The sequence below is a fragment of the Adiantum capillus-veneris genome, chromosome 2 (assembly GCF_014529385.1).
Source record: "Adiantum capillus-veneris isolate H3 chromosome 2, ASM1452938v2, whole genome shotgun sequence".
Taxonomy (NCBI): domain Eukaryota; kingdom Viridiplantae; phylum Streptophyta; class Polypodiopsida; order Polypodiales; family Pteridaceae; genus Adiantum; species Adiantum capillus-veneris.
In genome coordinates, this window is record NC_140932.1 from 159868615 (window position 1) to 159940703 (window position 72089).

Here is a 72089-nt window from a genome sequence, read left to right on the forward strand (position 1 = left end):
TTAATTGAGAGCAAGCCTACTTCAGCCTGCTTTAAGAAGCTTGTGTCAGAACATGCACACATGTTCAATTGAAAGCAAGCCCACTTTGAACATCATAAAGAGAATAGGTGGAACTAGAAACGTTTCAACAATGAAAGAGAGAGAGAGAGAGAGAGAGAGAGAGAGAGAGAGAGAGAGAGAGAGAGACTGCCAACCTTGACGACGACCTATTGGATGTGTTGCGTCATGCCGAGGAACTGGATGCGTTGTGCCAAGGTGAGGAGCTAAAGAATTGCAATGAGCCGTTGGAATAAAAAAGCAAGACCTACGACGACCTGTTGTTGCGGGATAAAAAAAGCCAACGACTTGCTGTTGTATTTAACAAATCCTGCCGTTTCAAAAGCTGTGCCACGTGGGTTACTGAGAAGCCAGTTTTTTAAACGGGGATGTTATGCTAACGAAGTAAAGATGCCTTTCCCTTAATCTCTACACCAGGTATGTTGCTACAATATTTTTTGGCCTGCTTCGTAAAGGCAAATCTGGCAAGATGCTCTTGTAACTCTAAGCAAAACAAGTGATAAAATCACAAGGCCTGCCAGGCATGATAAAAATTTCTTTTTGACATGTAATTTTTCAAGCCCCCTTTCATATGCTTTGTGTAATGCAATCAACTTATATAATTTGCCATATATAACGTTAAATTAAAGATATAAATACAAAAAATGACAGGCAATTTTGAGATTGTTTTGATATGCAAAATAGCCCTTGACAAAAAAATAGGCGTCAATTTTCGACCTTGATCTGAGGCTAGATCCCACTTTAAAATCACTACATCTCTAAGCTTTAAAAAAGAAAACATAAGCACATAAAATTGAATTAAAAAGCACCCTTAAGCTCTACACCTTAAGCTTTGATCCCTATGCTCTACACCCTACTTTAAAAATTCTACATTTTTAAGCTCTAGAGCCCTTTTTACAAATCTAAAACTGTAGATCCTTAAGTTGTAAATCCCACTTTAAAAGCTTTAAAGTTCTAAGTTCTAAAACTCTAATGTCTCGGGGTGACCCTCCCGTTACTTGTGGATCCATGTAACATTTTCCCTTTCTTTAATTCAAAGTTTTACCTTCTAATAAAAAAAAACTATAGGTCCTCATTGGATCATTGGAGACCTTACTTTAAAAGTTCTATATCTTTAAGTTCTAAACTTAGCTTTAAAATCTCTAAAAATAAAAATAAAAAATCTTTAAAGGTTAAAGCCCTGAATAATAAATTCCTTCCATTAAGTTTTAACTAACAAAAATGACAACTTTAGTCTATTACCTCAAGTTTCAAGTTTCAAGGGATGAACCAAATTCTCAAAATGAAAAGGTGGGTAAAATAACTTTTCATATTTCAAAATGAAAAGGTGACTCTTGGGATTTGTGGAGCCTCTAAGGTTTTATCATTTAACATGTAAGGCTCTCAACGTTTCATGCTGCCAAAGGCATTGCTCAACCCAAAATCTTTTCCTCGATATATGAGAGTTCATTTCATATTTCAAAACTCAAGACATGTCCATCGTTAGATATACACAAATCATTTCAATGAGTGTCCTATTTCAACCAATCAACATTTTTGATCTATCAAAAAATGCTTAAAAATACAACTCAACCTTTTTCCTATTTTATTCACCAAAAAGAGAAGGCAACGCTATAGCCTTGCCCTTTGGGCAGGCCAAAAAAGGGGGAAAGGGCACGTGCAAAGCGAGAGAGAGAGAGAGAGAGAGAGAGAGAGAGAGAGAGAGAGAGAGATTTTGCATGCGAAGTGTAATGGAATTTGCCTATTCAATTTGAGAATAACGGAATTTAATGAGAGTACTTTCAAGAAATGATTTTGTGAGCATAGCGGGTAGACATAATTGAAGATAGCAACATAATCATAGCAATTAGTTAACTTGGCATAGACAATACTTTTGCAAGAGAGAGAGTTTAGAGAACATGACAACAATTGAGGACCGGATTTATGTGGAGCCGGTCCCCCCTCCAATAGGCATTTGTATTATGATTTCTCCCATAAAGAGAGACTTGTTACAATACAGTCTTTGTGTTCCTTGTGACCTAGGTGATGCCATGAAGATGAAGGCTTCATGCACCACAAACATAACATAAACTTGAAGAAAGCTTTAACTATCCCAAGCCTCAGTCCCAAGACCTCAAACACCTTCGAAGGTGGAGAGAGCTAGCAGGGAATGAGGGTAGGGAAGAGGAAGAAGAAACATTTCGTAGGAGAAAGAATTAGTTCCTCACTTATCATACTCTTGTTGCTAGCATACATAATAGCATAGTAATGAAGAAGAAGGAGATGGCAAGCTTAAGCATTGAAGCATGGCTCTTGGTTGGATTTGCACTCCATAGCCAAGAGTGTTGGTGTAGGCTCTCAACCTCTACTTGCTTGGAGAGGGAGCTCTTGCACTTTGCATAGCACACAATGAGAGTGATTGTGAGTGTGTGTGGGTGAGTATACCCCCTAGGCACCCCCCTAGCTTGCTTGGGTCGACCCCCCCTTGTAGCTCATGCCTGAAGCTCATTGGACCCCTCCAGGCCTAGCCAATCACAAGCAGGAGCCATTACAAGCAACATGGGTAGCCTTGGGACAAGTGTCCCCCTTTCCCCTTTGAGAGAGAGGACTTGATAAATGCTAAAACAATTAGATAATTCATGTAATTTATCATTGGACCCCTTTGAAGCTTAGCCAATAGGCTTCAAGCAACACATGAAGGTAACATGGGTAGGGGCCTGACATGTGTCCTTGCTGCCTCTTCAAGTTGGGGCTTCCCTTGTGTGTGTGAGTGGGTGTTCTCTCTCTAGCTCCTAGGAAAAGGGCTCGCCCCCCCTCTTGTAGGAATGATTTTGACTTTAGGTGATCAAGCACCTTACTCATCAAGCATGACAAAGCACTTGAACTAGGGGGTGTTCCCACAAGCATCTCAGGCAAGCTTCTCAAGGCACCTCAAGTACCTTAATCATGCAGCAAGTCAAGCACCTCAAGCATGGAGCCAGTCAAGCACCTCAAGCATCTTAATCAAGCACCTCAAGCATGAAAAACACCTCAAGCATGACAAGCACCTCAAGCAGGACAAGCACCTCGAGCTTGGGCCGGGTTCCCACCTCAAGCTCAGCCCTAGCTTGCTTAAGGTCAAAAGGACTTTTACACACATTTATTGGAGGTCTTCAATGAAGCTAACCCTAAGGTCTTATGCTCCATTGGTTAGCCTTGCTCTTTGATAGACCATCTCCCTTTTGGGCCCCTTTACATTGGCCCCGTGTTGAGATAGATCTAAAAGCACATACCTATATCTTAACACTTGTTCCCGTTTATTCTCCCACATTAAGTGATCAATTTAATATGAGAAAATCATTTGGGTTAGTTAGATATTAGATTTTATGACATTACCTCTCTCTTGAAATCATAGTCGTCCTCGACTATGAGGTAGAAGAGATAAAGTCTTAGTCATGAGTCAATCGTACTTAGCGGGTAAAGGATCCCTTTTTACCCTACGACATCTTTCCAAGATGGATGACTAATCCATTTGGTGCTTGGGAGACATAGCTGCCGCAAGCATGTCTGCTCTTTAGTCCATTTCATTCTCCCAAAGTAGAGTGACAAATTCTACTTGGTGTTTGAGAGACGTCGTCATCACAAACATGATTCTAAGCATGCATACTAGTTAAATTTGTGCACAATTAAAAAGAGGACTAGTCATATAAGACAAAAACATGAGTTATTTAAAAGAAATTTGTACATTTGCTTACTCTAATGTAGCATTGTAAGCATTGACAAGGTTCATACTATCCTTAAGTTGTACTCCTTGCATCCATTTAGCATCTTCAAAAGGATAATTTTTGAACTTAATAAGATACCGTCGGATAATCTTACCATGTCGTAGTACCTTGTCTTCATGCCGAAGGATAGCTTCGGGTTGTAGCACCTCTTCTTGGTCTTCAACTTCGGGAGGGTCTTCAATGATTGGTTCAATTGGTGGCTCTCCTTTGTAGGGCTTAAGTAAGCTTACATGAAAGGCATTGTGTATAAGCCAATGGTTGGGCAACTTGAGTTGATAAGCCGTCTCATTGATAGGCTTCAAGATTTGGAAAGGACCATAGTATCTTTTTGCTAGTTTAGCATAATACTTTTGATGGCCCGTAGGATTTTTGCCCGTCGTTTGCCTTAATCGAGCCTTAGGAAACTTGAGTAAGACCCAATCATTTTCTTTGAACATTAAGGCTCTTCTGTGCTTATCAGCAGCAGCTTTTTGCCTTTGTTGAGAGATGGCTATAGCCTCCCTAATCTTTTGAAAAGATTCTTGTAGGTCACGGCTATACTCATCGGCGGCGAAGATCTTCCCATGTACTTTCAGTAGCAAGGGACTTTTAGGTCTTCCTTCTATGATCTCGAAAGGTGCTTTGCCCGTAGAAGTATGTACAGTATTATTGTAGGCATACTCTACTAACGGTAAATACTTTTCCCATTGTGAGCGTTGATCTACTTCGGTAACATAAGTCTTGAGTAGATCGAGTATTGTAAGATTGGCTATCTCACTTTGGCCATCCGTTTGTGGGTGATAGGCCGAAGAGAAATTCAATCTTGTTCCTAGATTTTCAAAGAGACCTTTCCAAAAATTACTGGTCATTCTAGGATCTCTATCTGACACGATGGATGTGGGTAATCCATGGTGTTTGAAAATCTGAGATATGAAGAGAGTTGCCATTTGATGTGCCTTAATAGTCTTTTTGACAGGAATAAAATGTGCTTGCTTGCTAAACCTGTCGACTATTGTCCATATTCCTGTATTCCCATGGATAGACTTGGGTAATCCAAAGATGAAATCCATGGATATACTCTCCCATGGTGAATTTGGAATAGGCAATGGCTGGAGTAATCCAGGTTGCTTCCCTCTATCATACTTGGTCTTTTGGCATACTACACATTTTGAAACATACTCTTGTATGTCCACTTTCATGGTAGGCCAATAGAAATACGTCTCTACTCCTCGGAGAGTAGGTTGAATACTTCTATGCCCTGCATATGGAGGAGCATGGGATTCATACATAACCTTCTCACGAAGGGAATGGGTAACACATAGCCTATTGCCGTGGAGAAGATAACCATCCTGCAAGGTGAATGGTTCCTCTTTCTTCCCCAAAGCAAGGGCTGACATTATGTCTCTAAAGTCAGGGTCAGTAGCATACTCATCTATCATAGAGGATAGATCATTGTGAGTAGCTATAGACACCGCATTAACTTTTGGTCGTCGTGAAAGTGCATCGGCAACTTGATTGTGCTTACCAGCTATGTGAGCAATATGGAAATTAAATTGCGAAAGAAAATTTGCCCACCTCATTTGTTTGTCGGAAAGCTTGGTTTGCGTCATGAAATACTTGAGACTTTGGTGGTCGGTTCGTAGGATAAATGGAGTCCCCAATAGGTAGTGCTTCCATGTGTCTAGGGCATGTAGAACAGCTAAAAGCTCTTTCTCATAAATGCCCAAGACTCGTTCATCACCATTGAGCCTTCGGCTCTCATATGCTATGGCATGCCCTTCTTGAAGCAAAACCGCTCCAAGGCAATCACCACAAGCATCACATTGGACCTCAAATGGCTTTGAGAGATCCGGAAGCACGAGGACTGGTTGGGAAGTAAGCTTCTCTTTGAGTTTTTCAAAAGCATTTTTCTCCTTAGCAGTCCATACAAACTTAACGTTCTTCTTGGTTAAGTCGTGTAGTGGTCCTGCTACTTGAGAGAATTTTGCTATGAAGCGTCTATAGTATGCTCACATACCAATAAAGCTTCTTAGCTCATGTAGATTCCTTGGGTTAGGCCATGATTTTATTACCTCTAACTTTGATGGATCCATACGAATACCATCGTGAGAGATAATATGGCCTAGATATTGAATCTCTTGAAGGAAGAATTCACTTTTCTTTTGGTTGAGAAAAAGTTTGTTCTCCCTCAAGGCTTGAAAAATCACTTGGAGATGTTGCTTATGTTCCTCCAAAGACTTGGAGTAGATGATGATATCATCGAAGAACACTCCAGTGAATTTTCGATATGGTCTAAAAATTTTCTCCATCAAACGATTGAACGTAGCTGGTGCATTAGTCAAGCCAAAAGGCATGACTAGATATTCATAAAGACCAAATGTTGTGCGAAACGCGGTCTTTAAGATATCCTCATCCACTATCCTTATTTGATGATAGCCACTCTTAAGGTCAATCCTACTGAAGTAGGTAGAGCCTTGTAGCTTATCAAACAGATCTTCTACCCGAGGTACGGGAAATCTGTTTTTGATAGTGATATGGTTTAGTGCTCGATAGTCCACACACATACGGTATGTACCATCTTTCTTTTGCACTAAAAGGACTGGAGAACAAAAGGGAGAGGAACTAGGCCTCACCATCCCTTTGTCTACCAGCTCTTGTACTTGCCTCATGATCTCCTCTTGTTGAGCTTGTGAGACTCGATAAGGAGGTTTGTTAGGCGGTGAGCTTCCTGGAAGGAGCTCAATACGATGATCATCATCCCCTCGTTTTGGAGGTAGGTCCATAGGGATATCATCGATGAACACATCTTGGAATCCTTTTAGAAAAGTAGACAAGTCTAACTCTTCTTGATTCCTATCATTTTCATTTGATGAAACATTATTAGCTTTTAGAGACTCTTTGACATAAATCATGTACGCAGAAACTGAGCTCTTCATTGATTTATCAAAAGAAAGAGGATTTACAAGTGGAATAGTGCGACCACGCTCACTAGCATCTATATACATGTTCTTTCCCCTGTAGGTGAAGTAAATTCTCCGTTCAGGGAACTTCATGTTGGCAGCCATGCGATCAAACCATGGTGCCCCTAGAATAACATCCTGATGTTGGAGGGGAGAGATGAAGAAGTCTTCTTTGTCGACATAGCTTTGGACATGAAGCCTCAACTTCCCAATCAAGGGAGTAACGGAAGCTTGTTGTCCCTTGAAAGCTGCATCAGCTGTTACTATATCTCCCATCTCAAAAGCTTGAATGCCCAACTTGGTGGCCAACTCTATTGATATGAAGTTGAGAGTAGAGCCAGGATCAAACAAGATGAAGGCATCATGCTCTCTTACCTTTCCCCAAGCATAGGAGAGTGATGATCCTTTGCAATGAGCATCCTCTTTTGGAGCTTCGATGGTGGAAGCCCTAGGAGTCTCATTGCGAGTATTCTTCTTGGGGCAAGAACGATAGCCATGTCCTTGCTCCCCACACTTGAAACACTTATGGTCCTTGCGAAAAGCTTCAAGCTCTTCAGGAGAGAGTTTGTTTTTACCTTTGTAAACTCCCTTCTCCTTGGACCGATTGTTGTTGTTGTTGTTGGAAGTGCCTTGGGAATTATTTTGAGCATTGGATTTCCCCTTTGCATCATTTTTATCTTTGTTTTCCATGGGCTTGACATTACGTCTAGCCCCTTGATGGAAATTGATGCGTGAAGCAACCATGGTGTGGTGGATTACTTCGGTAATAGTACCGGGCCGTTGAGAGTTGATATATTCGGCCATCTCTTCAGGTAATCCCGCACAGAATTGTTGTCTTTGCTCGGCAAAGTCTATCTTTTGAAAGACAGTAGCTTTGAGATGTAAATCCCAAAACTTATCTACATACTTGTTGATAGACTCATGAGAGAGGAGCTTCAAGCCGCGCCATTCGGTAAGAACTTTATCTTTAGTATCGCTTGGAAGAAATTGCTTCATGATGGAAACTCGTAGAGTTTTCCATGTCTTTGGGGCTTCTCCATTGCCACGAAGGCTAGCCCACCATTGACGAGCTGATTTTTGGAAGTGCATAGCTACATGGCGTAGCTTGGAGGACTCTGTGAAGCCCTCGTCCCCAAAGGCCGCATCAAATTGCTGGATGAAGGCCAACACTTTGTCGGTAGCACCAAAGGTGCCATCGTAGGTGAGAAAAGAGATACTCTTTCCTCCCTCCTTGAACTTCTTTAGCTTTTGTGACCTTCACCATGCAGGAAATGATTTGCGATGCCCTCCCCTCTTGTATTCTCTAGGAGAATAGCCATAACTTTCATCGGAAGAGAAGGAAGGTGAAGAAGAAGGAGAAGAGGGTGACCTCTTCCTAGCCCTTTTCTTCCTTTGTTTCCTCTCTTGCCTTTGAGAGTGATGAGGAGAAGGACTATGGGTTGCTCTTTTCCTCTTGGGAGGAGTAGGCGATCGTCTAGACCGCCTTCTTCGTGGAGCCACATCTTCAGAAGAACTTAGACTTTCATTGCTTTCTTTCTCTTTGGATTCCTCCTCTCGAGTGGGAGAGAGTCTTCTTTTGGGGGTCTCTTCAAGAGGCCTCCTAAGCTCTCTCTCCTCTTGGAGAGGAAAGGAAATTCCATAGGCACGAAGTTGTTGAGTAACTTCGGCTTGCAAGGTAGGGTTGCCCATAGCTTGTTGCAACCTAGTCACAAGATAATTCACAAACATGGGAGCATCATCATTAGCACCTTCATGTGCAAAATCAAAGCTATCAATGTTCATTCTACTCTCTTGATTATTGTCAGCCATGTTAACAAAATTTTATGTATGTACTTAGTGTATGCTTTGGCAATTCAAAACCTTAGTTGCCACTCCTCTTAGCCTTTGAAAATCGGCTCTTAAGTATCTACACCCACGGCTCAAAGTGGTTAATTATAGAGAGTAGAGGAGTAGGTCTAACATAGCAGAGTTGCCAAGGGCTAGCTCCTTTCGGACTTCTTATGGCTCAATAATGGTAAAGCCGTAGGCAAGTCTAAAAAGACTCCATTATTAAGTCCAAAGCTCCCGAGGTGTGCACCATCCCCCACATAGTGGGCTTAACAAAACCGGTATTAGATCCCAGTTCCACTTACTCTATTATAATTAACAACATCAACCATTTATAGGCTACTTAAGGACCTCTCTTCTTAAGCAAGAAAAGAGAAACCAAATTCTCTGATACCAATGTAATGGAATTTGCCTATTCAATTTGAGAATAGCGGAATTTAATGAGAGTACTTTCAAGAAATGATTTTGTGAGCATAGCGGGTAGACATAATTGAAGATAGCAACATAATCATAGCAATTAGTTAACTTGGCATAGACAATACTTTTGCAAGAGAGAGAGTTTAGAGAACATGACAACAATTGAGGACCGGATTTATGTGGAGCCGGTCCCCCCTCCAATAGGCATTTGTATTATGATTTCTCCCATAAAGAGAGACTTGTTACAATACAGTCTTTGTGTTCCTTGTGACCTAGGTGATGCCATGAAGATGGAAGGCTTCATGCACCACAAACATAACATAAACTTGAAGAAAGCTTTAACTATCCCAAGCCTCAGTCCCAAGACCTCAAACACCTTCGAAGGTGGAGAGAGCTAGCAGGGAATGAGGGTAGGGAAGAGGAAGAAGAAACATTTCGTAGGAGAAAGAATTAGTTCCTCACTTATCATACTCTTGTTGCTAGCATACATAATAGCATAGTAATGAAGAAGAAGGAGATGGCAAGCTTAAGCATTGAAGCATGGCTCTTGGTTGGATTTGCACTCTATAGCCAAGAGTGTTGGTGTAGGCTCTCAACCTCTACTTGCTTGGAGAGGGAGCTCTTGCACTTTGCATAGCACACAATGAGAGTGATTGTGAGTATACCCCCTAGGCACCCCCCTAGCTTGCTTGGGTCGACCCCCCCTTGTAGCTCATGCCTGAAGCTCATTGGACCCCTCCAGGCCTAGCCAATCACAAGCAGGAGCCATTACAAGCAACATGGGTAGCCTTGGGACAAGTGTCCCCCTTTCCCCTTTGAGAGAGAGGACTTGATAAATGCTAAAACAATTAGATAATTCATGTAATTTATCATTGGACCCCTTTGAAGCTTAGCCAATAGGCTTCAAGCAACACATGAAGGTAACATGGGTAGGGGCCTGACATGTGTCCTTGCTGCCTCTTCAAGTTGGGGCTTCCCTTGTGTGTGTGAGTGGGTGTTCTCTCTCTAGCTCCTAGGAAAAGGGCTCGCCCCCCCTCTTGTAGGAATGATTTTGACTTTAGGTGATCAAGCACCTTACTCATCAAGCATGACAAAGCACTTGAACTAGGGGGTGTTCCCACAAGCATCTCAGGCAAGCTTCTCAAGGCACCTCAAGTACCTTAATCATGCAGCAAGTCAAGCACCTCAAGCATGGAGCCAGTCAAGCACCTCAAGCATCTTAATCAAGCACCTCAAGCATGAAAAACACCTCAAGCATGACAAGCACCTCAAGCAGGACAAGCACCTCGAGCTTGGGCCGGGTTCCCACCTCAAGCTCAGCCCTAGCTTGCTTAAGGTCAAAAGGACTTTTACACACATTTATTGGAGGTCTTCAATGAAGCTAACCCTAAGGTCTTATGCTCCATTGGTTAGCCTTGCTCTTTGATAGACCATATCCCTTTTGGGCCCCTTTACATTGGCCCCGTGTTGAGATAGATCTAAAAGCACATACCTATATCTTAACACTTGTTCCCGTTTATTCTCCCACATTAAGTGATCAATTTAATATGAGAAAATCATTTGGGTTAGTTAGATATTAGATTTTATGACACGAAGGAGGCGGCAAAGCGAGATGGATTATTGGCATTCTGTGTTGGATTATTGGACATGATGCTTGCAGCAGTACTACACAAAGAAGGGGCAGGCAATGCGCTCTCTGTTGCTTGCTCCTCTGCAAGGGATCTGTGGATGGAGTGGGATCTGCAACATGGGCCCCACCTGTATCGGCAATGTGTGCTCTGATTAGAGCGCATGACACACAGATGGTGAAGGCACATGGAGTAGACCAGGGGGATGGGGGTTTGCGTGATGGCCACATGAGGGAGTGGACTATGGTCAAGGGTGGGTGAGGCGTAGAGTGCATATCAGAGGGCCGTTATGCTGGATGCAGAGATAGGCGCAGGAGCGAATGATAGGCGGTCATACCCTCACGCTCATATTCTGTGTGTCTCAGCTGAGGAGACGTAGGCCACGATGTCCCGTCTACGACAACCTCCTACAACGGTGTATGGAGAACGGGGAGAGACCAGCATGGCCTCATGCAAAGCAGGATGCAGAAGCAGCACGTGGGAACAAGACCAAAGGCGGAAGACTTTGCATTGCCAAGAGCTGGAAATGGAATCTTCCAATGTAATCAATTAATAGATGTCCAATACACCATAACGATAGCCTACCTTTTAAAACAATATATTTAACACACAAAAGATAGCATTATTATTATTATAGTTATAGTACCTCATACAAAACACCACTTTTGTGGCCTGTTAAAGAGGTACACGACGATGTCACGGGGACGTGCCAAGGTCGCACGAGCTGACGTCAGAGGCGCACCACTCGAAGGCGATGACAGCTTAGCCCAGCCTCACGCGCGCGTGACACAGAGAGAGAGAGAGAAATGAAATGAAATGAAATGTTATATTAACGTCTTCAAAAGGCCAAAATGACATATGAGACCAAAGCATTACAATGTGGTGGATCAATGTGGTGGATATGATACAAATTCAAAGTAACAGAATGAAATGAAATGACAAAATGATGGAATATAAATACTATGAAATCCGCAGCTAGTCGGGCTAGCTAAACCACAAATCACAAGAGATCTAGCATTGGTCGATGGTGGATCTCATCAATCTCCTCCATGGTCAGCAATCTGACTGGGCGTCGTGCATGTCGGACCAAAGTGATCCGGATCCTCTAATGTAGCCTCCCTCGATGTTGTGTAGTCCTCCGTAGTCGTGGGCATCTGAATCTCCCAATTCAGTTGCTCGGTCGATCAGTGTGCCCTCTGGTGTGAGACGACAAGATTTGATGTGGTAGTAACTTCTCCGGGTGTCCAGTGTTTGCTCTAAAGAAGTCTGTGATGTGTCTCTGAGATTGGCTGGCCTCTCCTCTCAACAGGCTCTCTCTGTGGCTGCGCAGCTCGAGCAGAAACAAATCCAGGCATCTCTGATCCTCATACCCCATGACTTTGGAGAGCGATCTGAAGCCCTCTCTAAACAAGTAGTGGAAGCGGCCTCGTCTGGTTAGTAGCACACCGTATCCCATGGGACAAGTGGGTGTCCATGTATCTGGGCCTCGTCACGAAACCGTCCGCCGTATGCTGCAGAAGATGTTCTCTGTAGAAAGCCATCTTCGTGTCCAGCTCCTGTGTTGGTTGTATCATGTCCCTCTGGTGTCTAGCTGAGTCAGGTCCTGGAGGATGAGAGAGAGAGAGAGAGAGAGAGAGAGAGAGAGAGAGAGAGAGAGAGAGAGAGAGAGAGAGAGAGAGAGAGAGAGAGAGAGAGAGAGAGAGAGAGACCTTCTCTAGGCTACATTAGCCGCCATGACACACACACACACACACACACACACACAGAGTACAGATACTTTGGGGGGGGAGGGAAGGGGGGAGATTTTTTGGGGGGGGCAGTTACCACTTTCTAATTTTTTGAAATAGAAACTTTCTCTGCCTTCAATATTTCAAATTGAAGGGGCTGAGCATTCTCCCAGATTCTACACAAAAGCCTCTCCACGATGTGGGTGCCCTATAGAATTGAGCATTCGATTAGCAAGATCATTAGGATAGCTCTTTGAAGATGCCGACACAAATATCCCTTTTAGATTAATATTCCTTGTAAAAGCGATAATGTAGTATCAAATTGTTTACGGTCCACTTCTGATTTTATAATCTATAAAGCTCACTTTCATTTTGTGAAGCTATACCCCATGGGAATGGAACTTAAGGCCAGTTTTTAGTAAACCTAAGTACAAAGGACATCTATATCGATACTATGTATAAAGGGGGAAGGAAAGGGGAAAGGGATTCTGACCCCTCCCCTGCCACATGTCATCCTCTGAAGAGTCTGGCCAGTGTTCTCTAAGCCTCAAGTCACTAAGAGGGGGGGGGGGGGGGGGGGGGTAAGTGTTGCCGCCTCCATGACCTCCAATTTTTTTTCATGTTTGTAGCTCGCAACATTGTTTTATCCCAGTGTACTCTACGCTTTGCACTGCTCTCAGCTTCGAAGTTTGCAGGCCTTCAAAACCCACGTGCCTATCTACGATTCTTCTCTCTCTCTCTCTCTCTCTCTCTCTCACACACACACACACACACACACACACACACACACACACACACACACACACACACACACACACACACACACACACACACACACATAACCAAGGTAGCTACAACTCAGCAAGATCCAAGAGTTGATGAGTGGAGCTCCAAGGATTCAACAAGAGAGAGAGAATTGGGAGGAGAGAGAAAGAAAGAAGCATCGTCATTGAACATTTATAGAGAGAGAAAGAGAGGGAGAGGTGTAACGGAGGTCCAATCTCAGGCAAAGTTCATTGTTGTAACGAACGTCCAGTACAGCTATGGGGTTGTTGAGTAGGGAGTCGCATGGAGCTGAAGATATTTGTGGCTCTACGCAATTACCCTGGAAGGCAGAAGTGTGGCGACATGATGTAGCGATGTACGCGCATGCAGGGAAGTGGTTTCTCGTATGTAGCTTCCTTTCGTTATGTGTGTGACCCTAGCCTTTTGCATTGCTGGCCTAGATCAAACCCTAACAATTCTCTCTATTTATGGCCTCCATCACTTTGATATCATCCCTCGGATGTTTAGAGCTCCATGGCCACTAGTATTCTATCTTGTGAGGCTGGGTGGTTTGAGGATGAAACCTGCTGACACATATATACTCAATTGCTAATATTGCTCATACAAATGTGTGGAAAGAGGCCTATGGTTGGTGAGAAAACATGTATGGTTTTTTGAGCTTTCAAGATAGCATATGTGGATCTTCTCTACGTATGTGAAGAAAATAGAGAGCATGTGTATATATCGTAACTCTGGAGCATGCAATCTATGTTTGTCATCAATAGCTTACGCTACAAGAATGGTCGTCTAGAAACTTTCACGCTTCACCTATATAGTGGGATTTTTCTTGTAATGGAAATGGCCTATGAACTTTGAGAGTAGCGGAATTAAGGGAATTAGAGTGAGCATTTTGTGAGACTCTTTGAGAACATAGAGGGTGAACTTAATTAGCGGCAGCAACATCACCATAGTACTTAATTAATTTGGCATGAACAATACTTTTGCAAGAGAAAGAGTTTAGACAATAGTTGAGGACCGGATTTATGTGGAGCCGGGCCCCCTCCAATAGGCTTTTGTATTATAGATTCTCCCATCAAGAGAGACTTGGTACAATATAATCTTTGTGTCCCTTGTGACCTAGGTGATGCAATGAAGATGGGAAACTTCATGCATCACGAGCATAACATAGACTTTGTAAAAAGCATTAACCATCCTCGGCCTCAGTCCCAAGGCCTCAAACACCTTCAAAGGTGGAGAGAGCTAGCATGAGGAATGAGGATAGGGAAGAGGAAGAAGAAACATTCATAGGAGAAAGAAATAGTTCGTCACTTATCACCACTCTTCTTGCTTAGCATACATAATCGCATAGTAATGAAGATGGAGAAGATGGCAAGCTTAAGCATTGGAGCATGGCTCTTGGTTGGATTTGCATTCCATAGCCAAGAGTGTTGGTGTAGGTTCTCAACTTCTCTACTAGCTTGGAGAAGGAGATGGAATTCTTGCACTTTGCACTTCACACAATAAGAGTGTGTGTGTGTGTGTTTGTCTGTGGGGGGGGGGAGTGCAACATTTAATGGCCTAGTAACTTGTGTGTAGCGAAAAATAGCATGAACATAGTGAGCATTTCATTAGAATAGATTCCTAATGATAATAACAAAGTGCTTGGGTGGAGAAAGCAACAAAAAGGATAACACCTAGTTAGATAGCATGAAAAATACTTCAAAAGAGAGAGAAATTAAGCAATTGACAACAGTTGAGGACCGGATTTGCATGGAGCCGGTCCCCCCTCCAAAAGGCTTTGTATACAATACAATTTCTTGTGTTCCTTCAATACTAGCTAGTGCAATGAAGATGGAAGCTTCATGCACTACGCAAAACACTTATCAAACACAACATCAATTCCCTCACGGTCTCAGACCCAAGACCTCACACACCTTCAAAGATGGTGAGAGCTAGAGGGGTATGAGAGTAGATTGAGAGGAAGAAGGAGTATTCTTACTAGAAAGATGTACATCTCCTCAAATAATCACTCATATTAGCATGGCTTAGCTTAGTAATTAACATAGTAGAGGAGATGAGCATGCATTGAAGCTTGGCTCTTGGTTGGATTTTGCATCACAAAGCCAAGAGTTGTCGGTGTAGGCCTCCCTTCTCACAAGCTTGGAGTAGGAGATAAGCTTTCCATTAAAGCTTGTGAAGGAGAGAGAGAGTCTTCTTGCTCCACACATTGATTGTGTGTGTGTGTGTGTGTGTGTCAATAATGCCTTGCAAAAATCAGCACCCTCTCTCTCTTGGTCGACCCCCCTTGCTAATTACTCATGCTAGCATCCTATTGGACCTCCCCAGGCTTATCCAGTGACAATTAAGCAGCATAAGTGATATCCTTCTGACATGTGTCCCCCTTTCCCCCTTTTGTGAGAGCTTTAGGTAATTTAATAATTCAACTAAACTCTCATTGGACCCCTTTGCCTCCTGGCCAATAGGAATCATGCAAGCCATTGGGATGCTGAATGCTCAATTGGTCCCCTTGGGAGACTGTCCAATAGTCTTCTAGAGAGCTTAATTCTTATTGGTTCTTTTATTAAGTGTTTTTAAATTAATTAAACTAGATTTACTCTAGCCTAATTCTCATTGCTCCACCTCCAAGGCCATCCAATAGGATTTGAGTACACCTTGTGGGCATCTGGGCTAGGGAGCTGACATGAGTCCCTCTTTCCCGTTGTGTACAAAGGGAGCTTGTGTGTGTGTATGAGTTTCTCTCTCATCCCCTACTTCTTGGGCTCACCCCCTCCTATGTAGGGCTTGACAAAGACTTTTGGAACACACACAAAGCATCCAATTTTCCCTAAAGTTGATCTTTGAACGCAACCTTTGAATTTTGGAACCTTATCATTTGGGAAGCTTAGCATTTTGGAAGTCCTAATGGGCTGAACCTTAAGGTCTTTTAAGCCCATTGTTCCACATAGCTCTTTTGTATATGGCCCCCCCTTTGGATCCCTATTTTCCCTCCTTTGGATCCCTACTGTGGCCGGTCTACTAACTTAACCAATATTCTAGCTTTTTCTCCCCTGGCACTTCCCCATATTAAATGATCAGTTTAACATGAGAAAATCATTTAGGAGAATTAGATTATGACATTACTTCTCTCTTGAAATCATAGTTGTCCTCGACTATGGTGTAGAGAAGATAAAGCATATTCATGAGTCCTTTTTCTTAGTGGGTAGAGGATCCCTATGTTACCCTACGACAACGTTCCAGAATGGATGACTAGTCCATTTGGCTCTTGAGAGCCTGAGGCTTCCGCAAGCATGTCTGCACATTAGTCCTATCAATCTTCCATAGTAGAGTGACAAGCTCTACTTGGTGTTCGGGAGAAGTCGTCTCTGCAAACTTGATCTAAGCATGCATACTACTTCATTTTTATGCACAATTAAGCAAAAGAGATTCTTATAAGACAAAAACTTTGTTCATTTTTAACATTTGTACATTTGCTTACTCTTGGGAAGCATTGTAAGCATTGACAAGGTTTAGGTTATCCTTTAATTGTATGCCTTGCATCCATCTAGCATCTTCAAAAGGATAATTCTTAAACTTAATAAGATATCGTCGGATAGTCTTACCACCTCTTAGTACCTTGTCTTCATGTCGGAGAATGGACTCGGGCTGCAGCACCTCTTCTTGGTCCTCGATCTCCAGTGGGTCTTCAATAGTTGGTTCTTGAGGTGGCTCTCCTTTGTAAGGCTTTAGTAGGCTCACATGGAAAGCATTGTGTATGAGCCAATGGTTGGGCAACTTGAGTTGATAGGCCATCTCATTGATTGGCCTAAGAATCTGGAAGGGACCATAGTACCTTTTTTCTAACTTAACATAGTACTTTTGGTGTCCCGTAGGATTCTTGCCCGTCGTGTGCCTTAATCGAGCCTTAAGAAATTTGAGTAAGACCCAATCATTTTCTTTAAAGGCTTGGGCTCTTCTGTGCTTGTCAGCAGCAACCTTTTGCCTTTGCTGTGAGATAGAGATAACATCCTTAATCTTTTGGAAAGATTCTTGTAGGTCTCGGCTATACTCATCTGCAGCGAAGATCTTCCCGTGTGCCTTAAATAGCAAGGGACTTTTTGATCTTCCTTCAATTACATCAAAAGGTGCTTTTCTCGTGGAAGTATGTACAGTGTTATTGTAGGCATACTCCACTAAGGGTAAGTACTTCTCCCATTGGGATCTTTGATCTACTTCCGTTACATAGGCTTTTAGTAGATCGAGAATTGTTAGGTTAGCTATTTCACTTTGGCCATCTGTTTGAGGGTGATAGGCCGAAATAAGTTTAGCCTTGTTCCTAAATTCTCAAAGAGACCCTTCCAGAAATTACTGGTCATTCTAGGATCTCTATCTGACACTATGGACATTGGCAAGCCATGGTACTTGAAAATTTGTGAAATGAAGAGGGTCGCCATTATGGGCTTTGATAGTCTTTTTGAAAGGTATAAAATGAGCTTGTTTATTGAACCTGGCTACTATCGTCCATATTCCCGTATTCCCATGGATAGACTTAGGCAATCCAAAGATAAAATCCATGGATATGCTCTCCCATGGTGAATTAGGGATTGGCAAGGGTTGAAGCAATCCAGGTTGCTTCCCTCTATCAAATTTTGTCTTTTGGCATACCACACATTTAGAAACATACTCTTGTATGTTCGCTTTCATGGTAGGCCAATAGAAATATGTTTCAATTCCCTTTAGGGTAGACTGAATCCCTCTATGCCCCGCATAAGGAGGAGCATGAGATTCATACATTACTTTCTCACGTAGTGAGCTAGTAACGCATAGTCTATTGCCGCAGAGAAGATAACCATCTTGTAAAGTAAATGGTTCCTCTTTCTTCCCTAGTGCAAGGGCTGAAATCACATCTCTAAAATCGGGATCAATAGCATACTCATCTATCATAGAAGATAGATCATTGTGAGTTGCTATGGAAACCGCATTCACTCTCGGTCATCTTGAGAGTGCATCGGCTACTTGATTATGCTTGCTAGCAATGTCAGCATTATGAAAATGAAATTGCGAAAGGAATTTGCCACCTCATTTGTTTGTCGGAGAGCTTGGTCTGCGTCATAAAGTACTTAAGACTTTGGTGATCCGTTCGCATCGCAGAATGAAAGGAGTCCCCAATAAATAGTGCTTCCATGAGTCTAAGGAATGTAGAACTGCAAGGAGTTCCTTTTCATATATGCCTAGAGCTTGCTCAACAGGGTCGAGCCTTCGACTTTCATAGCCTATGGCGTGCCCGTCTTGAAGCAAAACAGCTCCAAGGCAATCACCACAAGCATCACATTGGACCGCAAATGGCTTTGAGAGGTCTGGTAGCGTAAGCACAGGTTGAGAGATAATCTTTTCTTTAGCTTTTCGAAAGCATTGTTCTCCTTGGCAGACCATGTGTTCCTAACGTTTTTCTTTGTTAGGTCATGTAATGGTCCTGCTATTGGTGAGAACTTTTCTATGATGGGTGTATAGTATGCGCACATACCTATAAAGCTTCTTAACTCATGAAATTCCTTGGTTTAAGCCATCCTTTTATTACCTCTAACTTTGATGGATCCATTTGGATGCCATCTTGAGAGATAATGTGATCTAAATACTGAATCTCTTGTAAGAAAAATTCACTTCTCTTTCGATTAACAGAAAGTTTATTCTCTCTTAGAGCTTGAAATATTACTCGGAGGTGTCACTTGTGTTCGTCTAATGAATTAGAGGAGATGATGATATCATCAAAGAACACTCTAGTAAAAGTTCGGTGAGGCCTGAATAGCTTCTCCATCAAGCGGTTGAATGTGGTTGGTGCATTGGTCAAGCCAAAAGGCATGACAATGTATTCATAAAGACCAAACGTAGTGCCAAATGCGGTCTTTACAATGTCTTGATCAACTATCCTTATTTGATGATAACCGCTTTTTAGGTCAATCCTCCTGAAGTAGTTGGAGCCTTGTAGCTTATCAAATAGGTCTTCTTCCCGTGGAACGGGAAACCTATTTTTGATAGTGATCCTATTTAGTGCTCTATAGTCGACACACATACGATATGTGCCGTCTTTCTTTTGCACTAGTAGCACAGCAGAACAAAATGGACATGAGCTAGGCCTAACCATGCCCTTCTCAACTAACTCATGCACTTGCCGCATAATCTCCTCTTATTGAGCTTGAAAAACTCTATAAGGAGGTTTGTTAGGCGGTGAACTTCCTAAAAGAAGTTCAATTGCATGGTCATCATTGCCTCATTTAGGAGGTAGCTCACAAGGGATGTCGTCAATAAAGACATCTTGAAACCCCTTGAGAAAATTGGATAACTCTAATTCCTTTTGATTGTGTATATTTTCTTTTGCTAAAACATTAGGTTCATTTTGAGAATCTTTAACAAAAATCATGTACACAGAAATAGAGCTCTTTATTGACTTGTTGAAAGCTTGTGTATGTACAATGGGTATAGTGTTACCCATTTCCTTAGCATCTATATACATATCTTTTTTCCTGAACTTAAAGGAGATTCTCCTTTCAGGGAATTTAACATTGGCAGCCATGCGATCAAACCATGGTGCCCCTAGAAATACATCCTCATGCTTGAGAGGAGAGATAAAGAAGTCCTCTTTGTCCACATAGCTTTGGACATGGAGCCTCAATTTCCCAATTAAGGGAGTGACTGAAGCTTCTTGCCCCTTGAAAGCACCCTATGCGGGTAGGCATCTCCCATCTCGTAGGCTTGTATGCCTAGCTTGGTGGTCAACTCTATAGATATAAAATTGTGAGTAGAACCGGGGTCAAAGAGAATAAAAGCATCATGTTCTCTTACCTTTCTCCAAGCATGGCATAGAGGAGATCCTTTGTGGTGAGTTTCCTCCTCTTGGATGTCGACCAAGGTAACTCTAGGAGGATCATGGCGGTTGTTCTTTTGGGGACAAGCGCGGTACGCATGCACTTGTTCGCCGCACTTGAAACACCGGTTATCCTTGCGATAACGCTCAAGCTCTTCAGGAGAGAGTTTATTCTTGCCTTTATAAACTCCCTTCTCTTTAGCTTTGTTGGAGTTGCCCTTAGGAGACTTTTGGACATTGTCCTTCCCCTTAGGCTCATTGGAACCCTTGTTTTCAGGGGGCTTAGAATTCCTCTTAGTCCCTGTTTGGAAATTGATTCGAGAGGCCACCATAATATGATGTATTACCACCGATATGGCGCGTGGCCTTTGGGAATTGACATACTCCGCCATTTCTTCGGGTAAGCCCGTGCAAAATTGTTGCTTTTGCTCTTCAAAATCCAACTTTTTGAAGACAATGGCTTTGAGTTGTAGGTCCCAAAACTTGTCTACATATTTGTGGATGGATTCATTGGGAGAGAGCTTAAAGCTTCGCCATTCGGTGAGTACTTTGTCTTTGGCATCTGTGGCCAAAAACTGCTTTATAATGGAAGCTCTTCAAGCTTTCCATGTTTGTGGAGCGTCACTGTTGGCCCGTAGGCTAGACCACCATTGTCTGGCAAAATTTTGAAAGTGCATAGCTACATGGCGTAGCTTAGAGGACTCCGTGAAGCCCTCATCTCCGAACGCCACATCGAATTGTTGGATAAAGGCCAAGACTTTGTCCGTAGCACCAAAAGTGCCATTATAGGTAAGGAAAGAGATGCTCTTCCCTCCCTCTTTGAACTTCTTGAGCTTGGATGACTTCTTCCACGCGACATAGGATTTCCTATGGCCTCTTCTTTTTGATGGTTCAAAGGTTGCACCATCACTTTCTTCAGAAGATGAAGAATTTGAGGAAGATGGAGAAGAGGGTGACCTCTTTCTCGCCTTTTTCTTTCCTTGATCTTCTTTGTCTTCACCATCACTTTCATAAGAGGAAGAGGATGAAGAAGATGGAGAAGAGGGTGTCCTCTTTCTCGCCTTTTTCTTCTCTTGCTTTTTGTCATCCCTCTTTGAAGTATGGTGTGGAGAAGTATGCGATGGTCTTCTCCGTTTTGGAGGTGATGGAGAGCGTTTAGCTCGCCGTCTTCGTGGAGCCATCTCCGCCGAGGTGGCGGGAGACTCACTTCTTTCTCGTTCCTTCGGTGGAGGCTCTTGAATTCTCCTTTGAGAAGGAGATGCGTCATCCAGGAGAAAATTTCTGAGCCCTTCATAGGGATCCTCTTCTTCTTCCCGAATCAGAGAGAGACCTCTTTTGGAAGTCTGACAAGGAGGCTTCCTAGGTGCCCTCTCATCATGGTGGGGAGCTAGGAGAATCCCATGAGCACGAAGCTGCCGTTGCACTTCACTTTGGTGGGATGATTTCCCATGGCTTGTTGAAGCCTAGAAACAAGATAGTTAACAAGCATCGGGGCATCATTAGTAGCTTGCTCATTAGCAAAATCAAAGTTATCAACATTAATTTCACTCTCTTTACCATTGTCAGCCATTCTAACAACTTTTAGGTGTACATTGGCACTTCAAGCCCTAGTTGCTACTCCTCTTTACCCCTTTAGAAGAAGAACTCAAGCTACTGTACCTGTGGCTCAAATACCATTAATTGCAAGGAATAGAAGAGAGGGTCGTTCAACACCAAAATAGCACCGGCTCGTGTCAAGCTTCTAATAGCTCAATAGTGGTTAAGCCGTAGGCAAGCCCCGTAGGACTCCACTATTAGGACCATAGCTCTCGACGGTGATGCCCCATTAACTGCACAAAGGCAGGCACACTGCAAGGCTGAAAAATCCCTATTCTACTTACTCACATGCAATTAATAGTACCAACCATTTATAGCTAGCTTGAGGACCTCCCTTCTTGAGCAAGAAAAGAGAAAACTTGTTCTCTGATACCAATGTAACATTTACTGGCCTAATAACTTGTGTGTAGCGGAAAATAGCATGAACATAGTGAGCATTTGTTTAGAATAGATTCCTAATGATAATACAAAGTGCTTGGGTGGAGAAAGCAACAAAAAGGATAACACCTAGCTAGATAGCATGAAAAATACTTCAAAAGAGCGAGAAATTAAGCAATTGACAACAGTTGAGGACCAGATTTGCATGGAGCTGGTCCCCCCTCCAAAAGGCTTTGTATTATGGTTTCTCCAATCAAGAGAGACATTTTACAATACAATTTCTTGTGTTCCTTCAATACTAGCTAGTGCAATGAAGATGGAGGCTTCATACACTACGCAAAACACTTATCAAACACAACATCAATTCCCTCACGGTCTCAGACCCAAGACCTCACACACCTTCAAAGATGGTGAGAGCTAGTGGGGTATGAGAGTAGATTGAGAGGAAGGAGTATTCTTGCGAGAAAGATGTACATCTCCTCACATAATAACTCATATTAGCATAGATTAGCTTAGTAATTAGCATGGTAGAGGAGATGAGCATGCATTGAAGCTTGGCTCTTGGTTGGATTTGCATCACAAAGCCAAGAGTTGTCGGTGTAGGCCTCCCTTCTCACAAGCTTGGAGTAGGAGATAAGCTTTCCATTAAAGCTTGAGAAGGAGAGAGGGAGTCTTCTTGCTCCACACATTGATTGTGTGTGTGTGTGTGTGTGTGTGTCAATAATGCCTTGCAAAAATCAGCCCCCTCTCTCTTGGTCGACCCCCCTTGCTAATTACTCATGCTAGCATCCTATTGGACCTCCCCAGGCTTATCCAGTGACAATTAAGCAGCATAAGTGATAGCCTTCTGACATGTGTCCCCCTTTCCCCTTTTGTGAGAGCTTTAGGTAATTTAATAATTCAACTAAACTCTCATTGGACCCCTTTGCCTCCTGGTCAATAGGAATCAGGCAAGCCATTCGGCTGCTGAATGCTCATTGGTCCCCTTGGGAGACTGTCCAATAGTCTTCTAGAGAGCTTAATTCTTATTGGTTCTTTTATTAAGTGTTTTTAAATTAATTAAACTAGATTTACTCTAGCATAATTCTCATTGCTCCACCTCCAAGGCCATCCAATAGGATTTGAGTACACCTTGTGGGCATCTGGGCTAGGGAGCTTACACGTGTCCCTCTCTCCCCTTGTGTACAAAGGGAGCTTGTGTGTGTGTGTGTGTGTGTGTATGAGTTTCTCTCTCATCCCCTACTGCTTGGGCTCGCCCCCTCCTATGTAGGCTTGACAAAGACTTTTGGAACACATACAAAGCATCCAATTTTCCCTAAAGTTGACCTTTGGACACAACCTTTGAATTTTGGAATCTTAGCATTTTGGAAGTCTTAATGGGCTGAACTTTAAGGTCTTTTAAGCCCATTGTTACACATAGCTCTTTTGCAGATGCCCCCCCCTTTGGATCCCTATTTTCTCTCCTTTGGATCCCTACTGTGTCCGGTGTGCTAACTTAACCAATATTCTAGCTTTTTCTCCCCTGGCAATTCCCCATATTAAATGATGAGTTTAACATGAGAAAATCATTTAGGAGAATAAGATATTGATTATTATGATAGGGAGTATATCCCCCAGGCTAGCCCCCTTCTTGCTTTGGTTGACTCCCTTGTCTAGCACTATCTTGCACTTGATTGGACCTCGTCAAGCCTGGCCAGTCACATGCTTAGTGCATATCAAGCAACAAGGTTAGCCTTGTGACAAGTGTCCCCCGTTGCCCTTTGAGAGAGAGGACTTGATAAATGCATAAACAATTAACTAACTTATCATTGGATCCCTTGGGATGCCAACCAATAGGTTTTAGGAACACCATGAGGGCAACATGAAGAGGAGCTTGACAAGTGACCTATTTGCTTTCTTGTACCAAGCTTGCCTTGTGGGAGGGTGTGTGTGTTCTCTCTCTAGCTCCTACAAAGAGGGATGGCCCCCTCATGAGTAGGGATATGCTTTGACTTTTTGAGCACCTTAACCCCCCCAAGCACCTTAGTCATGGAGCACCTTAGCACCTAAGTCATTAAGCATCTCAAGCACCTTAGTCAGCAATGACAAGCACATCAAGCTTGGGCTGGGTTCCCGTCTCAAGCACAACCCTAGCTAAGGTCAAAGGAATTTTAACACTAACCATTGAACGTCTTTAATGAAGCTAACCCTAAGGTCTTTAATCTGCATTAGCTAGTCTTGCTCTTTGACAGATTATCTCTCTTTTGGACCCCTTTACCATTGGCCCCATGTTGAGATAGACCCGTAAGCACATGCCTATATTCTAACCCTTGTTCTTGTCTATTCTCCCACATTAAATGATTAGTTTAATATGAGAAAATCATTTGGGTTGATTAGATATTAAATTTTATGACATTACCTCTCTCTTGAAATCATAGTCGTCCTCGACTATGAGGTAGAAGAGATAAAGCCTTAGTCATTAGTCTAATGTTTCTTAGCCAATAGAGGATCCCTTTTTACCCTATGACATCATTCCAAGATGGATGACCAATCCATTTGGTGCTTTGGGAGACGTAGCTACCGCAAGCATGTCTGCTCTTTAGTCCCTTTCATTCTCCCAAAGTAGAGTGACAAAGTCTACTTGGTGTTTGAGAGACGTCATCATCACAAACATGATTCTAAGCATGCGTATTATTTAAATTTGTACACAATAAAAATTTAGTCTTATAAGACAAGAACATTGGTTATTTAAAAGAAATTTGTACATTTTATTACTTTAATGTAGCATTGTAAGCATTGACAAGGTTCATACTATCCTTAAGCTGTATTCCTTGCATCCATCTAGCATCTTCAAAAGGATAAGTTTTGAACTTAATAAGAAACCGTCGGATAATCTTACCATGTCGTAACCTTGTCTTCATGCCGAAGGATAGCTTCAGGTTGTGGCACCTCTTCTTGGTCTTCAATATGGTTCACTTGGTGGCTCTCCTTTGTAGGGCTTAAGTAGGCTCACATGAAAAGCATTGTGTATGAGCCAATGGTTCCTCTAAGCCATCTCATTGATTGGCTTCAAGATTTGAAAAGGACCATAGTATGTTTTTGCTAGTCTAGCATAATACTTTTGATGGCCCGTAGGGTTTTTGCCCGTCGTTTGCCTCAATCAAGCCTTGGGAACTCAAGTAAGACCCAATCATTTTCTTTAAACGTTAAGGCCCTTCTGTGCTTGTCAACAACATCTTTTTTCCTTTGTTGAGAGATGGATATAGACTCCTTAATCTTTTGGAAAGATTCTTGTAGGTCACGGCTATACTCATCGGCAGTGAAGAACTTCCCATGTACTTTAAGTAGCAAGGGACCTTTAGGTCTTCCCTCTATGATTTCAAAAGGTGCGTTTTCCGTAGAAGTATTATTGTACGCATATTCTACAAGGGGTAAGTATTTTTCCCATTGTGAGTGTTGATCTACTTTTGTAACATAAGTCTTTAGTAGATCAAGAATAGTAAGATAGGCTATCTCAATTTGGCCATCCGTTTGTGGGTGATAGGACGAAGAGAAATTCAATCTTGTACCTAGATTTTTAAAGAGACCTTTCCAATTTTTTTTGGTCATTCTAGGATCTCTATCTGACACGATGGATGTTGTCAATCCATGGTGTTTGAAAATTTGAGATATGAAGAGAGTTGCCATTTGGTGTGCCTTAATAGTCTTTTTGACATGAATAAAGTGTGCTTGCTTGCTAAACCTGTCGACTATTGTCCATATTCTCGTATTCCTATGGATAGACTTGGGTAATCCAAAGATAAAATCCATGGATATACTCTCCCATAGTGAATTAAGGATTGGCAATGGTTGGAGTAATCCAGGTTGCTTCCCTCTATCATATTTAGTCTTTTAGCATACCACACATTTTGAAACATACTCTTGTATGTCCACTTTTATGGTAGGCCAATAGAAGTACGTCTCTACTCCTCAAGAGTAGGTTGAATGCCTCTATGCCCTGCATAGGGAGGAGCATGGGATTCATACATGACTTTCTCACAAAGGAAGTGGGTAACACATAGCCTACTGCCATGGAGAACATAACCATCCTGCAAGGTGAATGGTTCTTGTTTCTTCCCCAAAGCAAGGGCTGACATTGTGTCTTTAAAGTCAGGGTCAGTAGCATACTCATCTATCATAGAAGATAGATCATTGTGAGTTGCTATAGACACCGCATTAACTTTTGGTCGTCGTGAAAGTGCATCGGCCACTTGATTGTGCTTACCAGTAATGTGAGCAATATGAAAATAAAATTGCGAAATAAATTTTACGCACCTCATTTGTTTGTCAAAAAGCTTGGTTTGCGTCATGAAGTACTTGAGACTTTGGTGGTCGGTTTGCAAAATAAATGGAGTCCCCAATAGATAGTGCTTCCATGTGTCTAAGGCATGTAGAACAACTAAAAGATATTTTTTGTATATGCCTAAGACTCGCTCATCGGCATTGAGACTTTGGCTCTCATATGCTATGGCATGCCCTTCTTGAAGCAAGACTGATCCAAGGCAATGACCACAAGCATCACATTGGACCTCAAATGGCTTTGAAAGATCCGAAAGTAGAAGGACTAGTTGAGAGGTAAGATTCTCTTTGAGGTTGTCAAAAGCATTTTGCTCTTTAGCAGTCCATGAGTACTTAACGTTCTTCTTTGCTAAGTCATGTAATGGTCCTGCTATTTGAGAGAATTTTGCTATGAAGCGTATATGGTATGCACACATACCAATAAATCTTCTTAGCTCATGTAGATTCCTTGGATTAGGCCATGCTTTTATTACCTCTAACTTCGATGGATCCATACGGATACCATTTTGAGAGATAATATAACCTAAGTATTGAATTCTTGAAGTAAAAGTTTGCTATTCTTTTGATTGATAAAAACCTTGTTCTCCCTCAATGCTTGAAAATTCACTTGGAGATGTTGCTTGTGTTCCTCCAAGGAGTTGGAGTAGATGATGATATCATCAAAGAACACTCCAGTGAATTTGCAATAGGGTCAAAAATTTTCTCCATTAAACGATTGAACGTGGTTGGTGCATTAGTCAAGCCAAAAGGCATGACTAGATATACATAAAGACCAACGTTGTACGAAACGCAATCTTTAGGATATCTTTATCACTATCCTTATTTGATGACAACCACTTTTAAGGTCAATCCTATTGAAGTAGGTAGAGCCTTGTAGCTTATCAAACAGATCTTCTACCCAAGGTACATGAAATTTGTTTTGATAGTGATATGGTTTAGTGCTCGATAGTCCACACACATGCGTTATGTACCATCTTTCTTTACATTAAAGGACTGGAGAACAAAAGGGAGAGGAGCTAGGCCTCACCATCCCTTTGTCTACCAATTCTTGTACTTGGCTCATGATTTTCTCTTGTTGAGCTTGGGAAACTCAATAAGGAGGCTTGCTAGGCAGTGAGCTTCCTAGTAGGAGCTCAATTTGATGGTGATCATCCCCTTGTTTTGGAGGTAAGTCCATAGGGATATCATCGATGAATACATCTTGGAATCTTTTTAGAAAATTAGACAAGTCTAGCTCTTCTTGATTCCTACCATTTAATTTGATGAAACATTAGGACCTTTTAGGGACTCTTTGGCAAAAGTCTTGTACGCAAAAACTGAGCTTTTCATTGATTTGTCAAAATCAGGAGAATTTGACAAATCATCTATAGTACGACTAGACTCACTAGCATCTATATACATGCTCTTTTCCCTGTAGGTGAAGTAGATTCCCCTTTCAGGGAACTTCATGTTGGCAGCCATGTGGTTGAACCATGGTGCCCCTAGGATAGCATCCACATGTTGGAGAGGAGAGATGAAAAATTCCTCTTTGTTGACATAGCTTTGGACATGAAGCCTCAACTTACCAATCAAGGGAGTAACGGAGGCTTGCTATCCCTTGAAAGCTGTATCGACAGTAATAATATCTCCCATCTCAAAAGCTTGAATGCCCAACTTGGTGGCCAACTCCGCTAATATGAAGTTGTGAGTAGAGCCAGGGTCAAACAAGATGAAGGCATCATGCTCCCTTACCTTTCCCCAAGCATAGGAGAGAGGTGATCCTTTGCAATGAGCATCCTCTTTTGGAGCTTCGATAGTGGAAGCTCTAGGAGTTTCATTACGGGCATTTCTCTTGGGGCAAGAATGATAGACATGTCCCTGCTCCCCACACTTAAAACATTTGTGGTCCTTGTGAAAAGCTTCAAAGCTCTTCACGAGAGAGTTTATTTTTATCTTTGTAAACTCCCTTCTCTTTGGACCGACTGTTGTTGTTGTTGTTGTTGGAATTACCTTGGGAAGAATTTTGGGCATTGGGTTTCCCCTTTGCATAACTTTTGTCTTTGCTTTCCATGGGCTTGACATTCCTTCTAGCTCCTTGTTGGAAATTGATGCGCGAAGTAGGAATAGTGTGATGGATTACTTCGGTGATAGAACCAAGCCGTTGGGAGTTGACATACTCAACCATCTCTTCAAGTAATCCCGCACAAAATTGTTGCTCTCTTCAAGTAATCCCGCACAGAATTGTTGCTTTTTCTCGACAAAGTCTATCTTTTGAAAGATAATAGCCTTGAGATGTAAATCCCAAAACTTGTCCACATATTTGTGGATAGACTCATGGGAGAGAAGCTTTAAACTCCGCCATTCGGTAATCACTTTGTCCTTTGCATTGCTTGCAAAGAATTTCTTCATGATGGAAACTCGTAGATTTTTCGATGTCTTTGGGGCTTTGCCGTTGCCATGAAGGCTAGCCCACCATTGAAGAGCAGATCTTTGGAAGTGCATAGCTACATGGTGTAGCTTGGAGGACTCTGTGAAGCCCTTGTCTCAAATTGTTGGATGAGGGTCAATACTTTGTTGGTAGCACCAAAGGTGCCATCATAGGTGAGAAAAGAGATAATCTTTCCTCCCTCTTTGAACTTCTTGAGCTTTTGAGACCTTCGCCATGCAGGGAAGATTTGCGATGTACTCCCCTCTTATATTCTCTAGGAGAATAGCTATTGCTTTCATCGGAAGAGGAGGAAGGCGAAGAAGAGGGAGAAGAGGGTGACCTCTTTCTTACCCTTTTCTTCCTTTGTTTCCTCTCTTCCCTTTTGGAGTGACGAGGAGAAGGAGTGTGGGTTGACCGCTTCCTTTTGGGAGGAGTTGGCGATCGTCTTCATGGAGCCACATCTTCAGAGGAACTTAGGGATTCGCTTCTTTCTTGTTCTCTGGATTTAGCCTCTCTTATGGTAGAGAGTCTTGTTTTGGGGGTCTCATCAAGAGGCCTCCTAAGAGCTCTCTCCTCTTGGAGAGGAAGGGAAATCCCATAAGCACGAAGTTGTTGAGTAACTTCGGCTTGCAAAGGAGGGTTACCCATCGCTTGCTGCAACCTAGTAACAAGATAATTGACAAACATGGGGGCATCATCATTAGCACCTTCATGTGAAAAATCAAAGTTATCAATGTTCATTCTACTCTCTTGGTTATTGTTAGCCATGCTAATTAAACTTATGTATAGATTACTTTGTGCTTTGGTACCCTCAAAAACCTTAGTCGGTACTCTTCTTTACCTTTGAAACTTATGTATAGATTACTTTGTGCTTTGGTACCCTCAAAAACCTTAGTCACTACTCTTCTTTACCTTTGAAAATTAGTCCTCAAGAAGGCACACCCATGGTTTAGCCACAGTTGATTGCAAAGACTAGTGGAGAGGGTCTAACATTGCTCGGTTGATTATGGTTCCTATTGAGCTTCCTCGTAGCTCAATAATGGTTAAGCCAAAGGCAAGTCCCGAGAGGCACCATTATTAAAACTATAGTTCCCTATGGTGTAACTTGCACCAAGTCCTTGTCAACCAAGATAATAGATCCCAGTCCCACTTACCCTATTGCAATAAACAGGCCCAACCTTTCATGGACAACTTAAGACCTCTCTTCTTAAGCAAGAAAAGAAGCCGGGTTCCCACCTCAAGCACAACCCTAGCTTGCCTAAGGTCAAAGGAACTTTAACACTAACCATTGGCGGTCTTTAATGAAGCTAACCCTAAGGTCTTTAAGCTCCATTATGTAGCCTTGCTCTTTGACATATCATCTCTCATTTGGGCCCCTTTACCATTGGCCCTGTGTTGAGATAGACCCGTCAGCACATGTCTAGATTTTTGTTCCCATCTATTCTCCCACATTAAATCATCAGTTTTATATGAGAAAATCATTTAAGTTGATTAGATATTACATTTTATGACATTTCTAGATTCATACTCAACTTTATGTACTTCTCTTTTAAGGTTACAATCATCTCACTTCTCTGAGAATATCGTTTTTTGACCATGCAATATGCTTTGTTTGTGTGAAACTGTGTGTGTGTGTGTGTGTGTGTGTGTGTGTGTGAGAGAGAGAGAGAGAGAGAGAGAGAGAGAGAGAGAGAGAGAGAGAGAGAGAGAGAGATGTGTAGCATTACGTGGTGAAATTTCCTTGATCTAGCTTCTTTCTAGTAGGTTCCAACATCCCAAAGTGGGGTTTTTTTTTTCTTGCTTGCGGTCCCAAAGTGGAATAACCTGGGTCTCGTTGACTCCCACAGCAGAAGGCGCAAGGTGACGAACTGCCACCTATTTAGTGTTATCATTGCTCCACTAGAGTTTAAATTTTGAGGCTTTATTACCCCGGGGCTTCCACTAGGAAATATGTAAGATAGCACGTGCGAACAAAATAAGGGATTTATAACTAGGTACATTTACTAAAAATGTACTTACATAAATGGTTTTTAAATTGAGAAAGTGAAAATTTTCAACATAAGGGCTAGTTTTTTTACAAAAATGCATACATAAGGGGTACATATAATACTTGAAAATATACAAGTAAGGGATTATTTAAATACCACTTGGTCATAGGTGCTATATGCAATTTTTACATCGTGGACTCCCCCGATTTATTATGCAATGCACTTAGAAGTTTGCACAGTTGGAACTTGGAGTTGTTGTTTATTGCACTTTGCACCCTATCTCTCTCTCCTCCTTTCAAGATTCACTCTCTCCACATGAAGGTGTAGAACTCTCTCTCTCTCTCTCTCTCTCTCTCTCTCTCTCTCTCTCTCTCTCTCTCTCTCTCTCTCTCTCATGCTCACGCACACGCGCGCGTGCGGGAACGCGCACACACACACACACACACACACACACACACACACACACACACACACACACACACACACACACACACACACACACACACACACACACACACACACACACACACACACACACACACACACACACACACACACACACACACACACACACACACACACGCGCGCGCAGAGCCTCTCATTGTGACAACATGGTGAGGTGGTGGACAATGATAGTCCTCCCCATATGGGTATTGTTTAATGACACCTACATCGGGGAGATGGATCATAAACTATGGCATGATAGGGTTTCGGTACTAAGAAGGCAGGAAGAGGGGAGCAGCTAATCAAGACCAAGGCCTCTCTCCCTCTCTACCCTCTTTAATTCTTCTTTGTGAATTTGAGAGTGAGCAGCACGACTCATGATGATTTGCTGCCAATAATTATGCAGGTAGGTCTTGCTTTCTAAATCTCTTGAAGTGCTTCACTTATTGCAAGGCATGCTCAACACATGTACCAATGGAGTTACTTTCTACCATCAGATGCACTCCTTTTGATCCTAGGAAAATTTTCTATCATGGTTGTCAGCCTCAAAGAAGGAGGTGCGAACATCTTCAAGTGCAAGCAACATGGATGTACCGACAAAATTATCAAGCTCAAAAATTGAAGACATATTAGGATCACTCCTATCAGCATCACAGAATAGCAAAAGCTAGGCTGTTGAATGCAAGCGACAAGGATTTTGAGGATGCTGAGTTGCTAATTGTAGCAAGCGTGATGCAAGAAGGGAGGAAAAGCAAACAATTTTTGATAGGACATTTTAGATTCAAGGAAGATGGTTCCGACATTGTTAACCTTGAGCAACATGGATGTACCGCCAAGATTGTCAAGCTCAAAATTTCAAGACATGTTTCCATCATAGCATCATGGAAGGTGCAAGTCAGGTTAGTCGGTCTATTGAATTTGAGGTTGCTGAGGATGCCAAATGTGGAAAACATGATGGAAGAGGGGAGAAAAAGCAATCCATTGTGGAAAGGCAGCCAAGCTTTCTACAACAAGCTTTTGCATTAGGGGGGGAGAACTCAAGTAAGAGTTTGCAAATTCTTGCCTACTAGAGGTGTAAGGCTTTAAGAGTTGTGTCGAGTTTGATAAGAACACATCTTTGTCCTCTAATGAAGTGGCCATTTGTAGGTTACATGGGAGAAATTGGAGCCCATCTCTCTCTCTCTCTCTCTCTCTACATGAGAGAGAGAGAGGTACGTAGAAATAGAGAGTAGAGAGTGAAGTCTTGAAGTGTGTCCAAGGTCCCAGTGAGGTTTGCAAGTCTAGAAGGTTTCCATGCCAAGCCTAGGAAAAGGTAACACCTACTATTGGTTATTTCTGATATGCGCGGTTTGATGTAAATTTAGAGAGAGAGAGAGAGAGAGAGAGCGAGAGAGAGAGAGAGAGAGAGAGAGAGAGAGAGAGAGAGAGAGAGAGAGAGAGAGAGAGAGAGAGACGGTTTGATGTAAATTTAGAGAGAGAGAGAGAGAGAGAGAGAGAGAGAGAGAGAGAGAGAGAGAGAGAGAGAGAGAGAGAGAGAGAGAGAGAGAGAGACGATACTTGTCCTTGTCTTATGGCGCACGGATGGGGGTTGTTGGACAGTCGATTGTCGTTTGCGTGCCCTAGAGCACAAAATGTGTAGTAGATAATGGAGAGAGGGGGGCACACACCCAAATAAGAGGAGATGCTCTATAACCTCTTCAAAATCCCAACATGACCTATGAGACCAATTTGTCACACACACACACACACACATAGAGAGAGAGAGAGAGAGAGAGAGAGAGAGAGAGAGAGAGAGAGAGAGAGAGAGAGAGAGAGAGAGAGAGAGAGAGAGAGAGAGTTCTATTATCATCCTCGGAGGTCAAATATGACCTATGGGACCAAATGAACATATCACGTGGTGTGAGTGGAGGTCATAAGTGACTCTCGATGCTCAAAAATGGCTGAAATGAGCATCACAATAGAGAGTCCACATCGTGGTTGGGAGAGGAAGGTATGTAGGGAGAGCTCATGACTGAATATATGGGGAAAAAAGGAACTAATGTGTTCAAAATTTGAGCACTCAAGTAGTGTGTGGTACTCAGTCTCTCGCACTTGACGAGGGCATAAGGTGCAAAGTCGATAAGACTCCTCGCCAGTGCCCCAATGTCTTGTTTCGCAGCGTAGATAATGGGAGCTAAGACGAATGGAGGCAATGGTGCATATCACACTCAACGGGATGGGCTCAAGGATATAGGGATGGGTTCGGTTACCTTGTTTGGAGAAGAAGAGAGATTTGTAGTTTGTGGCAATGTGTGTGGTGTAATGGCTGAAGCGAGAACCTTCGGATTTCTCCCAAGCCGTGATACATTGGCGTTGTAAGAAGGCCTCATTAACTTGGGAGTCAATGGACACATCCTTGACCAAGTGACATGCATCCCATCTTCCAAACCATTTCTTGATGTCAAGCATCTACCCCGAACTTAGTATTTTGCTTTGCAGGTCTTTTGGACCTTTTGACTTGCTTCATATGCGATTCTAGGAAGTCGATACAAAGGACTATGTTGTGTCTTAAGAATGTACTCCACAACCCTTTGCATGCCCAAGACCTTAATGGGAAGTGATCGGGACTCAAGAAGTAAGAGCATGTAGGGTGTTTGTGTCTTGACTTGGAGAAAGTTGGTGAGAAAAAGCTTTTGGGCATTCTCAAACTCTTTCAAAGTAGACTTCCCGATGCTACCAAACCACACCTCCACTCCATAAAGAAGCACCGGTGTCACCAATGTGTCAAAGAGGTGCTTTTTGAGATCTCAACACTTAATCTCTCCAGCATTGCACATGTTCTCAGATGCATAATAAGCCCTCTTTCCGACTTCCAAGCAACGCATTGTGCAATTCTTCCATTTATGATTGGATGGAACCTCAAGGCAAAGGTACTTGAAGCTATCTACCACTTCAAGTTGCTCATTGTTGTATACAATGCATGGATTCTCGTCATTGAGGGTCTTTACAAGCATAACCTTGGTTTTGGATCCATTCACGATCAGCCGGCTATATAGGCAAAAGTGTTCCAAAACACTCATAAGCTTTTGTGCATCTTCTAAGGTATGTGCCAAGAGCACTACATCATTGGCATAAAGCAAAAGCATGATCATCGCATTTCCAATCTTAACCTCTTCTATGCCTTCTTGTTGCATAAAATCAAGAACCATGCATTCCTATTCATCAATGAGTAGCCCAAAACGGGTTGGCGAAAGTGGGCATCCTTGTTTGACACCAATGGTGCTTGCAAAAAATTCTGAAATTCCATCTCCCATACGTAGTCGACATATCACTTTTTGGTAGATGCTAAAGACTGCATGCATAAATTCTCTCGGCAATTGAAGGCTTTGCATACGTCTCCAAAGATTTTCTTGCGGTACCATGTCAAAAGCTTTCTTGAAATCCACAAAGCAACAATACAACTTTTTCCCTTTCAATCGAGATGCTTCCATAAGAACTCGAAGAATGACAAGGTGGTCAATAGTGCTATGATGCTTTCAAAAACCTGCTTGGCGAAGTGCATGTTTGTTGTTCTTTTCAACCCATTCACTTATCCTCATCTCCATGATACATCCAAATAACTTTTCCATCAAAGAACCAACTATTATAGTGCGATAGTTGTTCACATTGTTTACATCTCTCGTCCTTTGGACAAAGGTTTGATCCAATTTGCACTCCAATCATGAGGCATGCCATGCTGAAGTGCAAGGTTAAACATATCGCGTATCCAATATCGTGTTTTCTTGCTTATCCAGTTAATCATTTCAGCCTTAATACCTTGAAGGTCCCCTGCCTTGCGAGTAGCAAGTTTCTTAAGCGCGCAACATACAACTTCAATGGTAAAGAAGGGAGGCATAAACGGAAGGGAGCTACAACACTGCATCTTATCAACATTGGGCTGCTCATAGAGGTTATTCAAATGCGTATTCATATCCTCAAGAGTCAAGTCACCAAAGCTCTCAACATGCTTGCCTTTTAGATTTTTGCCAAAACTTGCCACATGCATGTGCTTTCTCTTGCGTTAAAAGAAGATGTTTTTGGACTTCCCACCTTCTCCTCTTTTTTTGAACAAGTGCTTTGTATGTGTGTGAATGTTCCAAGTAAAATTCTTTGTATTTGCTTGCATCCAACCTTAGCAAGTGTTATCGTGCTTGACTACATTCCATGTCAAACCATTCATTCTTGGTGCTACCCTTCTTAGAACTTTTGCAAGACATGTGTTTCACCGAAAAGCATTCCTTCGCACAAGAGCAAATTACTTCTTTGAAAACTTTCCACTTGCATTCTGATGTTGGGCTCCTTTGATGCTCTGTCATGCTCAACATTTGGTCCACCATAGAAGCATATATAAGTGCTCGTTTGAAGTCTAAACGTAGGTATAAATGATTCACATCATGATTGGAGGCTACATGCTCGGGTCTTTTACCACACTTGAGGTCAATACATAATATCCTATGATCTGATTCTGGATTCCATTCACCAAGTGTAAAGCTTTGTATGCATTCTAGAATGGCTTCCGAAAACAACATATAGTCAATGAAGCTGCCATAGAGATACACCATTTGCAATGAGCATTTTGCACATATGTAGAAGTGACTTTCCATAGTGATCTAGTTCTTTTGCATCATTAGAACTTTGATTATACATGTATGAGTCATCCATTCTTCTTGAGACGTGCGGCATGTCGACTTGTTGTGTGTCGTGTTGTAATGTATTTGTGCAAGCATTCATGTCTCCAAAGACAATGACTTCACCTAGGTCCTTGTAATGAGCAATGTCTTCCTCTAGCTCAACAAAGAGCTGATCTCTATCCATATCCAAGTGAGCATAAAAGTTGGAGTCATAGTGAGGAATGTAGCAACCAGCCACAAACATGACTTGACCATTTGGTGGATTGATTTTCAACCATAAGTAGCCTTTATACTTATCTTCTTTGACAATGGAAACATCTTTCAAACCCTTTTTGGTCATACATGCTATGCCTCCTTGGCCTCTACGTTGCTTTTCATTTTTATCCCACATCAAAGAATGCACATCGTATTTGTCAAATCCAAGAATTCGTTGCACATCATGCTCCCATGTTTTGACAAGAAGTATCACATCGAAATCATTGGTAAGCTCATAAATGCCAATTCCCGCATTCCATGGATACCCGTTACAATTCCAAAAGCTTATTTGCTAGCGTGAGTTGGTCTCATAGATCATGTGTCACTATTTGTTGGGTGGACTTGCATCCTCCTCAAGTGGCTTTTCTTCTTGAGATGACACCTTAACCTTCTTGCTTCTTTCCTCATATGCTTTGCAACATACATTTTTTTGCATAAGAGTGCGATCCTTGTATACATTACAACCCTTTCCTTTGAGGTAGATCGAACTATTGTCAAGGATGATCTTTCTCTTTACCTCATCAGGCATGGTATATAAAATAGGTCTTTCTCCCGAGCAAGGGACTCCTTGATTTCCAACTCGATGTGCACCATAAGCCATGATTCCAGACATGCCAAAGTATGTAACAAAAAACTCTTCAATAGCAACCGCAAGAGATTGGGGTCTTTCCATGCTTTCCTCCTTGATTCCATGAATGACGATCTTCTTTGAACGTTTTGACATTCTTGCAATTCTTGAGTGTCCACATTCTCTACATATTTTGCTTGGACAATGGCTTGTGTGATAGGAGATGTAGAAACCACATTATCCTTACATATATCAGCCCATGATTTGGATGCATTTCTCATCTCATATACATCATGTCGCATTGTATCTATCGTTTCCTCTTTCAATACATGATCACTCTCAACTTTGCTCAAGCGCTCTTTCAATACATTCATGTCAACAAGAGAGCGCTTACATTCTTGAACTTCATTCTCAAGATGCATCAAGCGTGTTGTTTGCATCTCAAAAACCTTCTTGAGGTGCTCATTCTCCACAAAGAGAACTCTTAAAGTGCCATTCTCCATTGCAAGTGCGTGTAGCTCTTCACCTTGCTTGTTGACGGTTTCTTGTAATGAGATGAAGTAAGCCATGATCATTGATTTCGTTGTTGTAGACGATGTGGTTGGATTAGCATCCAAATTCCTTGGAGATTTTGCATCATTCTCCATACCCTTGCGAGTTTTGTCTGACGTTGCCTTCAAGTCGGCAACAAAAATGCAAAGTTTTGACAGTTTTTTCAATTCTGAGATGCTGTTACAGCAAAGCGTTTCATTGCTTAAAATTTTTTTGTCTTTACATCAATAGGTAGAGGGCTTTGTGCTCTTCAATTGATGCTAAAGATAACCTAAATTGGAGTTCAAATGAGCGAGTTATGATAGATAGATAGATAGAGAGAGAGAGAGAGAGAGAGAGAGAGAGAGAGAGAGAGAGAGAGAGAGAGAGAGAGAGAGAGAGAGAGAGAGATACGAACAACTTGAAATTTATGAGAAATGCGTTCTAATATTTAATAAAAAAGTAAAATGCTGGTGTCCCCCAATACCTACCTATTATTGCATGTATTATGTTTTTCTTAGGATTAAAATCTCACAGAATGAAGAGACAAAGGGTCGATCCAAAACTGTCATGGTAAACATGAAGCAGAAGGGAGACCACCTCAGTTGTTGAGAGGCTCTTTAAAGAGAGATGTGTACTTTGCTCATGCCAAAGATATATTTATTGGAGATGATGTTATGGGGATAGAGGAATCCCCCAATACTAAGAAGCATCAGAACAGGAAGAAGTGCCAGTAAGCCTGAAGCTTCAAGTAACTAGCACCAAAAAGAGAGACATTGATGTTTCTTCTGCCTGTGAGCCAGCTACTACAAAATGTAAGTATGGGGTGGATGGTGTTGAAAATCCTGCATGTGTAGATGAAAGACTGTTTGATTTTGCAGGAGTTGCTAAAATGTTCGAGAAGGTCTCCTCTATCTTCAATGCCCCATTCATTCTGGATGACCTTATAGCTCAGCAAAACAAATTTCTCAAGTCTAAAAGAGACAGGTTTGAGCTTGAGGTCCAAAGGGGCAAGAGTGGTTCTTGCTGACATGGTGGTGGTGTACTTAAAAGATTGTGTACTTAAAAGATTGTGATTCCACAAGATGGTCATACAAGAAGTACCATCAGCTGCCTATCATCTACAGACCCTCATGGTGTCCTATGCACAAATGAGATTGCAAGCTAATCAAAGAATCCTTTGGGTTCCTTCTATTCTTAAATTCTCTATTTGCTAGTCTCTTGAAAGATTCTTCAAAGGTAATGGAGGAGGAGGATCTACCACCAGATAAACAAGATGATGAAGACATGGAGTCCAATGAGATTCTTGAGATTGAGGAGGATATTAATCTTGAGTCAAAGACTAAAGAGGTGCAACGAAGAAAAATACTTACAGTTAAAACATCTGACATCAAACTACCTTTAGATGTGTCTGGCTTTAATGAGAAGCAAGCCACATTGATGCTTCCTGAACTTCCAGAGTTCAAATTTGGTGAGAGATCATACATTTTCCTCCATGACATTCAAAGTATATTTTTTTTAAGGGAGGACTTTGCACTTGCCACCATCTCCAAATTCCAACTTCCACTAAGTAAAACATCCCAAAATTCCTAGGCTTAACATGTAACATGTTCTTCTTCATCCATTGGATCTATTCAAGAGAGAGGAGTGGATTTGTACCTGATGACAACAATGACGACGAGCCGATGAAAACCTCCAGTAACCCAATGGAGTGCCTCAAACTTTGCTTTGACAAGGCCAAAAATCATAGAGAGACACTCCCATATGAGGCTACATTCCAAGCTATCAAAAACAACCTCATGCCATCAACCAATACTCAAGGAGTAGAGGACTGGTTACAAGTCACGCACAAGGGTCCACGAGGTCAGTGGACCTATGGAAGGATGACTTATATATGCAAGATGAGAGCTATCTGGTAGCCCTCCTCCCCCTCCCACCAACAATTCTAGATGTCACTATCTTTCTCTAACTCATCCTTTTGTTTACAGTCATGGATTACTGAAAAGGATGAGTTCCTTAATTGCCGGACAAGAGAGTATTGTGGAAGGGATGCAGCACTAGGACAATACCTTGCCAGACTCTGCGAGGCACCCATAATAGTCTTTCACAATGGAATGTCCCAAGAGGGAAGTACTACAACATTCGTCCTCAAGATTCTCTCACAATTCCTAGGTGGACCAATGCTACCACAAAATATAGACAAAGTTATCCTTGTCGACAAAGTTTTTGCTGCAGAATGTTTTGGATATTGTTCGGGGTACACTTGTGGTCGTGCACCTTATTTTTACACATACACAACAATGGCACTCACTTGGGGAAACAAAACCCAAATGAACTGTTAGATTATGTCAAACATTTAATGATCCGATACAAGGGTAATGTACCAAAAGATATCCACTATCTGTTATCAAGTTGAGAGACTTGTGACTTGTAATCTATCTATTATATCATAAGGAACCTCTTGTACATGTTGTGAACTAAAATCAAAATATCTTGATCCACCTATGGTTAAACATATTTCACTTTCTCTCTCTACTTTATCTGGCCTTCATGAGTACTGAAGTTGTTGAATGTCTCTACTCGTTGTCGTGTTGTGACATGTACATAGTGGGAACGAATGCTATAAGATCTATCTTGCAACTTTTTGGATACATAAATATATTTTATATAATGTACATATGCATATCTAAGTATAATAATAAGCTTTCTATCTCATCCTATTATTTATCTCAAGGGTAACATATTCTTCCTTTACCGTCAAAAAGTACTATGGGAAAAGCGTTAATAGCTCCGCCTCTTTAACTTGGGGAAAAAACATTGGTTATTTCTTTCTACTATCTCATTATTATCTCACACCCTAGCTAGATCCTATATCTAGGGTAACTTCCAATATATATATATATATATATATATATATATATATATATATATATATATATATATATATATATATATATATATATATATATATATATATATATATATATATATATATATATATATATTCTATGTATTCTTCATATATTTCTTTTTAAAAGCTAAGTACTAGGAAGGAATCAAATTTTTGTGGGACAATAGCTTGCATGATTATCAAAGATACACCTATTTTAATGCATTATTGCAAGGATGATTATAGAACTTTGTCAAGGAGCAATGTATGCTTTTATATTGCATGAGGTGTCCATTGGAATCAAATGAAAGTCTAAGCTAAGGGGACCAGGAGAGACTTTTGCTGCCAGAAATGTACCCTATTTTGATGATCTTTTTATACAAGGTTCCAATCCGAATTGAAAAAAGTATATAAAATGGGGGTCGTAGCTTATGAGATAAATTTTTTGTACCTATTTTTACTTTTTTATTTGGAGCCACGGTTGAGGAGATATGATCAAAATGGTGGATCACAATTTGCCCACATAATGCAGGGACAACCCATTTCAAACTCTTTCAGTTCCTGTTCACACTGCTCTCCTCTTTCTTGTGTAACCCTTGGGGTTTCCCTTCACCTATAAAAGAGGATCTCTTCCTCCTTGAAATGTATTCTTGAGGGAGTGAGAGGATTGATGTCTAATTGTAATTAGCCATAAACATAAGCCTAAGCCTACGCTTGCTCCTAGAGGAAGACTAGCCAATCTTGTAAGCTATCTTTGGAAGATCAACTCTAATCAAATAAGGTCTTGAACTTAGTGCATCAATCAAGGCTGAAGTCTTCCCTCTTCTTCTCTCTCCATCATAGTGGTGCATAACTCCTGAAGAGTTTGTCAAGTAATATGTGTTTTACTTTGATATTTTGTTGGTTTCTTGTTGTTTTTCATCTCTAATCCAACATATATCTCTATTTTTATCTCTCTCTCCCTAACCAAAACTATCTCTCTCACTCTTAGAAAGTCATTCTCCCTACAAATTCTAGGTTCTCCTTGCTATAGGTACATCTCTTCCCGCAGTATCCTTATTACCTACGGGAAAGAATAGGGCTTGGGAGGGGGAAATCTCTTTTCTTCACTTCTCTTACATCTACATTTTGCACATACTAGAAATATCCTAGATGAATAATCCACACGATGTGAATTTCTATCGCTTTCACTCTGTGAGATCTATTACAATTAACGTTTGGATTAGCCGTGAAATACACTTTCAACAACGTATAGTGTTTCTCCTTGGCCCAGAAAGGCTCAATGAAATACTTCTTTCACCGGATCCCATCATACTACCCCTTATAGACTATAATTTTTTTTTTGACATAAGTGTAGCTATGAACCAAGAGGATTTGTACACACAATTAATCCCAATCACTAGACAAAACATATATATTATGTAAGCACAAAACTACAATTTCAAATAACAATTCGTAGCCTACTTGGTCGGCAAAGATTAAACGCCATTAACTCCTATTAACCCTTTCATCCTACCCATGATACGATACGACCATAGCCTTGATGTTTTCATCTTTGTGTTGTTTTGATATTCTCTTTTCTGTTCTTTTTTTGTGTGTGTGAGTGCAAGAGATAAAGAGTGGGGCTTCTTTGATTGCACTTCCTTCCAAACACTAAACTTCATGGCATCTATGGTATAACTCCTTCATATAGTTTTTGGAGTTATCTCACAAACTCTCACAGCCAAAATCCTGGTGCTTTCTTGGCAAGACCGCAAACTTCTCGACATATTTTTGGTGAACCCGATGCGAATCTGCCATGCAAATCTTCCACGGTGAGATTTTGTGGGTAACCATGGGTGATCATGTGGAGCAACATGGTATGCATTTTCAATGTTCATGCAACAAAAACATGCCACTGAAAGAAGGGATATCTCAGCAACCAAAGCCATACAAGCGGTTGTCAATAGAATGGATCAGTTCAATGGCAAAGATGTAACCAAGTACTTACGCGAGTATGTGAAGGAGATGAGCTGCATTGTGTGTCAGAAGGTGAGATGATTCAAATATTTCAGCTAGTTGTTGCCCCATAAATCAGGGAACATGTTAGGGCAATTGAAGGGGCATGGGAGAAACTAGGAAGAACTCAAAGTAGCTTTAGAGGAGGAATATTTCATGGAGGACTCTGAGAGAGTGACCAAAAGGACATTCTTAGAATGGGTAGTCAAGACAAAGCAAGGAATATCGATAGCAGAGCTACTTAGGGAATTTGAGCGGCGCTATGCACAACTCACAAGGACAGAAAATGCAACACTAGATGCAGAGAAGATAGATCTTTTCTTATAAGCTACAGGTAAAGAGTTCCAAGAAAATTTGAAGCTTCTTCTTGAAGATAAAGATCTTGAGCAAGGACTAAAGACCGATTGGAATGAGGTTGAACAGGTGAAGGTCTTTCTCCAAATGCAAGCACCTATGCTTGCCTCTTGAATTCTTGAGGCTTTATGCAAGACCTTCACATGGATGAAAGAATTCATGATGAGATTGAGATTTTTTGTCCAAGAAACATGTTGTGCTTGGCAATGCTTTGGTCAACATTTATACCAATTGTGGTGCCCTTACAAAAACATAAAGTGTTATTGGTGAGCTTTCTATGCAAAATGTCCCCTATTGGAACGCGTTGATTGCAAGGTATGCCCAACATGGTCGTGGAAAGGAAGATTTGGGTTGTTTTAATGAGATGTGAAGTGAGGGTTTCTCGCTAGATATAGTCTCTTGGAGTCCTCTTGTAGGAGGGCTTATTGAGGAAATCCTCGCTGGATTTTGTTGGATGCAACTACCCAGTTCATCATCCTTTGGAATGTGTATGTGTGATGACTTAGATCTCCTACAATCTACACCCTTTGTTGATTTCAGGTCTCTTGAAAATGGCTTAATACCTTCTGCCATTATGTGATCTCAATATCCCTCGGCCAAGGGCCTAGTCCTTGCATTTTCTTCTTAATGTTGGCTTTTCACCTTATTTGTGCATTCCCACGAAAAAACCTTGTTGTTCCCATGTTAGCCCAAATTTCCACCCTGGCACAACCCTATTCTTATAAACCTTGTTGGCCCTAGTGCTTGACCTTTTCATATTCTACCCCCATTCAAATGCCTTTTCTAACTTGTGGACTACCCCTTGCCTTCTAGACCTGATTTTCCTCTAGCATTTCCACACTTATCCCAACATAATGTTGTCTTTGGGTTGGTTCTTGTATAAGATTACTTAGGCACTTAGCTTAGTGGTAAACTTGGAATGAATCCCAAAATACACACTGATCCCCCACTCTGACAAATCACAATCCTTGCTAACAACTCTCTTTGTTTAGTGCTTTGTCTTATACTATTTGTTGCTCAACAACCCTTGCACCTATAAATGATGTGCATAGTCCTATATTTGCAGATTCAAGAGACAAGCTAGATAAGCCTTCTTGTCCTTGGTTTATAGTTTTTCAATGCTTTAATTTGGTCATATTTGGCCCTCTACATGGAAAACCATCAAGTTTCCCACCACAATAACGATATGTCACTCAGATCTTTTGAGTCTTTCTCCTTTAAGTGAAGAAAGAGACTTGTTGTTTCATGCTGATATGGTATGAAGGGTGCCCCTTGATAGCCACAAGAGTGCCATTCCAACCATAGACACGTGAACACCTCTTTTGTTTCTCTATTATCCACTAATAAGCAGTCAAAAATTTTGACGAGCTTGAATTGAACATGGAGGGCCCCGACGAGCTTGAATTGAACGGAGAGGGCCCTATTAGATTCTACCTTCCTCTATTGTGGATTTATTACTTTATTTTGCCTTAAACCTTGACATGGAATAGCTCACCTTGATTCAATCTTTGCATAATTTGGTTTGTCTCTTGCTAAATGAAGCATAGACTAGCGTTGTAGGGTCAATTCCAAAGTTACCCTACCCTAACGTAGCCATGCCTGGCTTCATGTATAAGTTTTGCAAACCTCCAAAAACCTCTTCGTCTACATTTGGACTACAATACCTCTACTTTTCTTAGTGGAATGGGTAATAACCTACCCATAAACTCACACAGGGAGGGTTCTTCTTCTAGCCCTACTACCCCATTGAATGCCACCTGTCTTCTTTTCTACTTTTCTCAATGAATTTAATTCCTTGAAATCCCTCTCATTGGATTTTCTCTCCTAGCATTCCATAAGCTGTGGTTCAATCCCTATGCTTTGGAGATTTCACAACTTCCTTCTCTCTCAAATCTTGCCTCCACCCTTGCAACTAAAACTATGGATATCCTTAATGTTCTTTTAAAAGTTAACTTCCAATGAAGCAGCTATAGCTTGGGATCCCTTTCTTTCTCTCTCTCATTGCTCCCTTTCTTATCTCACATTTTGTCTATTGCTTACCCTATTACTTGAAACTTTACAACATGAAATTTCACATTATTTACTATGTGAAATTTAATGAGTAATATTTATGTAGTTTTTGGCATGCAAGAGTAGATTGTTTTTCACGGGCTTCTTGAAAAAATATATCATGCTAGGGTATCCTTGAAAAAAACAATCCACAAGCCTACCTTGTCTCTCCGATCATTTTTGGACAACTATGTAATCTTAACCCATCCTTATGATGATTACACACACTATACACCTCCACATTTGTGTTAAAGTCAAGTACATTAGTATGAAGTTAAGCTATGTGCTATGTTTTCTCCTTATAGAAATAATGTTGAGTGTTAATTTGATATTGTGATGTTACAAAAGGTTGAGATGTCTAGAGGCTCAAGATGAGTTGAAATGTGACAAAGGTGTGATAGATCCATTACAACATGTTGGGCCCCTTTTTTGCACCAAGATGATGGTTAAAAGATTAAAAAAAGTGAAACAATTACAAAAGGACAAAATTAAAAGCTCGCAAATAAAACGCACTCCTTGCCATCAAGTTCCACTACAATGCGTGTCCTTTGTAATATTTCACCAACTTTGAAGCACTATATGAGCCCCTTGTGATTTTCGTTGATAGCTCTCTTGCTGAAAATGTCATTGCTTGTCAATCTTTTTTGTATGCCATTCTTCAGCTTGCCATTGTTTAATGGAGATTTGTTGTTTTCCTTGAAGATAAGAGCTTCTCTTGAAAACCATGTAGAGACCTGCAATTGTTGTTCTTATTCTTTGATGATTGATATGGGTAGCAGTTTCCTTATTGTTAGTACTTGATGTAGAAATAATATATACAAGAGGATAGTGATGAGTGTTTCTAAATTAGGGTCTAGAACCTGGATGCTCAATACAACACATGAAAAAAATGAGTTTAGCACTATGACCTATAGAATCCCATAGAAACCACTCAATATCTAGCCAAATGTAATGTTTATGATTAGATATGGTTACTACCTACAAAATGCACATAATTGGCCCAATAAAATAGTAAGATTGTAAAAGCTATACTTGCTGCATTAGAATGTCTCGTATTCTTCTATAGTTGAAAAACTCAACCATTGTTGTATACTATGCTATATAGCATAGTAGATGCCCCAAAACTCAAGGAAGATTATTTTTATGTTACACATGCTACTTACACAATCAAAATTGCATTTGGATATCAAGAAAGCCACGAAAAAATATTAAAAGTGCTAAATTTGGCCAACAATAGGTTTAGGCCATTCTTGTAATCTGGTCATAACTTTCAACTTTAACACTAAATACTAAGGCTAATCCTCAAATTTGTAAATATTCACTACTTAAAAAATGAGAGGTGATAAATATTTAGTATTGCCTCAAATTTGGCTTCATGTTCTCTTGTGTATGATGGTAGAGTCTATAGAGAGTGTAGTTTTCTCTCCTTTAGATGCGCATTTCAGTTCAAATATCACAGTATAGAGATTATATATCACCTGGGTAAAACTTGTGATCCATGTTGATCTCAGTGATAGGTGTAGAGTCTAGACTTGAAAGTTTCTCTCAGTGATAGGTGTAGTACATCCTTCTCATTCTGATCCTTGTGGCCACGGCTCTTCCACTTCAGGAATTGGCATCATCACTTGTGGCTTTGAGTCATCTGTAGTTAATCACTACCATGTTGTCCAATGGTGGTTTTGTATTTGGTCTCATTTGATTCTTTGTTTTAGTTTTCTTCTGCTAAATCTCTCCATCCCTTTTGCAAATTAATACTTCTCGTCGAGTGCTTTATTTTTGGGAGCTTCTAATTTAGAGCTTTTGTAAAAAGATTTTGGTCTTTTCAAGTTGTGGGTAGAATTTTGCAAAATTTTATAGCTGTACAAAGTCCTTTGACTTCCCAATGTCATGAGACTTTTCATTTTGTTAGTGTCATCATTAAGTTACTCATGTTCAACCTTCTAATTTTCATATAAGCTTCCAATTTTCAATTTCCCATCCCACCTCTCAATGTTTTAGCCTAAAGTAACAAATACTTTTCTCCTTTTACAAATTGTGGAGACTTATTGAACTCTTGGAAACAAACAATCTACTCCCCTTATTTCATATGATAGATTTTCAAGTCAAGGGAAACCTAGTGATAACTGCACATGCTTAAAATCTACATAAAAGATTTCAGTCAAGGGGTCCACCTTTCACAAATACCTATAGTGTGTGCATTCAAGAGGTGTTTAAAACCCTCTACACACACACACACACACACACACTTCAACATGAATCAAAAGACTTCTCTTCTTCATAAATCTGTAACTTTCTTTAAGTTTTCTATTTTTAAATGCCTCTTGTAAATATAATTTTGTAACTACTTGATATATTAAAACCCCCTTCAAGGTGAACTCACATGCTACGCTTACATATTTTGAATACGCACTAAAGTTGGTAGTGGGACTTTGAATACAAATGTCCAAAGAATCCATGATTTGATAATAACTTTGATTTACAAAGCATAAAAGGGTGAGGAATATATTGAGTACATGGATGTTGACCTTCATCTACTAACACAACCATATTCTCGGCACTCCTTCTTTAATGGGGAAACATAATCACTAAGGTTAGAGTCATCATGATTATTTATTTAGTCTTTTGGCAATAATTTATAACATAAGGTGGTTACAAAGTAGTTTTGTCACCTCCGAAGGCACCAAATTTTGGTTGCTAAAGGAATAAATTCTTTGTATAAGTAAGCAAATAATCTTAAATGGAGATATAGTGTATGAAGGTTGCAAACAAGGGATAAGAAATTTCCAGAGAATTCCACCAAAATCCATTTGAGTAGATAGATATGGTGCAAGATTCGCATGCTATTTTCAAGATTTACCACCTAATTAGATCACTATGGGATGGATGCCAACATGAGTTTGATCTCTCAGAGAGCTTTCTAAATCTTCTTTAGATATACATATCTGGCTATTTGAGTGCATAAATTAACTACTTGGCGTTGAAATCTTCTCCCTCCTTGAACCGTGTCATTCCTTAGGAAGAATATCTTCCACATCCTCACTACCCATTTGTAAATTTTGACAATTAGAACCCATAAGAAGGGGTAGTCTTACATATGCAAGGGATCCTCTAAAGTTGCCTTGCACCCAAAGCAGGTTTTTGTGCCAACCCTTTGGCATGAATATTATTCAAAGTAAAGATAGGCCGCCACCACACCTTCCAAGTGATTCTCTTCATTGAGATTGGCCGTTTCACTTCCCAAGTGTCTTTTATATTTTTTAGCCACTTATATTTCATAATTTGATGAGCATAGTGAGGCTATTTGCCTTATAAATTCTACAAGACTTCAAAGAATGTACTGGTTAATAACACACCTTTTATTTAGATTCAAACGATGTTGCACTACCAATGAGTCCACATCCTTCTAGCAACAATTGTCATCATCAAAGAAATGTGCCAACGTGGAGATTTCTTTGTTATTCACCTAGAAATGTTCCAACTTGGAGATTCTTTATAAGTCAGAGTACCTGAAGTATCTAAATGTCTCTCCCCATTCTAGTAATGATACCACTTTGTTGCTCTTCCTTACTTGCAAAACAATGTTTGTGTCAAGTTCCCAATGCCGCCTAGGTCCTTTGGTCTCACCACCCATTCTCATTTCCCCCACTACCATTTAGCTATGTGTGTTATTTTTTTGTAGGAATCCTTTGATGGGATGTAGAAATTCTTTCCAATTGCATGTTGCCATTTTCAATGTATGGAGTCATTAAGAAGTTAATCATATACACTTTTCTACGGAAGGGGAGCAATATATATTCCACTAGTGCTACATTGAGGTATCTCAATAATTAAACTTTTGAAATAATTCCCCTCCACCATTTGGCAAGGTCAAATGAGTCGGTTTCAATGAGTGAAATCAATCTTGATTTTTTGATGTTGCACTTACGGGCTGATGCAGTTGCAACCATTTGGAGGATCTTGTGTGTTCTTCTTAACATTTGGGAGTTGGATTTTTTGAAGAGCAGATAATTGTCAGTAAAAATTTCACTAGAAATTGTTTTCCCCCTATAATGAGAGTCCACTAATCTCCCCTTTTGTAGCATTGTCCTTGAACCAACAACTTAAACTTGTAGGTACCGAGAGCATATCAACGTGTGAGAAATTAATTTTATCAAACAAGAAAAAAATAATTCTCGTACATGTGAGACAATCTCATCCTCACTGCAAGGGAAAAGGGTTTTTAACCTATCTTTTTATTTGGATAAAAGCTTATCATTTATCATGCATGTGCATGTAATCTTGTTTGATTCACTTGGTGGGTCTCTTCTCTCTCTCTCTCTCTCTCTCTCTCTCTCTCTCTCTCTATATATATATATATATATATATATATATATATATATATATATATACCCTAGCAAAACTAATGTGTGGTGTTTATGTGTGCCACAATCCCCGAGTGGATGATCCTGAGCGTCATGTTGTATCTCATCCATCCAACGGTTTGTGCCACCTCTAACACCCTACCAATGGTCTCAATTGTGTAAGGAACATAAAACATTTTGGACAATCACTTATTGTGCAAGGAACATAAAGCATTTTCTACAATCACTAGAAGAACAGATTAGGACAGTGAGCACGTAGTTTGCATGTGCATGCACTGACGCAAATTTCCTCTTGCCGGATTTTGCAAGAAAATAGTACGAATATGATGAAAATGTAGCTTATGTTCAAGAAATAAAAAGCATTTTTTAGAAATAAAAATAGCCACGTTGGCAAATGAGCATGCAGTTCGTCCGCGTGCGCGTGGACGGACAGTGTGCTCATTCGCCAATGTGTTTTTTTTTGTGTCTAACAAAAGCACTCCATTTTTTTAAAATATACTACATTTTTATCACACTCGTACTATTTTCTTGTGATATCCAAGAGGAAATTTCCATTTTGCTTCCCTCTCAGCTGATTCTTGTGAATTTCCAACCGGCTCAAGGTGATTTTCCCCACCCCATGTGAATCTATGCTAAGATCTTTAGAGTGCTTCCATCTTGCAGATTGCCCATTGTTAACTACTACCATGATTGAACGTGTTAATCTTGAGCATGAGCTCGCTGACCGTCTGTGCATGCGCAGACAAATAGCGTGCTCATAACTCCTTGTATGCCCATGCATGGTGCCATTGTTTGGTTTTGCTGGCATGCAGCTAGCGTCATCGGGGCAAGGCTTTTTATCAAGTTGAGGGAAACAGTCCTCGTGCGAGCTACACCGCCACGGCCCTGGCCTACCTCTTCCCTAACTGCAACTCCCGACACTTCTATACCATGTGACTCTCGCCTCTTAAGTGCAAGACTCCTCATACGTGCATGCATGGTGCCTGGGAAATTTCTTGGCATTTTGAGAAAATGCTGGCGATTTCATTAGTGCTCTTCTCGTTGCAACCCATGAATGCCACTACTGCCAATAGATGATCGACCACTGTACTCTCAGCCAATCGGTGCGTCCAGCTCCTGGTGACTGCGTGCTGCGAGCTCTTGAAACCCTTGCTTAACCTGAGGAGACCGTCAACAGCATACCTCGAGGGCTCATGTGTGATGATTAGGTTTGCTTCATGGAGAGGAAGCGGCTGGCGCAGAGAGAGAGAGAGAGAGAGAGAGAGAGAGAGTATGAACTTTGAAAACCTTGTCAAGCTCTGCGTTTACACTCACCCGTAGCCTCGTGTGATTATAACAGGTAATTTGAATTGCAGAGAGACTTGCTCGTGATCCGTGATTTGGAATGGCTGCATCTTCCGCAGCGGCTACTCTACCTACTTCCAATGCTGGGGGAAGAGCTACTGCCAAAGGCAAGTTGAATGCAAGTTTTATGGAGTCTTCACTCAAGAGGAAACGAGGCATTTTTACCAGGGAGTAATTGAAGCAATGGAAGGGGACGATTCAGGAAAGCTGTTTTGGAATCAGCAAGGTTTGAGAGATCTTCTAAACTTCTACTAATGGGATTTTGTGGAGTTCTTTGAAGTTTGGATTGAAGGAGGGCAATTTGGCAGATAGTCCTCAGACGGAGAAAGATCTTATCTTGGAATCTACGTATATGAAGAGCTTCTCTGTGTAGAGCTCTAAGTATTTAATCATGGAGTCTGCTGTAGTGTTTGCTACATGAGGTGAGACACTCCACTTTCCATAACAGATTGGCATAGATTGGAAGCGTAAGTTTATAGTTATGTCTTTTATAGATACTATGGACTGATATTATTCTGCCCAGAAACTTAAAATAGAGAGAGAGAGAGAGAGAGAGAGAGAGAGAGAGAGAGAGAGACGAGTTGGCTATGTCAAGGAGCATCAGAAGCAAGTAGAATCAATTCAACCAGATCTTATCAAGGCTCTTCAGTCCGTAAAGATGGTTCATAGCAGCAGCTTCCCTGCCTTGTCGTAGTGGGTATTGGCACAACCAAGAGCCAGAATATAAGTAGACCTCGCTTGCAGAGCAGAGAATCCTTGAGCAAATCGCAAATCCATTATATATGGGGATCGGGCGTGCAACTTGATCAGCTAACAAAAGCGCTAGTTAGTGCAGTAAAGGCAAGGATTGGGCAAGTTCTTACACCTCACGAGCTATAGAAGCTAACTCTAGAAATTATCCCTCGTTTAGGGCTCATATTCGGATGAGTCGAGCAAAGTAGATCAGTGGACGCTGTGCTTGAATATGATCACAAGAGGTTGAGCGTGGGCTCTTTGTGGGAGTTGAACAACTTTCTTGGTTTATTGGTCATGCCATCTTGACGGGCCAACAAATCAAGAAAGGTGAATGTAACATAACATCATGTCTTTGAAGTTCTACTCAAGGTGCTGCAGGTTGATGTTTTGGAGATTCTTGCTATTTGTCATAGTGTTTGCAATGATGTGGAGTTCTCCACTCGAGGCCGTCCAAATAAAAAAAACTCAATGTCTCCTCAAACATAGCACAAAGTGCCCTCCCCCTTGTCAGGTGTCGCGCTGCAGTTCTCAGTGGCCATCACTCACCACCACTATTTCTGATGCGTGCCTTGAACCTACCACTGATACCTATCCTTGCCCCATTGTGTTATTATGAAATGACCCTATCTCCAGTTAATTCCTTCACTTTTGCATTTTGTGCCAGTTGGTACCCCCCACTTTTTTTGGTGCACCCAAAAAAAAAGGAAGGGGAGAGAGAGAGAGAGAGAGAGAGAGAGAGAGAGAGAGAGAGAGAGAGAGAGAGAGTTGCATCTGGCTTTCTCTGCTTCTTTTAGATCTTGATCAATAGGCTCGCTCATGGTGTCTTGTTAGCAACGTAAGGTTTCGTTCTCTCGAAGTCACAATGCAAGAAACATGCTTTCACATTGCATTTTCAAACAGGGGAAGATAGAGTTTCACTGCATGCATGTTTTAAGACTTCACTTCAAAGCGTTCATGTTTTATTTGTGGATTTGTTTTGGCTTCAAAAAAATTAAAGAATATTCCTTTTTTTCCTAATTCAAAGATTCGCTCAACAACAACAACAAAAACAATGCGTTAGCCTATAGCATGTAGCAACAGGCAATGACGAAGCACGTAGATTTGCAATAGTATTAGCTGGGAAGGACGGATACAACATTGCATTAGCGAGAGAGAGAGAGAGAGAGAGAGAGAGAGAGAGAGAGAGCGAGAGAGAGAGAGAGAGAGAGAGAGAGAGAGAGAGAGAGAGAGAGAGAGAGAGAGAGAGAGAGAGAAGAAAACACTAAAGGGAAAAGGAAGGAGAAGAGAAACACCTCTTATATGGACACAAAAGGTCTTTTGACTTTCCACCTTCATCTGTCTTTTCATTTCCTAAACTCACCCTTCACTTATGCACTTAATATGTTTTAAAAGAATTTTAAATTTTCTGAGATTGGGGAGACCTAATGGTAGATATAGCCATGTGATAATAGTACCAGTATGCCGGCGAGGTGCGTCTTGCTAGCAGAGGCACAAATATGCTTGAATATCACCAAATATCTAATGCCATGTAACCAAGGCTAGGAGTGTTGGAGGGGACCCGCAAAATCACTCTACATCTGCTTTTTCCCAACTAGCTACCCATTGGCCATCATGTCAACAATGATTTTGTTTTTATGCTTGCCCAAACCAGCATGTAACGTGATGTCTTTCTTTGTGGGCACTTGCTAGAATCCAACTTCTCCTAGTACATGTTGCTATCCCTCAATCTTGATGCTCTAACCTAGGCCTCTGTGTGTTAGTGGCTCTATGAAGCCTACCTCCAATTAGCTTGAGAGAGAGAGAGAGAGAGAGAGAGAGAGAGAGAGAGAGAGAGAGAGAGAGAGAGAGAGAGATGCTCCCTCTTGGGATATTAGATATCCAATTCAAGACGCATTGAATAGATCTTCAAGGCATGTTTTGGATTGTTTTAATGGCATTACAAAGTTGTGTGGGTGGGAATAAAGATGGAAAAAATGTTACAACCTTTCTATATTTTTTCCAATAGTGTGGTAAACAGTTTATTCCAATCCCCTCTTTCACCACTTCTCTCTCTCTCTCTACGTGTGTGTGTGTGTGTGACACATCCACACGTGTGTACGTGCGTGCATGCGCACACACACACCTTAGCCATTTCTTAAATAGCACATCTTGAGTTAAAAACTCAGAAAGAACTTCTTTTTGTGTGTAAGTGCGCTAGAGAGAAAGAAATCCTAAGTCCATTGTACTTCACTAGTAGATGAATGGGAAGGGAGAGCCTGGGGGAGCGCGCGAGGGATGGGGGGCTAGTCAATACTCCATTTGGCATGCTTCTACACTTTTTGAGAGAGAGTGGGAGGGAGCACGAGGGTGAGAGAAAAATGCAGCGATGCACGATTATATATTTTATTTTCTACATCCAAAACTTACAGTGTCTGCCACCTTTCTCAATCCTCCACCTCTCCATTATATATGTATAGACAAATGGAAAGGTTAAGCTCAACTTGTATGCACTTGCAGTGTACATAATGCATAGTAGGAAGATGATCGTTTCTTGTGTGGTCATTAAAATATATGAGCATGCAAGGAGTTACAAACATAGGGGCTAGAGCCCTTACAAGCTCTTATTTTTTTCTACAAAATTAGAACAAGTGCTTCTCTCCCAATATGGCCATCCATGCTTGCATCTGAAGACATGGCATTGTGTAAGTTATCCATGTTGGAAAAGAAAAATGATGAGAGACTTGGAGCTATTGAAATAAGTATTGTTCTTGGTAGTGTTGTGGTTGACATGGATGTCAACTCTACTATGGGATTGGATGGTAGAAGGATATGCCAACAAGGGTTGGCAAAAGAAAGATTTGGAATCCATTTTGAGCTAGGAAAATTTATAAATAAGCATCTCCCCAAGTATAGTTATATTTGTCATTGTGCTCAAAGCATGCAATCTATGCTAGCATAATATATCATTCTCCTAATGTAGTTCATTACTACACTCCATGAGTTGTGTCTACCCCATTTCAGTAGCTACTTTAGCATCAACTATGAGAAAGGTAGAACAACTGGGATGATAATATGTCAATTTTCTATGCAAGATACTAATAAAAAATACTTTTTCAGAGATAGTTTTCATTATGTAGTGCATTAAATCTAGCATTGATACACATTCAAATACCCTTTAAGACTACAAATTGGCTTGATCTAGATTAGCGGAGCAATAAACTCTCACCTTCCTTTTTGTGAGGAGAGAGGATACATTGTGTCATTAGTAACCTTAAAGTTAACCATTATCAAGCAAGACAAAAGACACACATCTTTGTAGAAGAAGTATGTAAACACTGTTTTAGTGGGGTAGAATGGGTATGAATTTCTCATATGTGTTATGTATTAGCTTAAAGAATCCAAAAAATATTCTTGTTGTATATAACTTTGTACAAAACATAAGATTTAAATATAAACTCTTAAATAAATAGCTATAAAATTATGTCAGAAAGTTTTACATTTGGGAGCATTCTCTTGTACATTTTATTGTCTATTTGAGCTCACATTAAAAAAAGATCCAAATTTATGCCAAAATCTCTAAGTTAAAAGCTTGCAAAATTATTATCCCCCTTCTCGTCTACTCTCTAGATCCATCAGATCATGAAATGTCTCTATGAGCCTTTTGCACATTCCAAGTCTTTGTTTCTCAATTTATGAGTGTGAATATGTTAACCATCTTTGTCCTAGTGTCTGATTGGTTTCTAGTCTAGCCTCATAAGATTGTATTAGAGCCTCTAAAGTTTCTATAATTCTATCAACCAAGAATAAACCTCCCGATGATATCTTAGATGACACCACTACTCCTATTTGCTCCTTGTTTTCCTTTTCATAATTTAACTGCTCTCTGGTGGCTTGTTGTAGCTCTATTTCTAAGGCAATTTTCTCTTTTATCCTTTTTGATTTTGTTTTTTCTCATTATCTTTCCAAGATTTTCTTTGAGTCCTAACTACTGATAAGCTCTCAAAGTCCGTCTGAATAGATAGTTTATGTTCCTCCTTGACAAGTTTTTCTTTGGCAGCTTCCTGATATTGAGCTCTTGTCCTCTTGAAGAAGGTAACACTCATACAACATTCATCGTTACTTTCCCCTTGTTATCAAGATTTTTGGGATAGTCTTGAAGAGCATGATTGATTGCACATTCATCACAAAATCCAAAAATCTCTTTACATTCACCTTGTGTGGAAAACTCCTTGCTCAATGATCACCTCCACATTCATAGCATGGTCCTACTTGTTGTGTAGCTGGTGGTGCAGCTTGGTAAGAATGGTCTTTGATCCATACTCTTAATTGGCTATGAACATTAAGGTGTTCTTATTCATGAAATAATGATTTCTCATGGGTTGTGGCACATATGATGGTTGTCAATCAGTTCTTAACTCTGCCATGAAGGATAGGTGTCTCTAGCCTAAGAGTTACTCTTTGGAATCATTCCACATGTATTTGTGGGCTTATTATAATCTCAATAAGCCATCACCAATGTTGGGATCTCATGTGGTTCAGCTAGTTGAGTGTAGTTGACTAATATTAGTTTTGACTAAAGTGAGTAGGATGGTCCCTCCCACACATGTCACACTTTCTCTTGTACATTTGGGCTCTGTCAGTAGCCTTTATTCATTCTCTATTTTAATTTCTCAGTCAATTGATCAATGATCGGCATGGTAGGGCCTTGAACATTCCACTTGGTCATGGATTCACTCGTTATAGAAGAGGCACAACTAGTCACAATTTCTACATCTTCTATCACCTCTTTGTAGGCCTTACAATTGTCAACTAGATATAAATCTTCTCTAGTGAATTGCTCAAACATTGTGCATGCTTTCAGATGTAGGTCCTTCTTGAGAGTCTCATTCCTCAAGCAGGTGTATGCAAGATAGAGTGTACCCACTTCCCACAGTCTGCACCCAAGCGTGACCTCCGCAATGCGGCTAACTTACTTAGTTACCCTCGCACCCGAAGCAGGAACTTCTGATGCGTGGCATACTTCTAGAACTTGAGGAGTTACTGGTAAAAAGCTCCACATAACTGGACGAGTGACATGGTCATGCCACAAAGGTAACAAATTATTTCCACGTACATGCACACACGGCATTGCCATGTAACTCGCAGAGTAACGTGGCTATGCCAACATAGGCAAGCCACGTAACTCGGGGTGTTACGTGGCAATGCCTACTAGACTGTCACATAACTTGACAAGTTACGTGGATGCTGAAATGGAAATTGCCTATGAACTTTGAGAGTAGCGTAATTGGGAAATTAGGTGAAGCACTTTTGAGAGGTTCTTTGTGAGCATAGCGGTTGAACTTAATTAATGGTAGCAATGTAAACATGGTACTTAGTTAACTTGGCATGAACAATACTTTTGCAAGAGAGAGAGTTTAGAGAACATGACAATAGTTGAGGATCAGATTCATATGGAGCCGGTTCCCCCTCCAAAAGGCATTTGTATTATAGTTTCTCCCATCAAGAGAGACTTGGTACAATACATTCTTTGTGTTCCTTGTAACCTAGGTGATGCAATGAATATGGAAAGCTTCATGCATCACACACATAACATAACTTGAAGAAAGCATTAACTATCTCAAGCCTCAGTCCCAAGGCCTCAAAAACCTTCGAAGGTGGAGAGAGCTAGCGGGGAATGAGGATAGGGAAGAGGAACAAGAAACATTCCATAGGAGAAAGAAATAGCTCCTCACTTATCATTACTCTTCTTGCTAGCATACATAATAGCATAGTAATGAAGATGGAGAAGATGGCAAGCTTAAGCATTGAAGCATGACTCTTGGTTGGATTTGCATTCCATAGCGAAGAGTGTTGGTGTAGGCTTTCACTCTCACAAGCTTGGAGAAGGAGGTGGTGTTCCTCAACTTTCACCAAATGATAATGGCCTTCCAAATGTGTGTGTGCGTGGAGTATATCCCCTTAGCACCCCCCCTCCTTGCTTTGGGCGAGTAGTGACCTTTCTGCATGTTGCAAGCTCATTTGACCCGTCTCCCCCTAGCCAATCACATGCAACATGCAGCCAAGTACATGGGTACTCTTTTGACAAGTGTCCTCCTTACCCCTAGAGAGAGAGAGAGCTTGAAAATATCTAGATATTTGTTAGATGGAAGTAGAAGCTCATTGGACCCCTCTTTAGCCCAACCAATAGCATTCAAGCACACCATGTGGTTAAGCTTAGTGAGAGTCTAACATGTGTCCCATGTGCTCTGTTAGAATTCCCCTAACTTAGAGATTTTTATGCATAGGACGTTTCTCAAGAAACTTCCTCATTAAGTGTGTAGGTTCTCTTTTTGACTCAAGCATCTTACCCCCCATGCATAGGAAGATTCTCGAGCAACTTCCTCATTAAATGTGACAATTACCTCAAGTAACTTAGTCATCAAGCGTGACAAGCACCTTAGGTGGAGCTCCCACCTCAAGCACAGCCCTAGCTTGCTTAAGTTTAGGTCGGGTTCCCACCTCAATCACAACCCTAGCTTGCTTAAGTTTAGGTCGGGTTCCCACCTCAAGCTCAGCCCTAGTTTTCTTAAGGTTAAAGGACTCTTAACACTAACCATTGGAGCTCTTTAATGAAGCTAACCCTAAGGTCTTTTAAGATTCATTAGTTAACCTTGCTCTTTGACATACCATCTCTCATTTGGGCCCCTTTACCATTGGCCCTGTGTTGAGATAGATCCATAAGCACATGTCTATATTCTAAACCTTGTTCCCATTTATTATCCCATATGAAATGATCAGTTTAATATGAGAAAATCATTTGGGTTGGTTAGATATTAGATATTTAATGACATTACCTCTCTCTTGAAATCATAGTCATCCTCGAATATGAGGTAAAAGAGATAAAGTCATAGTCATTGGTCAATTTGTCTTAGCGAGTAGAGGATCCCTTTTTACCCTATGACATCATTCCAAGATGGATGACTAATCCATTTGGTGCTTGGGAGACATAGCTGCCGCAAGCATGTCTGCTCTTTAGTCCATTTCATCCTCCCAATTAATTGTAATTGGCTTGACTTGGGGAGGGCCAATGAGGCTTCAGCAAGAGCAATTAGCAAGAGGGATCGCCCAAGAGAGAGAGGGGGCTGATTTTTGCAAGGCATTATCACACACACACACACTCACACAAGCTCATGTGTGAAGAAAGAGAAGACTATCTCTTCCCAAGCTTTAATGGAGAACTCATCACCTACTCCAAGCTTGTGAGATAGAAGCCTACATCAACACTCTCTTGGCATGTGGATGCAAATCCAACCAAGAGCCAAGCTTCAATGCATGCTCATCTCCTCTACCAAGCTAATTACTAAGCTAAGCTATGCTACATATGAGTGATTATGTGAGGAGATGTACATCTTTCTCGTAAGATACTCCTTCTTCCTCTCAATCTACTCTCATACCCTGCTAGCTCTCACCATCTTCGAAGGTGTGTGAGGTCTTGGGTCTGAGAACGGGGATAATTCAAGTTGTGTTTGTTAAGTGTTTTGCTTAGTGCATGAAGTTTCCATCTTCATTGCACTAGCTAGTCTTGAAGGAACACAAAGAATTGTATTGTACAATGTCTCTCTTGATGGGAGAAACCATAATACAAAGCCTTTTGGAGGGGGGACCGGCTCCATGAAAATCCGGTCCTCAACTGTTGTCAATAGCTTAATTTCTCTCTCTTTTGAAAGTATTGTCGATGCTATCTAACTAGGTGTTATGCTTTTTGTTGCTCTCTCCACCCAAGCACTCTTGTAATTCTCATTAGGAATCTATTCTAATGAAATGCCCACTATGTTCATGCTAATTTCCGATACACATAAGTTATTAGGCCATTAAATGTTACATGAAGTACTTGAGACTTTGATGGTCTGTTCGTAAGATGAATGGAGTCCCCAATAGATAGTGCTTCCATGTGTCTAGGGCATGTAGAACAGCTACTAACAACTCTTTCTCATAAATGCCTAAGACCTGTTCATCTGTAATGAGCCTTCGACTCTCATATGCTATGGCATGCCCTTCTTGAAGCAAGACTCATCCAAGCCAATCACCACAAGCATCACATTGGACCTCAAATGGCTTTGAGAGATCCGGAAGCATAAGGGCTGGTTGGGAGATAAGATTCTCTTTGAACTTGTCAAAAGCACTTTGCTCTTTAGCACTCCATGAATACTTAACATTTTTCTTTGTTAAGTCATGTAATGGTCTTGCTATTTGAGAGAATTTTTCTATGAAGCGTCTATAGTATGCACACATACCAACAAAGCTTCTTAGCTCATGTAGATTCCTTGGATTAGGCCATGAATTTATTACCTCTAACTTTGATGGATCCATACGGATACCATATTGAGAGATAATATGAACTAAGTATTGAATCTCTTGAAGGAAAAATTTGCTTTTCTTTTGATTGAGAAAAAGCTTATTCTCCCTTAATGCTTGAAAATCCACTAGGAGATGTTGCTTGTGTTCCTCCAAGGAATTGGAGTATATGATGATATCATCAAAGAACACTCTAGTGAATTTGCATTAGGGTCTAAAATTTTTCTCCATTAATCGATTGAATGTAGCTGGTGCATTAGTCAAGCCAAAAGGCATGACTAGATATTCATAAAGGCCAAACATTGTACGAAACGCGGTCTTTAGGATATCTTCATTCACTATCCTTATTTGATGGTAGCCACTTTTAAGGTCAATCCTACTGAAGTAGGTAGAGCCTTGTAGCTTATCAAATAGATCTTCTACCCGAGGTACGGGAAATCTGTTTTTGATAGTGATATAGTTTAGTGCGCGATAGTCCACACACATGCGGTATGTACCATCTTTCTTTGCACTAAAAGGACTGAAGAGCAAAAGGTAGAGGGGCTAGGCCTCACCATTCCTTTGTCTACCAATTCTTGTACTTGCCTCATAATCTCCTCTTGTTGAGCTTGTGAAACTCGATAGGGAGGTTTGTTAGGTGGTGAGCTTCCTGATAGGATCTCAATTCGATGGTCATCATCCGCTCATTTTGAAGGTAAGTCCATAGGGATATCATCAATGAACACATCTTGGAATCCTTTTAGAACTTTAGACAATCTAACTCTTCTTGATTCCTACCATTCACCTTTGATGAAACATTAGGACCTTTTAGGGATTCTTTGACAAAAATCATGTACGCACAAACTTAGCTTTTCATTGATTTATCAAGGGCGAGAGGATTTACAAGTGGTATAGTATGAACAGACTCATTAGCATCTATATAAATATTCTTTCCCCTGTAGGTGAAGTAGATTCTCCTTTTAGGGAACTTCATATTGGCATCCATGCGGTTGAACCATGGTATCCCTAGGATAGCATCCTCATGTTGGAGAGGAGAGATGAAGAAGTCTTCTTTGTTGACATAGCTTTGGACATGAAGCCTCAACTTCCCAATCAAGGGAGTAACGGAGGCTTGCTGTTCCTTGAAAGCAGAATCAGCAGTTACAGCATCTCCCATCTCAAAAGCTTGAATGCCCAACGTGGTGGCCAACTCCATTGATATGAAGTTGAGAGTAGAACCAGGGTCAAACAAGATGAAAGCATCATGCTCCCTTACCTTTCCCCAAGCATAGGAGAGAGGTGATCCTTTGCAATGAGTATCCTATTTTGGAGCTTCGATAGTGGAAGCTCTAGGAGTCTCATTGCGAGCATTTCTTTTGGGGCAAGAACGATAGCCATGTCCTTGCTCCTCACACTTTAAAACATTTGTGATCCTTGTGAAAAGTTTCAAGCTCTTCAGGAGAGAGTTTAATTTTACCTTTGTAAACTTCTTTCTTCTTGGACCGATTGTTGTTGTTGTTGTTGGAATGGCTGTGGGAAATATTTTGGGCATTAATTTTTTCCTTTGCATCACTTTTGTCTTTATTTTCCATGGGTTTGACATTCTGGCTAACCCCTTGTCGGAAATTGATGTGTGAAGCAACCATGGTATGGTGGATTACTTCGCTGATAGATTCAGGCCGTTGAGAGTTGACATACTCGGCCATCTCTTCAGGTAATCCTGCACAGAATTGTTGTTTTTGCTCAGCAAAGTCTATCTTTTGAAAGACAGTAGCCTTGAGATGTAAATCCCAAAACTTGTCCACATTTGTGGATAGACTCATGAGGGAGAAGCCTTAAACTCCGCCGTTCGGTGAGTACTTTTTCCTTTGCATCACTTTAAAGGAATTTCTTCATGATGGAAACTCGTAGAGTTTTCCATGTCTTTGGGGCTTCCCCATTGCCTCGAAGGCTAGCCCACCATTGACGAGCCAATTTTTGAAAGTGCATAGCTACATGGCATAGCTTGGAGGTATCCATGAAGCCCTCGTCTCCAAAGGCTTCAATCAAATTGTTGGATGAAGGACAATACTTTGTCGGTAGCACCAAAGGTGCCATCATAGGTGAGAAAAGAGATACTCTTTCCTCCCTCTTTGAACTTCTTGAGCTTTTGTGACCTTCGCCATGCAGGGTAAGATTTGCGATGTCCTCCCCTCTTATATTCTCTAGGAGAATAGCCATAGCTTTCATCGGTAGAGGAGGAAGGTGAAGAAGAAGGAGAAGAGGGTGACCTCTTTCTTGCCCTTTTCTTCCTTGGTTTCCTCTCTTCCCTTTTGGAGTGACGAGGAGAAGGACTATGGGTTAACCGTTTCCTCTTGGGAGGAGTTGGCAATCGTTTAGTCCTCCTTATTCATGGAGCCACATCTTTGGAGGAATTTAGTGATTCATTGCTTTCTTGATCTTTGGATTCCTCCTCTCGCATGGGAGAGAGTCTTCTTTTGGGGGTCTCTTCAAGAGGCCTCGTAAGCTCTCTCTCCTCTTGGAGAGGAAAGGAAATCCCATAAGCACGAAGTTGTTGAGTAACTTCGGCTTGCAAAGCGGGGTTGCCCATAGCTTGTTGCAACCTAGTGACAAGATAATTAACAAACATGGGGGCATCATCATTGGCACCTTCATGTGCAAAATCAAAGTTATCAATGTTCATTCTCCTCTCTTCGTTATTGTTAGCCATGCTAATTAAACTTATGTGTTTACTTCGTGTATGCTTTGGCAATTCGAAACCTTAGCTGCTACTCCTCTTAGCCTTTGAAAATAGGCACTTAAGTAAATACACCCACGGCTCAAATTGGTTAATTATAGAGAGTAGTGGAGTGAGTCTAACATAGAAAAGTTGTCGAGGGATAGCTCCTTTCAGACTTCTTATGGCTCAATAATTGTTGGACGGATATGCCGCGACGGGGACGTCAGCACAGCGAGAACTCACCTAACAAGATTTGTCAGCTAAGGACGAAGCTCGACCCGCAGGCGCGTGGAAGAAAGCATAGGGCGTCAACCTACACTTGACTGACTGCTAACTAATTCCTACAGAGGTCTCTACCCAATGTCAAAGCTACAGCCTTCAGGAGTGCATAAGAAGAAACTTCCTACAATTCTTTCTAGAGCCGAACACCCATCAAACAATCTCGAAACACCATAGAACTCGAAGGAGACCCTACTAACACCAATAGGTTGCTCTCCCTAAGGTCTATGAACCAAAATTCCAACCCAAAACACCTGGTGCAAAATCACGTAGGATGTCTGGCCGAAGTTTACAGGTCTTTGTTTTCGAAATCTAAAGTGCCTAATGTGTAGCTCTACTCAATGCAAACGCGTGGATATGTTGCAATGCAAAATCAGACAACGTATGCTCACCAAATCACCAAATGAAGCTCGTAGATGGAGATCGCAAAATCGGACCGTACGCCCGCAATGTAGGTATTCGCACGTAGCTCTCGTCGGGGGCAACAGGTTGCACCTCTCCGCACTCGATTCCGACCACCGATGCGCGCGTAGCGTTAAGATGAAGCTCTCACTCTCTCTCGTACGCAGTACGATCACTCACAGAATTCAAAACTTTTTAAAATGACAAAAAGGCGTTTCATTAAGGTCAAAAAGTGGTATAAATACCTTACAATTCTCAAACCCTAAGGTTCCAATTTAACCATCTACTCAATCCAAATGTCAAAACTGGGATACAATCTGGAAACTTCTGTAAGCCCCAATATTTACAAGGTGAAATGTTGGGTTTTCTCAATAAATGAATAATTACAAAAAATAATAATCTGCCGAGCAGTCATTTTCCGTAGGGTGTGTCTAGCTTCTAACACTCCCCCCTCCTTGCTCATGTTGTCCCCGACATGGCTGTTGAGCTGCTTCTTCATCTGAGGGTTTCTCGCATCTTGAGCAGTGACTCATATCTTGCATGTTGAGCCAGTAGTGTTGGGCCGAATATGTCAGAGCTGATTGTGAAGAAGCCGGTGTAGAAAGCTTTTTCAAGGTCCTGGAGGTGATATGATGGCAAAAACATGATTCTTTGATACAATGCATGTATCACCTCCTTGGAAGGCTGACCAGACAGATCGTATGCACATCTGTATGTATCTTGAGAGAAGAAGATACTGTCTGTTGCCTGGCCCGGTTTGAACATCTCGAAGACTGCCAAAAGGGTTTTGCAAATTTTCCTCATCATAATGCAAGAGAGGTCAGGCGAGCTAGTGAACAATTTGATGGCGCCCGTTAGGGTTTTCACCATGTATTGAACACTTATTCTCTCGCCTGCCTTCAAGCCTGGCAGCTTCGGATAGTTTAGCCAAGTGGGTTGGCTTCTATGCAGTAGCTCATGGGCTTTCCACATCCGCATCCTTGGTAGAGGGCAGAAACTTAGGTTATCTCTGATGACTTTGGGTGTCTCTACCAAATGGATTAGGTACTGTGGATACTTTGTCAGCCATGCCTTTCTCCACATGGGCTGGGAGTCGACTATCAACTTTACCCCTTCAGGCTTGGAGATGTCTGTTGTGTACAGTGGCACTGTTGGCTCTTCCCTGATTCTCTTGTTGATTGTGGCGGCTTCGTAGTTTAGCAAAGGATATGGGAGAGAGGGCTGTAGCCATTCACGCCGAAGGTTGCTGGCGTCTAGCTTTTGAATGGTCATGGATTTAGAAACCCTCTACTCCCATTCCAAGGCTTCTTTAGCCATTTCTCTGATTTTCGCTTCTATTGCCTTTCGCAGCTTCTCTTCTTCTTCTTGTGTCAGATCTTGTGGCTCTTGAGAGGGTCCTACAAGGATTTCCTCTTGCATGGGTGTGTCCACAGGATTTGCCACATTTTCTAAATCTATTCCTTCCATGGCTGCTGGCCCTGTGCTTAACTGCTCTTCTGTCTGCTGGCCTCTCAGCTCTTCTATTTGCTTTTGGAAAGTTTGGTTTTTCGCTTCAGCTTGCTCTCCCATGTTCACGAGGAGGTCATTCAAATCGGCATTGATCTTCTCCTCCCCTCGAGATTTCTCTTGATGTTTTCCAGCTCATCTTGCATTGCCTTGTGCTCTTCTTCCATGCGGGTTTGCATGACCACCGACACCTCGGCCATCATCAGCCTTTGCTTCTTCTATAAGGTCAACTCCTTCTGGAGCTCTTTCATTTGTTCTTCATAAATCTGACTTTCTGAAGTGGTGTGAGTCGAGCTAGTAGCTTTGACTCTGGCAGGAGATGCCCGTAGCCGTAGGATGGTTTGATCTTTAACTTTAAGCTGGTCCTTGAGCTCAATGACCTCATCCTGGCTAGCCTCTTGCTCTATCTCTACCTTCTCTTTGGCATTCCCCATTGCTTCCACTTCCTTGGACTCTTCAGCAAGTTGTAGGGTTAGGTTATCCCTTTCCCTCTCTGCATGTGTCAATGACTTGCTGAGTTTTCTGTACTCTTCTTCGGCTCCTTGCAGTCTTTGAGCTTCCTCCTGATTCTCTCTTTCCATCTCTTGGCATCTTTGCAATGCCTTTGCCAGACTGGCTTGCAGCTCTGATTCTCTCTCTATCTGCCTTTGGCTTTGTTTTTGTAAAGTGTCGACTTCAGACTTTATCTGCACTTTAGTGGCTTTGAGATTAGCCATTTCACTTTCTGTGGCCATCGACTGTGCCCTTAGCTCGGTTAGCTTGGTCATCACCACATCCCAATCATTGGTGGGTGGGTGCAAGTCCACTGTATCAGTGGCCATCTCCTTTAGCTCCACTAACCGCAGGCTCTGCATTTGCTCTTTGGGCCCTGTGCTTCCCAAGTCAAATGCGACTATGGCAGCCTCTTCTTTTGAATATCCGGTAGCTAGTAGGTCTAGAAATGTGTTATACCTTGCTTCATTTGGCTCTGGCTGCTCACTTTTGGGCTTAGCTACTTCTTTTAGCTCTTGTTCTTGCCTTGACTCTTCAGGTTTGTCTTGCGACTCTTTCTGTTGAGTTTGTGGAGGGCTACGAGGAGGTGGTGATGGCGGTGGGCTGGACTCAGGGCTGGACGGTGGAGTTGTCGGTTTTTCTTAAAATCCCTGTCCGCCTTTGCCTTCCTCTCTCTCTCTCTCTCTCTCTCTCTCTCTCTCTCTCTCTCTCTCTCTCTCTCTCTCTCTCTCTCTCTCTCTCTCTCTCTCTCTCTCTCTCTCTCTCTCTCTCTCTCTCTCTCTCTCTCTCTCTCTCTCTCGGCCTTCCTGCTCCTCTAGCAGTTGCCGTCGAACTTGCTCCACTTCTGTTTCTGTAAATGGTACATGTGGGATATTTTCCGCCGTGGCATCCAGAATCTCAAAATTCTTAATATAGTCTTCAAATCTATCTCTGTGCACCCTTCGGGATGATCCCGACATTTCTTCTAGAGACAGATTCCATAGCTCGCTCAAACCTCCTTTGAGGGCTCTTTCGGCTCTGAAACTTTCCATCAGCCGCTCTAGCCGTGCCGCCTTCTGTGATTTCATCTCTTTGACGGGCACTTGTAGAGATTCCTTCTTTCCTTTCTTCAACTCTAGCTGCTCCTCTTGCATGGTCTCTAACCGGCATTTCAACCTAGTGGCAACCCTTGGTGCTTTGGGTTGTTCCTCTTCCTTATCTTCCTTGAGCCTTAGCCAGTCATTTTGTGACGGAGGGTGAGGCCATCTTCCCTTGGCGTGCAATGCCCCATAAACCAATTTAGTGATTAGCTCACTTGGCACAATGTATATGGGGTTCTTGTTGCCCATCTTCACCAGATTGTCATGTATATAAGCTTCATAGTTGATTACCTTCGGCTTGCTTTTCTGCATTGCCCAGGTGAATGTTGTGGCAATTGCTCCAGGCCGCATTCTGTACTTTTGTGGCCGCTTTGTACACATATGGAAATACTGGTTGTACAACTGACTCATGATTACCACTTTAGGGTACAGCTCTGCAAGATGATATTAATAGATCTGGAATGGAAAAACACCCTCTGTAGGCCAAAAATGTCAAATAGACATCCTATGTGTAGGATGTCTACTTCATCATTTCTTGCAGGTGACCACACAGATTGGTTGGCAATGTGCCAGGGAATGTATTGTGCAAGTTTCATGTGATTTGGACAAGTTTTGGTAGGTCTATGGCCCATTATTGCCTCTATGCCCTGACTTTGCGTTTTTTCATGCATATGAGGTCAATTGTGGTCCAAATGTGATGAAACTTGGTGGCTAGCATGTAAAGGCTATTCAAAAAATGTGTGTGATGAGAGTTGTTAAATTTGGTGCCCAGAAATGGCCTTGAGACATCCTACGTGTAGGATGTCTCCTAATGAATTTTTTATGGAAACTGCTACTGGTGCTTGCCCTTAGTCCCCCTGAGTCCCTTTTGAGCCTAATTTCAACAAAAAAGTCAAATGGATAGAAAGTAACTCCCTCTGTGGATTTCAGAGCCTCCGAGCCGTTTTCTGACTTTTGGAGTGCTTTTTGGCGATGAAATTTCTTGATGTTGGTCTCCATAGCTTCCCGATCCCTGGGGGATTCTAGCCGTATGGTTTTTGTCGACTTTGGCTTCACCAGAGCTCCGTTTGGCAATTTGTCACTCTAGAAGCACCCGTGGTTGCATTTACATGTCATCAATGACTTGCGGTAGTCTACCACCATAGGACTTGGTTGTTGATGGTCTAGGAAAGCCGCTCGTGAAGTTTGGTGGCAAACGGACATGCGGTTTGGCTGCGAGAGCTATTTGATGCTATGTGTGTCTGATGCCGTTTCTGAAGTTTAGTGCCGCTTCGGGTCACCTTTTGGTCATGTGGGCTATATAGACTTGTCGAGCATGTTGAGATGCTCCTACCCATGAATTTTGGTAGCATTTGGGCGCCTCTCCGCCGATTTTCCATTTGGTGGCCTCTTGCGGGGCTCTAGGAATTAGGGTTTTTCCCGATGGTTTTCTACTGCCTTTGGACATCCAAGACTGGTCTCGTATGCTAGGGTATGAAGTCTCGTTGCTTTTGGGTTAGCCATTAGGTGGCCACCTCTACTTGTAGGTCTCTATTGCCCGCTTTCTATGTGAACCCTACGCTAGTTTTCGCGACAAAACGACAAACATGTGCGAAAAGCTCAAGGTGGTGAGCCTACCTCTCATGTCTGAAGCCCATCAGGTAGTCGTGCACGTCGTAGAAGCTACGGGAAGTTCCGTTCGCTCTATGTGGCAAAAGCTTTCTCTCCAAGGTCAATAGTGGAAATGAGCTAAAAATGAAGTGAAAAATTCTTATAATGGGGGTCCCCGAACCACTTTTCAAAAAATTGAAATGTGCTCCCAACTTCTTGTGAGATGCCGTTTAGGCTTTTTTTTTTTTTGATTTGGACTTCATTTGCCCAGTTTGCAAGAAATTTGACGTTTCGGTCAAAATCTGGCCAAATCACGCTTTCCGTTCCAGTCTCATAATTGCACCCCCACTATACCATAGGTTGTCCTATAGTCACTGATCATCCCCATATTTTTTGTTTTTCATTACGATCGTATTTCACCTGCTTTTTGTATTTTTGAATTTTTTCTGCCAAAAATTAGCAAAATTAAAAGGAAAATCGCAAATCAAACCCAGAAAATCCCCAAAAATCATAATAAATCAAAAACATCACCGCAAAACATTATTTGGACTCACACATAATTTTATGGCCGAATTTCTCTGTTTTACCAATATTTTGCCTGAAAAATGGCTATTTTTACTTATATACACACACCTAGGGGCTTGATTTGGCGTTTGGCCCCATATATTTGTAGATTCATGCTATATAAGGGCATATGTACCTGGGTTAGTCTAGAAAATTTTGCAATCAAACAACAACCCGTATAACGTATAAACAAGTACCTAATCACCTGTTTTCAACTCTTTCGTGCGCACATGTTTGTCAAAAAATTCCTTTTGCCTTCTCGTTTTAGCATAGATTGAAGCTACAACTTTCAAGCAAAGTTCATCTAGCTTTTCAAGATCATCTATTTTTGAAGAGAGCTCATGCCCTGTCCATTCTAAGCGTTTCGCTACTCATAGAGTTGGAATTAAAAACTCTATGGGTAATATGGCATTTAGGCCAACCACCATGTTGTACAATGTCGTTCCTATCGATGTTTTGTAAGCTACCCTGTATGCCCATAGTGTTGAGTGTAGCTGCTGATCCCAGTCCGTCCTGGACTCTGGTACAATTTTAGTGAGAACTGTGCATAGTGTTTTATTTGTGGCCTCAGCTTGTCCATTTGCTTCTGGATGATATGGAGCATATTTTCTATGTATGACCATAAATTCCTCTAGAAGATATTTAATGAATTCATTAAGAAAATGTGTTCCTCGATCACTGACAATTTCTATTGGTAACCTGTATCGTACAAAGACATTCTCATACAAAAATTATGTAGTGGTTCGTGCATCTGCTTTTTGTGTTGCCTTGGCTTCCGCCCATTTCGTGAGATAGTCCGTAGCCACAATGATATTTTGGGTATGGGTGCGATATGCAGGGGGTGAAATAGGTCCCACAAAATCAATGCCCCATTTTGCAAATGCCCTTGCTCCCATCATTGGCCGTAGTGGCATCTCATCTCTCTTTATCGGCACCTTGGTGCGCTCACAAGCGCACAACGCTTTACAAATTCTTCAGCATCCATATGTAATGTAGGCCACCATATTCTTGTGGTTAAGACAATTTTTGCCGTCTTATCACCTGAATAATGGCCTCCACTTATTCCGCCATGTGCATGTTCTAGAATCAGTAGGTATTCACTTTCACTTGCATAAATTCTAAGTCGATTGTCCTTTCCTCGCTTATAGAGTTGGTTCCCAATTAACTGAAAGTCACGAGCCTCCAGCTGTATATTCCTTTTCCGTGCTCTTGTTATGTTTTCAGGGAATGTCCTGGTGGTTAAGAAATCAATGATTTATTGACTCCATGCAGGTGCAATGTTTACCTGAAACAATGTCGCGTGTTCCACTGGTTGTTTGGCACTACATATGGTACAATTGGTAACATAAGCATGTGTGTCCGCGTACATAGTTGGCCAATAAACCCCTAACTGTTTCAGTCTTTGGTGTGTTTTCACTGTTGAACAATGAAATGCACAATCCTGGACATGCGCTTCTTCAAGATAACACTCAAATTCCTCTGGATTTAAACATAATCGTAGAATCTGGTCCGATCCTAGATGATACAACCGTCCTGCAATCAACTGGAAGTTTTTTGTTTGTCGAATTGTTTGTTGTTTGGATCTGTCTTCTGTGTTATCAAACCTACCTCCAATGGAAAGAATTTTAACAATTTTCTGAGACCATTTGGGTATCATTTCAATATTGAAAAGATAAGCATCTGGTATGTCATCATCTACTCCTTCAGGAGCTTCCCCATTGTGTACCCGATGGATTCACTCTATATACAAAATAGGACGCCACCTGCGAGCGGACAACTTTGATAAAACCCCTATATATGACCCATATTAGGGAATACGACCCCCTTTTCTACGCTTATACGACAATCAATGTAGAAAACTATCATACCCCTATCTTACATATAAAATTTAGGTCTCACATGATCTAACTGAGTAAAACTAGTCAAAGAGCATGCAACATAGAGATTGGACACATACTAAGGAACCATTTCTATAGATAACTAGATGTACCCTCAATGTGTTTTAATTTGACTTTCAAACTATGTGCCCCTTCAGCCTGCACTCTAGCTACTTGTCCAATTTGACCCATCTAAATTAATTAAAAAAACATGGTTATAAAGTTGTGTTAGGTTCTCCATGTAAATTTGCATCTATACAAACTCTTTATAGCTTTCATCCCTCAACAAATAAACTATAATCAGAAAACAAGAAATTGATACAAAGTAGTGTTAGTTCTTGCATGTATCTTTGCAGCTATTGACTAACAAGTTCGAGGGAAAACTCTTTTGGGAATCATTTTGAAACACAAAAACTTTCTCTCATTTTTTCCTTTTCTCACCCCCCCCCCCCCCCCCCCCCCCCCCCCCCCCTCCCCAATAAATATGATACCCCCTCTCTTATTTTTAAGCTTGGGAGATAAATTATTGGGGACCTAACCGTAACTTATACGCTTATATAACTTGTAAAAGAACCCCCCTCCCCTGCACTTACGTGGTGCGGTAACTTTTCCATGGTGAATCCCCCGGGGTTGTGTAGCCTTGAAAGATGATCCGCCCGTAGATGAGTTTTACCCTTTTTGACCACCACTGTGAAATCAAACTCTAGCAATATAATAAACCAGCGTACAATTCTCCCTGTATTGCATGGTTTATTTACCAGATACAAAAGAGCTTGATGATCTGTGAAGAACACAAATTTGTTTGTGAGCAAATAATGCCGAAATTTCTTTACAGCATAAATCATTCCTAACCCCTCTCTTTCGGTGATTGTGTAGTTCTTTTCTGCACTGTTTAACTGTCGGTTGGCATAACAAACTAGAAAATCCATTGTTCCGTCTCCAGGTTGAGCCAGAATACTCCCGATTGCATATGCATATGCATCAATGTGAACATGGAATATCTTTTCCCAATCCGGTGCTTTAAGTACAGGCGCTGATACAAGGTTTTCCTTCAGCTTTTGAAATGAAGTTTAGTCTCTGAGCCGGCCTTTCTTCAATACAAATACACTTGCATCCTCGATAGTCAGAATAAACTAGGGCTCCCCTCGAGTTTGTTCCTTCTAAGAAGATCATAGTGAACTTGGAATCGTTCGATGGATTTAGGGAGGTGCTTCCTCCTAGCATTGGTCCCTCATATGTGAAACCTCCTGGCTGCTGACTACCCATCATGAAGAAGGATTTGTCTGATGAAGTGTCAGTATCACTACCCTCCTCGATAATCAGTGCTAGTGGATCTAGCCTTGCCTGAGTTACACTCTCCTCAGTGGACACTAAGCTACCTTGGTCACCTGCCACCTTTTGATCTCTAAACATGTATCTTCCTGATCTTAAATTCATCAAAATTATCAATGCAATTTATTACAAATTTAACCACTCACCTGGCAAAGGATCAGTCTCCGCACAACTTCTTGCTTTGCTGCTGAATATACCTGTACACAAGTGTTTAATTTCAGCAATCGAATCAAAGCATTTAACCACTAGAGGTTATCTTAGTAATGATTGGTATAACTGGAGAGTTAACCTCAACCACTACTGTAGTTTATACACAATTGATATTCTGGATTAGGTCTGCTAATCTGGAACTGTACTTCCCTCAGATGTTGGTCAATTTACGTGAAAAGTCTGAATTCAGTCTTTGCTCCGTTCAAAAGGTCAAACAAGGTCCAAATTCACTTCTGAAAGAAGTTCTGGAACCCTTAAGCCAAATGGAACCTCACTGTATAAGCTCAGTCAACTTTTCTCTTCAGTAGGCCCCAGTAGACATCCTACGCATAGGATGTCTCTTGCTCTGTTTTGCCTGGATTCTTGCTCTATGGATTCCTCTTGATGTGCTGAGTCCACAGTTGTTTTTACTTTTTGATTTGGACACCCATAAGTTGGTCAATGGATCAGAAATCTGTTCCGACAGCTTAATGTTGGTCTTGGTCAGTCTAATTAACTCCAATTTGGACCAAAATTGACTAGGAGGCTTGCCTCAGGCTATACAACACCTTGCTATGCCTATAGGCAGTATCTGGCTTCAATTTCTTGCCACGTAGGATGTCTTTTTCATCAGAATAGCTTCAAATGCAAAGCACAGACTCCTCTTGAGGTGCTGATCACTTTGGTATGCTCAAATCTGGATTTGGAGTGCAAAATCACACAGATGACATCCTACGCGTAGGATGTCTTTTTGGTATGTTTGACCCCAGACTTGACCCACAGCTTCCCCTTGATGTCAGCAACCCAGTGGTATGCTTAGATTTTGGTTTGGATTTCAAAAGTCCCCAATTTCAGCTGTTCTAGCCTTTTTCAGTCAAAAGTGCTAAAGTCTGCTTAGAACCCAATTTTCTCCCCCAAATGAGATGAAACCTCTCTCAGTCA